At 40.2% G+C, this 72089-nt stretch overlaps 2 protein-coding genes across 3 annotated transcripts in view; one reads left to right on the top strand and one right to left on the bottom strand.

Moving 5' to 3' along the window:
- The window catches only part of col5a3a (collagen, type V, alpha 3a), a 92528-nt gene extending 81965 nt beyond the window's left edge, over nt 1-10563 (bottom strand). For both annotated transcript variants that reach the window (XM_053612395.1, XM_053612396.1), the window contains exon 1: nt 10193-10563. In XM_053612395.1, the coding sequence (XP_053468370.1) occupies nt 10193-10271 (79 nt within the window). In that variant the 5' untranslated portion in view covers nt 10272-10563. The remainder of the gene's footprint in view (nt 1-10192) is intronic.
- Nucleotides 10564-32036: 21473 nt separating this feature from the next.
- rdh8a (retinol dehydrogenase 8a) lies at nt 32037-43056 on the top strand. The gene is made up of 6 exons (XM_053613064.1): nt 32037-32227; nt 38065-38226; nt 38397-38576; nt 38997-39090; nt 39191-39374; nt 41394-43056. Exons 1-6 carry the CDS (start codon nt 32122-32124, stop codon nt 41619-41621), a joined length of 954 nt encoding a protein of 317 aa, XP_053469039.1. The 5' UTR covers nt 32037-32121; the 3' UTR covers nt 41622-43056.
- Nucleotides 43057-72089: the final 29033 nt, after the last annotated feature.

Below are 72089 nucleotides of genomic sequence, written 5' to 3'. Positions count from 1 at the left end.
AATGAAATTCATTCATTTGCATCATTATCCGTTTCATCTACATATTCTTTTTTTAATATGTAGTTGGACTATTTTACACATCACCTGCCTGCTGAAAAAAAACCAATAGAAACCTTCATAGAATTTATGGTTTTAATGGTGATAATGGGAATTGTATTGGTTTTAATGGAAACTGTAATGGGTCTCTATTGGTAATTTGTTGTCTTCTATTGGCGGCATGTTATGTCTAGTGGATACGATTAAGGACCAGTAATAGTAATGCGTTCAATGGTTAGCTGATGGTTTGTAATGGAATTTGTAGTGGAAACCACTAGAATTTATGTGTTGGTTCCTATTGTTTTTTTCAGTAGGGATGTCTAACAGGAAGTTGCATCATTCGAATTTCCTTAAAGGCTCATGGGGTTAAATATATGTAATGCATGCTATATGTTTTCTTTTATCCAGCCACACACACACACACACACACACATGCATGAACAGGACATGAACAGGACAGCTAGGAGGAGGTGTTTAGGAGGCAGAGCAGCCTTATAATCTTTAGCCTAATTATGGAATGTCTGCAAAGCCTAGTGTTCCAAACAGAGCACCTGACAGCGCTGCTGAAAACATTAAATAAGTCATTTCTTCCCCCAAAACAAACCAAGCTTGACGCCGCCTTGGCACCTCTTCAAAACACAATGATTTAATCATAAAAAAAATATTACATGACAAATAATTAGCCCTCAGCGCACACACACACACACGCACACACACACACACACACACTCAGTTTGGATGAAACTCGAAGCTCAGTGAGTGAATGTTACACACCACAGAGCTCCAGCAGACGCAGAATAACAAGGCACTGCCAAATATCTGACCTCTGACCTCGGCTAATTCGCACGACAATAAAACTGAAAAGCTGAAAAGGACTGGGAACGAGAAGGGAAATGCCTCCTCTGCATCTCCGACAGGTTTCCAGAGGAAAAGCCGTTTCATGTCTCAGTCAGCTGACCATCACCATAAATCTTACAGTTGACGTTCTTACAGCTGATGGATTTAATCCAAACCTCAATAACTCAAAAACTACAATCTTATACATAACTTCAATCTAATGTGTTCTGCTGGGGGAACATTCTGGAATAAAGAGTTATGTGGCAACAATAACACATGGACTGTTGGAAAATGTTAAATAAATATATCCTGAAGAGGTGTCTCAAATATAATTTACAGTTCAAGAGGTCACTGGCCGCAAAAAGTCAGAGAACCTGTGGTCTAAGACACTTCATGGTTCTAACTAGTTTAAAATTGCTCTTCCATATGATTGGGAGTTCATCCCAATGTTATCTTCACCACAGACCCAAGATGATGGAACAATGGACATCAAACAGTCTCTTCCACTTCCCATGTCTCGTTTTGCTTTAATGGGCATTTGCACAGGCTTTAGGAATACCCCTCCTCCTGCACTTTTATAAAGAAAACCCAGGGGCAGGTGGCGCGATGCCAGGCTCTGGATCAAACCTAATCCCAACATGCCGCTCGCTTTTTTTTTTTTTTGCCAACAAGTCGCACACCTGAGCTACGTCTGTTTCACACATCCAGCCAAAACGAAACAGCCTGAGGCAGCTCTAAGTGTGAGTTTCATTTCATTTCATTCATGCACAACAACTTCTGGCAACAAGCGCCACATGTGTTATGTTTCAAAATGAATCTTCCTTGCACCAGGCAGGTTCACAGCCTATAGAGAGATGAGATATGATGAGATATGATCTCCTTTTGTGACACTACACCTGCCTGGATGTGTCCGTCCCTGCGGGTCTCTGACTGCTTTTCGGTATCACCTCAGATAACCGATATCCCGGATCAAAGATTGTCGTGGCTTGATCTGAACATTCCAGTCCTCGACTTGTACAGATTTATTCCGAATGCATAAAACATGAATTCAGACTTGCAGTGAATACCAAATAAAGCTTTTCCTTCACCCCCATCCCCCTTAAAAAAAAAAAAACCCTTGGTAGATCATCACTCCATGGCTTCAGGGTTCCATGGTTTTGTCCGTGCGTCTTTCAATTCATTGTCTCAGACACAAAAAAAGTGCGTTTCCACCCCATAAACAGGGACAAGAGGGTAGAGAACAATACCTGCACTTACCAACACAAACACTCAGAGCTCTCTTTGCCTTCTGCTAAGTTACCTAAAACCGACACATTTTTTAAAAATGTTCCTGAACTTTCCTGAGTTGTGTTTTTCCTCCCAGAAACAGTAGTTCCCTCATAAATAAATAAATATTTATGAACAACTGCACAGGCACCCCAAAACAGGTGCAAATTCCTTTTTTGGCCTCTGGTAAAAAAGAGTTAGAGATAAAGTGCAAAACATTTAAATTTTCCATTTCAGCTTCTTAGAATCCAATCAATTTAGCCCACTATATATAAATTCTACAACCCCATGTTACAACATGCTACTGACCGGTTGCCAATTAACCTAATTAGCTGAAAAATGTTCCTCCAGCTGTTTCTTTTTAGTAACACTTACTTTTCCAGCCTTTTGTTGCCCCCCACCCCCAATCCCCCGTTCCAACTTTTTTGAGACGTGTTGCGGCCATCAAATTCAAACACAGACATGTTTTCTACGTTCTATTGACATTTTTTGACATACATCATTGACATAACCCTACTGACATTTATTTACATTTTACACAGCGTCCCAACTTCTTTGGAACTGGGGTTGTAGAAAAAAAAACTACCGTGACACCTGCGATGTTGAAAAGTGGGCATGATATCACTCAGCCCTGGTCTCAAGTTCCTGCTTCTTAAACCCACGACAGCATGTGTAAACTTCTCCCCTCATGCTCTTCATGCAGTTGACTGCATGCCTTCCTACAACAGAAAACCACCAGGAACAGGAACTCCCAGCTCATGGAGCTCTTTCCTCTACTCCACACCCTGATTTACACACAGCAGCACACTGTCTACACATGACCTGTTGTAAATTTAAACCACAACCTTACGAGCGTTACGAGGCCGTTTTCCAAGCAAGGCTACTCCTACTCAAAAGACGGGAAGTCGGCCAAACACTATGCCTAAAACTATGCCTAATCTGTACTGCTGCAGCTTTTCAGGATTATGTTTGTGAAGCAGCACCAGCTGGAGCATACCTTGGTCTTACAACACTAGCTTTAATGAAATTAGCCTGGCTATGACCTCTGACCTCTGGGGTCCTGGAAAGAGAAAGCTCTATGGAGAGAAACGAGGACTGTAGGTCAACGAGACCGCGTTCATACATCAGCACCCTGCAAACCAGCAGCAGAGCCCTCGTAGACGTTTCATAAAACCCTTGTGAACGTGCTGTTATAGGGAAAAACCATCAATGACCGCGTGGTAGTGGTGAAGTTACTGTTACCATGCAGGAGCTGAGTAGAGTAGAGTTTCCTTTAACAGCACATCCTAAAGTGTTTTACTCCTCTCATATAACAGCAATTTGTCAACGATGACATTTTTTTATTCTTTAAAAATGAGCAACACATCATACTTTTTATCCGTTTATAGTTACATTTAACGTTGTGGGACGTCGGCAAGACAAGTTAGTTCCTGTTATCAATCAAAAAACCCTGCAATGTCACGATACAGAGATATCAGAAAGTACAGAGTCCTCCGTGTCAGAAAACGTAGTCATCTATGGCATTTGGCAGACGCACTTATCCAGAGGGACTTACATTTATCTGAGTTATACAACTGAGCATGTGATGGTTAAGGGTCTTGCTCAAGGGCCCAGCAATGGCAGCTTAGAGACTGTTATAAAAGCGCGGACACTGGAGAATCTATCCATAAATCGTAAATAAATGGTCTCCCTATATAAAATTCCACCATATCAACAATATTTCTGTTGTTATTGTTGTTGTTTTCTTCCATTTTCTCCCTAATTTGGTCTTGGCCAACACCCACCCACTAGCCCACTACCAAAAGCTACCAATTAGGGAAGGTGAGGTGAGGGCTAACACATGCTTCCTCCAAGACACATGAAGCTAACCAACAGCATCTTCTCAAACTGCTGCTCATGCTGCATCATAGGGCAGCGTAACACACTCGGAGGAAAGTGCTATCCGGACTCTTTCGCGTACACAAGCTCACAGATGCCCTCAACTGGGTAGTTTCACTGTGATTGACAGGAGACAGGCATGCTTTCTGTTGTACCACTCGAGAGCCCAACAACATGTTTGTTTTTTTTTAAATCCTGTTATTATCCACCATTCAAGTCCCTGTGAATGAGTTGTTACTAAAGAAACGATAACATATTAGAATGAGTATATTAATATGACCCTTGCAGAACCTTCTAACCAATCAGATTCGAGAATTCAGCAACTGCTGTGTATGCTGGGTAAATGTTAGTAATTAACAATATTACAATGTAATTCAGTGTCTAAAGACACGAAATTTTAGGTCTTCTGTGTCTTATTTTGTTTACTTTTATTATTTTTTTTCTCCAAATGTTCCACTTTTAAACTTTTCCAGCTCTGCAATTGAGTGCATCAACGAAAATAAAATAAATAAATAAATGCTACTAAAGAAGCCATGTAGACAATTCGCCTTTTCATTCACTGACGTTTTTTTTTTTTTTTTTTAAATGAATAAATAAATAAATAAACAAATAAAAGTCAAATGTCCCCAGCTGACATTTCTGGTGTTTCAAACCAATCCAGCAGTTCCAGTTTCCACTGTGTGCCCAAAGTAAATACAAACATTCTGTTGTTTCAGAAGTATGTCATCATCAAGGCTGAATCTGCTTTAAGTTATCTCGGACTGTCAGTTACAATAAGAGGCATTCATGATCCTTAACTACATAAATGGGTCGTTCCTGAAATGTACCTCCTACTCAAGCACATTTCCATATGATTTAATCCTTAACACTAGATCAAGACGATCGTCAGCCCTGGAGCAACAAGAGATTGAAAAATAGACGAGATGGCGCAGTTATGGTGCCAGCAGGTGGTGCAGTGGAATGTGTAAGTGTGTGTGTGTGTGTGTGTGCAGGTGTGTGTATGGGAACCAGCCGGACATGGTTACATGTCCATTTTCTCTCTCTCTGCAGTTTGCTCGGTTGCTGTTTGCTCACTGCGAGAGGGCCAGACTGCTCCAAAGCTCCTGCATCCACAGAGGAAACACCTGCAGCCCTGAGCGCCAGATACTGTCCGCTCACACACTGTCGCTTTTATCATGCAAAGCAGCACAAACACAGATTTCACTCAGATTTCAGACTGGACAAACTCACAAAAAGAATGGTCGTGTTATTCACAGAATCATATAACACCAAGCCGAGTCGTCAGCCGTCGCACGCTATTGGAGGCACCCATGAGTCCCGCGTTGCCGGTCCGCTTCAGCAACCATTGTGCACCAAATTGGACTCTGGAATTCTGTCAGGTTCTGACAGGAGAAAGAGTTTTCTTCTCGGCCATTCAGCTGAGCAAATCACAAGAAAACAAGACTTTCATACACACTTCAACTTCCACTCGTTTTGTTTCTGGTTTCCTGAAGGAGTCTGTGTAGAACCCTACAACTCAGGGTCTTACTTTTAGAAAAGATTCCAGGTTGTTACTTCCTCAGATTGTGCCTTACTGTGTGAAGCCCAGAACCAGATTCAAACTGGTGACTGGCAGATCAGCAATCACCGTCTCACTAGAAGAATATGAAGGGGACAATGGTGGCATGTTTGTGCCCATTACGTCAGTTCCCAGTACATCGGCTTTGTGCTAGTTTTGTACTGTGGGGATCGGGGGTTTCCTCCGGGTACTCCGGGTATTTCCTCCCCCAGTCCCAAGTCATGCGCTGTAGGCTGATTCCAAATTGTCTGTAGTGTGTGAGTTTGTGTGTGATTGTGCCCTGTAACGGGGTGGCAGTCATCCAGGGTGTCCCCATCCTTGTGCCCCAAGTTCCCTGGGACAGGCTCCTCGTGACCCTGTGTAGGATAAGCAGTATGGAAAATAGATGGATGGATGGATGGATGGATGTTTCTGAGCTCTGTGCTATTCCTTTGAACTTTATATACTACAGATTTATCCTAGCTTTTGTCAATTTTCTGTTGTATGCCAACATTAGACTTTCACATACTGCTTTATGCTAAATTGTAAATTGATTATATGAGCTAACTGCTCACCTGTGCATGTATTTTTTTTGTTCGAAATAGAGAAGGTATCTTAAAAAGCCTGGTTAGTGATATTGTTTGGTTGATTATTTTGGTGTAACTCAAACAGCAAGCTTCTGTTTTTATATTATAGTTTTATAAAAATTTATATTATATTTATTTATATTATATATGATATTTTTCGCATCAAAACGACAACTCCGGTGTCTGGTTCTTTGATCCATGGATTTTTTCAGACCAAATAGACCATAGACCCACCCACAGATTTCTATTGGCTCACATAAACTAGGCAGGAACAAGCAAATGATTGTTTGTTACATCCAGTGTCCTTTCCCCTTCGGTGAACTGGCTTTTCTGCTGTAGCTTCTGCTGTGTCTCCTGTATCGTCATACCAACAGGTCGAAAATCATAAATGCTACAGCTGATGATTTACTGCTTTCATCAATGCATAAATGGTCCTGGGTCCAGTCATCATCAAGGACGTTGTGACAGATGGATCAGAAGAATCAAGACTGCATGACTTCAAACATCCTCAGCTGTTTCACTGCTGACTCGAGCGCATGTTCCATATGACTTCCTGCCTTTTATGAGCTTGCACAGGGTGCGTGGGTGTTTTGCCTTGAATTATAAAGATAACAGTGCTGCGTCTCCAATGTGCGGTTTAACCCCCCCCCCCCCCCCCCCCCCCAACACAGCGACTGCTCGAGCTGTCCAGTAGAAAGGACATGAACGTCACAGTAGGTCTACCTCTGCTGACTGATGCAGGAGTGTGAGTGGTTACACTTCGGGAACAATAATAAAAGCCTCCATTCCTTGCATGCGTGAGACACACGCAGGGGACGACCAAAGGCGCAGATTTTCCACAAACAATTCTGTCATTCATGTGCTGCACTGAGTTACAGATTGCTGCCAAAAAGGGAATCCCCATTGATATGTGCAACATCGTCCAAGGCAAGACGTTATCCATGTTTGCACAACCTGAGGATGCTGGCTATCTACAAGAAAGACTACAGCCTCCAAGAATACGGAGACTGTGTGTTTAGGAAGAGGTGATTTTTGTCTCTGTGGTCCAGATGTTTACACAACTGCTTGTAGATCGGAGAGAGTCGCCGTTTGAAGCTGGTGAATGTTATCTATGCATATTATATATGCTGGTAAGCTTCCAGCTCATTAAACAAAAGAAGACGATGCACTGAGTTCCAGCACAGCAGGGAGGTCTGGCTTGAAGATAGGAAATGCTTAGAGGTTCCATTAGAAAGCATCTCCCACAGCTCTAACCAGTAGCCTTTATCCTCCCATCGGTTTCTTCCCTGATTCATTTGCTTATATATCGAGGGATCAAAGAGAGAACATGTTCTCTGGTGCAGACCATGTGAAACGGCAGGATCGCACAAAGGGGAGGGTATACACGCCTGACCGCCTCTCTGTTTTTTGCCAAAGCGCGAGAGCGCATGCTGAATGTTGACATAAAAGAGCATGCGAAATGAAGAGGGGAAAAAATGGCATCCCAGCTCTCGTGTCAAAAAAGACGCAGGTTATAAAAATGTGGGCAGGAAGAGGAAAGTGAAACATCACGCGTCACATGTTTAACCATACGTGCGTTAATCATAAAGCTCTCATAGCATGCCAACAACCCATTTTCCCATTTTATTATCTGCTAATGGTTGAACTTCAGACTTTCATGTTGGCTCATAGAGCTAAATATGTCACACTGTGCCCATTTAAAACACAATGCAGATAATTGCAAAAGTTCTGGCATCCTGGTCAATGTTTTCCTACATTCATTCATCTTTAGTAAGGACTTTACCCTGATCGGTGTCGCAGTGGCGCTGGATCCTATCCCTGGATGCGATACAGGAAGGAACCCTGGATCGGATGCCAGGACACACCCATTCTCATCTAGGGGCAATTAGAGTTGCTAATCCACCTACAGGCATGTTTTTGGACAGTAGGGGAAAGCAGGGGATCTGGAGGAACCCAATGGAAACAGGAAGAACGTACAAAATGCTCTGATATTAGCTATTTACTAAGGTCATCAGACTGTAAATATAAATCAATAAAGCAGGAGAATGCAACAGGTTATTTTTATGCGTTTTTCTTTTTCTGAGACTGATTTGTTAAGCATTAAGGTGTAAGTTTGTCTCATGCAACGCACATTGTAATTCTGTCAGTGACTTTGAGCAGAGGTGCCAAAAGGTTTGCATACAAATTTATAATATATACAAGGAGATAAAGCTGATTATGGATGGGAGGCTTGATAATGGTATTGATAATGATACCTGGGGTAAGAGATATGGTTTGTCCAGAGTGAATAAAATGACAAATGACATGAATAGGAAAGATGTGATCATGTGGAGAGAAAAAAAAAAAGAATCCACTAGTTTCAAATGAAAATGCACTTTTGCAAAGCATGGGAATGTGTGCCAATAGAAGAGAAAGAGCAGTTTTGTCATAGAAGAACTGGTCATTATTAGGTAGCAACCTCGCTGTTCTCATAATGTCACTTGTCACATAGTTGCGAAAATACAAACTAATTAGCTAGCTAACATTAGCTGTTAACTGAACGACTACGTTCTCTCAAAACACACATCACAAAAGAACCTCTCAGAATCGCCTGGTTATAATTCTGCCCTGGTCAAGAAAGCACTGACACGATGATAGGTGACCGAGCGAGGTTGATATACAGATGTTCAATAGAGCTCAATTTGCTAATTTGATTCTTTCCAACAAACTCATTTGAGTGTCTTGATTCAATTGACTCACAATTTAGAATACCACTCAAAAACTGTGTAGGCTGCACTGTGCTAACCTTTACACGTCTGTCTGTATAATAACCTATATTTATACAAGGACTTCGATTTATAGATTTAGCAACGTTTAGACCTCCTAATATCAAGCAACTTAAATTCCTACTCATGCATACTGCTTGACTAGTACAAATAGGCATCATCATAAAATGCACACTTTAAAGAGAAAAAAAAAAAGTGCAATACAAAGGAGTCAACCTTTAAAGCGCTACCGATTCCTTATTAATACTTGAGAACCGACTCTTCGAACAAGAGTCGTTTAAAAGAGAACCGATTCGTTCGTTAATCGCGCATCACTAATCTACCAGGTTGCGTCCCAAACCGCATTTAGTACCGAGTACTAGGCATACATGTAAAACAGAACTTCACCACAACTTCCATCATACAATCAGAGTCGTAGTGCAGGTTTTTATTCGGATTTTTTTTTACGGCGAGTCTGCTTTAAATGTGACGTCACCGATCCATTCAGTCCTGCGTGAGTTAACGGATTCCGTCTAGCAGATTCAACCGATTCACACAGAACCGATTCATGTGTTGAATAAGTGATTCATTGCAACGGATATCTAAAAAAAAAAAAAAGATGTGAAAAGTGATAGATGTGGCTCTCAGAAACTTTTTAGAACAATTAAGCAAGACGTTATAGTTGGAAACCCAACAGAAATATGATTTAAAACATTATTTAAATCTTAAATAACTGCTTAACTCAAGCAACTCAATAAATAAACTACAAGTGTGTGTGTGTGTGTGTGTGTGTGTGTGTGTGTTTATACATGAGGATGGGTTTATACGATTATGTATAGTGTCAGAAGCAAAGGAGAGAAAAAAAAACCCCTAAGGTATTATTTACCCCTATAACACAGATTACACCTATTCTATTTACCCCAAAAATATTTACAAAGCACACACACACACACACACACACACACCTAAAGGTATCGTACCTTAGTCCCAGGATACCCCCTTGGAGCCCCATATCCCCTTAGACACTCAGCTCTTCTAAACATAATCCAACACTTTGTAACTACCCCAAAGCGCACTTTACCCATCTGGACATGTTACCCCATACTCTTTACAGCTACACACTTTCTCCAATTTAACATTCAACCCCAAAACTCTTTACCTTTGGTTACTTTCCACCCCAAGTTATTTTACCTCTTCAGCTACCTTTGCGCCCCCGCCCCAACCCCCGTCCACCCCACCCTTCCCCTCCCCTCCCTCCTACAGACACTTTACCAGTGTTCAGTTCTTTTACCCCTCTGATACTTTACCCGCATGCGTTGTGGTGGTGTGTAAAATAATGAGGAGAGCCAGGAACACTCTCTCCTCTTTCCCCGTCCCTCGGTTCATGTTAAACAGTGCAGAGTTCCAGGCAGAAGACGCGGTGATTACACTGAAGCCATGCAGCGGTGGAAAGAAGAAAAAAAGAGACAGGGCAAAGTTTCGGTAAAACCCGGTCCAGTGTAGAAGTGTCCTCGTTCCCGAAGTGTCCTAGCTGCACTGTGTCCCTCTGCATCCAGTTTCCTCTCTCTCTCTCTCTCTCCCTCTGATGCGCACTTGTGCGCTCCCTCCCCAAAACTTTCCCTCCTCTCTCATCTCCCCTCCCACGGAGACTTAGGATGAGAAGAGAGTCATATTGCCTCCTGACGCCCTAACAATGACTTAGTGCCTGTAAATCCATCCGCCATGATGTGTCTAGATGATGATGATGATGATGATGATGATCTTGATTGCCCTGGACCTTATGCAACTGAAGTATATTGCAATAAACTGCAGAATGTAATAGAACAGCCTACAACACAGAATACTATAGCTCTTTATTGGTAAATATTTTAATAAAGCTAATAACAGGCCTACATACCTTATGTACAAAGCATATATGTATATATATATGTATATATATATATATATATATATATATATATATATATGTGTGTGTGTGTGTGTGTGTATATATATATATATATATATATATATATATATATATATACTATGCAAAAGTAGTCACCCTATTTTAGTACAAACTTTGTTATATATATTTTTTTATGACTTATTTTATTCTTTTTTTTTCTTTTATGACATTATCAGTTCAGTACAACAAACATTTTAGATTCCCGAACATTAGTTTTCCAGCACAAAATGAAATGCTACAGAAAACGTTTGGATGTCATGAAAGAAAGCAGCATATTATGTAAGAGACACTTTTCAGACAAAAAAAAAAATATAACGAAGGCTGTTGGATTTTGCTGCAAAAAAAATAAGAAGCGAGTGCGACAGTCAAAGTCTCCAGAAGAACCGGGTCTGTTTCTGCACAATGCTCAATAACATTTACAGCTCATTTCTTTATAAAACTGCACTATTTGTATCAAAAACTGCACAAAAAAATAAATAAATAAATAAAAATGTGTCACACCAAATATTGACGTTGTTGCATTTACTACTGTTTACCGCTGTTCATGGTATTTTTTTTTTAATGTAGAAACATTTAATTTCATTATTTTGAAGGCATCTTTTCAGCATTTCTTTGCATATGCCTAAAACTTTTGCACAGTACTGTATTTAAGTATGTATATATGTCACATGGATAATCAATTTACCCGAGCCCAGAAAAGAGTACTAAACTGTCCTGTCCTTGTCGCTAGGGTGCTACCCTTATCTACCGTACCTTTAACATGTATCTTTCATTCAGATACAGTGTACCTTTAAAATGATTTAAGGTACATAATTAGACTATAAGTCCCTTTTAAATGTATACTCAATGCATCCTTTCTAACTAGAAGATACTGTATGTCCTTGACAGATACTGTATGTCCTCATCAGCTATATTAATTGCATATTAAGTAAAAAATAACATGGTTGCACCTTCTCACACGAGTATTATAGCATGAAAAGATGAGGAAGCCAAAAAAAAAAAAAGGTCTGGGACTTTGAAATGAAACATAAACAACACTAGCGTATCAACTGAAAGAGTGTCCAAACTTTTGCACATTCCTCATTTACTGTTTTAAAGATTTTGTTCTGATTTATTTAGCAAATTTACGATAATTGTCTGTAATATCATGTGTAATGTCTGTAATGACAAAACAATTTCCCTCAGGGATCAATAAAGTACTGTATCTATCTATCTATCTATCTATCTATCTATCTATCTATCTATCTATTTATCTGTGGGTTAATACTTGCAGAACTATGTAATGGAAGATGTTGAACCTGGATTCACGTTTATATTAAAAGTATTTCTTTATCACTTATTAAAGACTAACCTTGAAACAAATGAAATGAGATGATATAAGACCTCGACATGGCGTCCCTGCTCACTGAGCGTATTTGTTATAAAGGAGGCTGACCTTTAACCCCTCTGGTCATTCGGAGCAGGGAATCCTGGAATGGTGGAATGGTGAGAAGACAGCAAGAGAGCAGCAAGGTTATCTATCCCATCACTCCTTCTCTCTTACTCGCTGTGTCTCTGCACTTGCTGCAACAGGAGCATGACATTGTTATCACTAAAAGACATCTTTCATGATGGACAGCAGACCCGGTTAGTCACCCAGATAAATGAGGCCTTATCCACATGGAATGGCAGCATTGTGGATAGTAGGATTACACACACAACTCTTTTGGCTTCTGGTCATGGAAGGAGGTGTATATGCAGGGCAGTTTCGATCAGCACCAGGATATCAACCTACACAGAGAAGAGAGATGAGGCATTAACCATTAATACAGTTTTAAACTTACGGTTATACTAATAAACCGTATTAATGCAGTTGTTCTAGTATGTTATCGTTTCTATAGCATTTACAGGGACTTCTGTGGTGGACACTAAACATAATCTAAGAGTAATAATAATTAAAAAAATTAACGTGCTGTTATTTAACAACAAGAAAACCTATAATCATTGATATTTCGAAGGTTTCTGTTATGAGACACGTATTTAACATTTACGGAAGGAGTCTCCAGTGTCAGCACTTTCTAACAATCAGAGCTAAATAAAGCTGTGACATTACGTTTCGCACCACAGGAAGGTCTGCAGGACAGAGGAGTTTACACTTTGTGGTTTCATGACAACATGACAATCTGTGGTGGATCTTATCCCAGGTACGCCAGGCTCAAGATGAAAACACAGTCTGTATGGGATGCCATTCCATCACAGTGTGTCACACACATTCACACTCATTCATACCTAGAGGCAAATTAGGGTAGCATGTTTTCTGGCAGGAAACCGGAGAACCCAGACAAAGCCGACGCAGACAATAACCAGAGCTCAGGATTGAGTTAGGGATCCTGGAGTCGTGAGTCAGCAACGCTTACCCTGATATCCTGAGAGTTCATTTACCTGACTAGTGTTTATTTTGTCTTTAACCATATCCCATGGGATACAATGGGTGATTTAATTTCCTTTTCCAAAAGTCTAAGGTCCATGCATATGTGTTGGCAATTCACATGACATCACAATATGATTTTGTTTTTCAAGCAACATCAAGGAGACATCCTTCTGCCTCAGTGAGATCTCTGATGTCTTTAGGTTCTTCGAGTGAGAGAAATAAAGCTGGTTTCCCATGAAACTAGAAATAGTCCTGCTTCCTGATGCATTGCTCACACTGTTGTTTGGTGTGCAGATCCATTTTGATCCTCCATCTTTGCTGCTGGAATGCGGTGACTACAGAGAAATGGGAGGGAAAATAAAAAGTCTTTTGAAATAACACCCTTGTTATAAATCTTTTAGAAGTCAGAATCAGGACCCAGAGACCAGCCAAGAGCCAGGCTGTAGAAGTATATGAGATTCCATTAAGTGTGTACAAACATTGAAATATACTAGGAGACATATCACTTTCTGTTGTTTGTGTAGTATCTGGTCAGGCTTGGTCTAACGTGTCGTTAAAAAGACACAACTTAAATACAAATATCTATCGGATACAAACCCACGTTATCACCCGCTTGTGTGAGGGAAAACCCTTTCCTAAACATAGGAAGAGAGCTTGAAGGACAAGGTAAGATAAGATAGACCAAACTAAATAGGAGAATGCCTTCTTAGCACTTCTTCACACAACAAGTTATTCTCAGAATAACATGTTTACGTGTCACGGAGTTACAAAGTGTCATCATGATCATATTGACTTGGGTAAAACTAAAATGAACATAATAAAATAAACAAGAAGACTTAATGCTTCTGCCAGGTAGGGTACATTTATTACATGTACTGCGAAGGAGTTAACAGCTATCGGTGGTTTTGAATCTTCAAGTGGAAAAATAAAACCTTTAACGACATTAGCATCATCGAGTAGTTGTGCAAATGCTTCTGCTACATTGATTTCTGAAGTTTTGGTCCTTCATACTGCAATGCTGAAGATCCAAAATGGAGGAAGTGCTACTATTAGCAGTGTCTTAGAATGAGATTTTATATATTTGAACATTAAATAACATTCAAATCACCGACAAGTGAAATAACATTAATTATCTCATAACAGTGGCACCTGTCAGTGGGTGGGATTTATTAGGCAGCAAGTGAACAGTCAGTTCTCAAACGTGATGTGTTGGAAGTCAGAAAAATGGGCAAGTGTAAGGATCTGAACGACTTTGACGACAGCCAAATTGTGACGGTTAGACGACTGGGTCAGAGAATCTCCAAAACTGCAGATCTTATGGGGTGTTCCCGGTATGCAGGGGATAGTACCTACCAAAACTGGTCTTCTTCAATGAAAGAAGGTGGCCTGGTCTGATGTTTTCTTTTACATCATGTGGACGGCCGGGTGCGTCTGTGTGTGTGCGTCGCTTCCCATGGGAAGAGATGGCGCCAGGATGCACTATGGGAAGAAGGCAAGCCGGTGGAGGAAGTGTGATGCTCTGGGTAATGTTCTGCTGGGAAAGTTGAGTCCTGGCATTCATCTGGTTGTTACTTTGACACGTACCACCTACCTAAACATTTTTACAGACCAAATACACCCCTTCATGGCAACAGTACTACCTAATGGCAGTGGTCTCTTTCAGCAGGATAATGCACCCTGACACACTGCAAAATTGTACGATTCAGGAACGATTTGAGGAACATGCCAAAGAGTTCAAGGTGTTGACTCGGCCTCCAAATTCCCCACATCTCAATCCGATCGAGCGTCTGTGGGATGTTCTGGACAAACAAGTCCGATCCATGGAGGCCCCACCTCACTATTTATAGGACTTAAAGGACCTGCTGCTAATGTCTTGGTTCCAGATACCACAGCACACCTTCAGAGGTCTAGCTGAGTCCATGCCTCGACAGGTCAGAGCTCTTTAGGCGGCACAAGGGGGAGTAGATGGTATGACTATATTGTAATTTTGTGGGTTTTATTTTTGAAGTTTACTGTAAGCTTCCTTGCTAACTTACACAGTGTCTTCATGTCAGATTCATTGTAGTTGTATTTTTAGAACCCTATTTTAATTTTTTTTTAAAAAAAGTACATTTGCATTTACAAAGTTGGCAAAAAACATAATCAACTCTCAAACTTCAAGTTAATGTAGTCCAAAAAAGAGGACTATTGTGCTGCTAAGTTTTTAAATTCAGTCCCAAATGCAAATTTCTAGTGTGTCTGTGGTTTGAATATAGAAAGAGTCTGGGTTTTTCTCCCCCCCTATAGAATGTACAACCTTTCAAAACCCTGCAGTTTCGGTTTAAACATTTGAGCCAACAAGATACTTTCAAGATACTTCTCTAATTGAGAACATTCTGATTGAGAGATAACATCACTGTAACCCAGGCTAGAAAGTACTCTTAAGATGGGTCAAGAGGCCATTAAGAATGAATCTGGATCTCTCTGGGGAAGGGGGAGGGGGAGGCTGTGACAAGGCTATGGGAAAGCTATGGAAACCATTATAGAAGATGGGACATGAGACCCGTCCAATCCCACAATCCCTCCTTTTATTCCCTCATTTTGCAGCCCACACGCACCCGCATTCGCCCCTCTGCAGGGAGGGATCAACTGTGAAAGCATTCAAAATGCAACTCTTTACAGGAAATGGCTGCTAGTCAAGATACACAGGCTACAAGGCAAAGGGTCAATGACAAATTATGTTGCGTAGGCGTAATTAAAAGCTAATGTGTACACTGGTGTGGGTTCTTGCGAAATGATTTTTTTTGGGGGGGGGGTGGTGGATGTGTTTCAAAGGTAATTACATCTGCACAGGATATTAAAGATGATTGTGGAAAACCTCACACAGCAATTTCAATTTAATATGAACTAAAAAGAAGGTTTCTTTTTGTTAAATCAGGACTTTGAAAGAAGACTTGAGCTATGTTACTGCTCTGTTAATCTTACTAGAAAGGTTCTATACATGTTTGACTGGTTCCAAGAAGTCTGTAGTTCCAGAAATAACGTTTCTATAATGTTCAAAACCAGACAAAACGGACAAGATTGAAGACTGTAAAGCCTCTTGAAACTAAATACGCTATAACATTCAGAAACTTTGCAGCAAGGTTGTAGGAATGTTTAGAGACGTGTGTGTAAAAATGTTCTCAGAACACCCAAGACAATATTACATTTTCTTGAACGTTCCTAGAAGCATGATGTTCATCTCTTAACTGTAAAAATCCAGAAATGATGTCTCTTAATTGTTCTCAAAACATCAACTGTAATGATGTTTACTTCACGATATTAGTAGAATGTTGCTCACACTTCCAAAACGTATATTAAGGAACCTGTTAAAAATAAGTAATTGCAGTAATATTTAATAATTGTAGAGATTCCAATGGTTTCAGAACACTTGACAAGATTGAATATTCTCGAAACCAAATGTTCCTATAAGTCATAATGTTGAGGAAACGTTCTGCTGAACTGTAACATTCCAGAAATGACATTTATGCAATTTAAAAAAAATGAATCAGCTGTATTAATGTTTTGTCACACAATGTTATGAGAACATTCCCAGTTAAACAACTACAACAATAAAATATTGCAGCAACGTTGTAGGAGCATTTATATAAGTTATGTACACCTAGGAAACTTGACAAGACTTGACGATAATGATCTTGAACCAAAAGTCCAATGTTATTAGAATGTTTCTCACGCAACATTCCCAGTTAAACAAAAAGCAACAGATCCTACAGCAAAATCTACAGCAACCTTGTATGTATAAGTTGTGTAAAAATGGTCTCACAACACCCAGGAAACTTGATATGATGAAATGTTCTTGAAACCAAAAGTTCATAGAAATGTAATGTTCAGAAAACATTCTATTCGTCTGTAACACTCCATAAATTTTCTTCATTTTTCTAAAAAAAAAAAAATAAATTTCAGGCACAATAATGGTTTATTTAAGAATCATGTTGTTCGCAAAAAATTTTCCCAGTTAGACAAAAAGCAACATTATGAAAACATTAATGTTCATGTTCCTACAACCAAACAACATTGCAGCAACATTGTAGGAATGGTTATAAATGTCATGTAGAAATGTTTCCAGGCAAGATTATATGTCCGTGAAAAGGTTTTTAGAATCGTAATGTTCAGAAAATGTCTTATTAAACTGTAACCGTCCAGAAATAATGTTCCTGCAGTGTTCTAAAAGACCCGTTGTAATTACGGTTCTCTTCATAGTGTTATAGTGTTATACAGTTGGATCTCCCACAGAAAACGTTCTGATCAACTTTAACATTAAGAAACAACATTCCTGCAATGTTCTAAAAACATCAGTAGTAATGCTAGAATATTGACAACACAATGTTACCCATTAGGCAAAAAAACAACATTAAGAAAATGGAAACGTTCTTACAAATAACGTGTGTCTAAACTTTATGTTAAAATGTTCTCAGGACGCACAGAGTACTTGACCATGACGTTCAGAAAATGTTATGTTAAACTGTGACACTTAAGATTAACGTTCCTAGGACTAAAAATATTTCAACATTGCAGGAATGTTCATAAACGTTATACAGATATGTTCTCAGAACACCCAGAACCTCCCCTGCCCCCCCCCCAAAAAAAAAGTCTTAGAACCCGTAACGTTCAGAAAACATTCTGGTAACCTAAAGTTGCTAGTTGGGAATCCGTTGCGTAAAATATGATGACAGGGAAGTTAAGGAGGGCGTTCGAATGTGAAGTGAGTAAAATTTTGAGCCACCACGATGTACAGATATTCCACACGGGTATAAAAGTGATCCATCGAGGGAACAGTAAAACCCTCCCACACCGTCCTAAGTTTGAGCCCACATTCCTGACAGATTTTAGCAGATAGTTACTAAGAGTGTACTCAGCAGTCTGAGAAATTCTCACAGGCGGTTTGAACTGCTCCGTCATTCTGCCCTCATGTCAGGGCAGAAATCCATTACGTCCACAGTCAGATCCAAAATTAGCCGGTGTTCAGGGTGGAGATAGGGGTTGGGGGCGGGGCGGAGGGCTTAGCAGCAGCGGCGGCTCCACTCAGACAGCGTGTCCTCATTTCATCTTTGTCCCAACATGTCCTGTTTGTTTTGTCTGAATAACGTGACCAGCACAAAAGAAGCGAGTCGAGTCCGTACGTTCCGGGTTGAGTCCGTACGTCTGTTCAAACCGTTAATATAATAATCATTTGCTCTTAATAAAAGTTTTTAGTTTTTGTTGGGTTTTTTTTTTTCTTTCCTCGAGGCAATGTGCATGACCTGATGTGTGTGATGAATCATTTAGATTTGTTTTGGCTTCTGACAATTTGCTCACCTTGGTGATGGAGAAATACAGTGCTAGATTACTTCTAAAAAAAAAACTTAAGAGATCATTAAAACCTGCCTCACCCATGGCGAAGTATAAAGTAGGATATAACTCTTGGATCTGGCAATATGCAGACAGTTCTGGCTTCTGTCTGTTTTTATCACATCAGCATCGATTCAGTCATTTGAGAGCACAGTAATTCAAATAATCCTGGTTTTCAAACAGGTCTAGATTCTTTAAAAATTATTATTATTTTATTGGTAATATAAAGAATCGTCTTAATAATCTGAGGTAGGTAGAGTTACCAAAAACAAGAAGAAAATAGTGTCCATGCATTTCAGAAGAAGCTGTGATGATGTGGTGATGATGAGGTCAAAACCACTTGAAATAAATGAAGTTAAAGTTATTTCCACGCCCGTATTACCATACGAGTTGCATCATAAATAATGCTCACCTCTCACCTGTCACCTAGCATTAGCATTACTTACAATGCTTTCTGCTTGCTACTAAGTAAAGTGCCTTTGTAAAGTTGGATAAAGAAAGTTTAAAAAAAAAAAAAAAGTGTCATTCATTCATGTTGATTAGCGTCAGAAATATTAGCAATGCCGCTACTTTGGATTTGGTTTGTTTTTATTGAATTCTTTTTATACGGAAAGGCCAAGTTCTTGAAAGAGTTGGCTAATGTCAGGGTTTAGTGTTATCACAGACACAAATACATAACCTCATTGTAAGTAAATACTCTAAAATTGGAACATCTATCCAGGAAATTGGTTTAAGTGAATTTGGTCAGAAGTTAGTTGATATTACTAATAATTAATCAGTCTAATGATGCACTTTAGGGACAAGAAATATTTAGGATTCACAGTTAATACTTTTATCTATAGGCTTAACACGTTTACCCTCTCAGCGAACCTGCTTTTGTGCTGTAAAAAATACAATCTGATTACAACAGCACATCTTCTTTCACTCAGCTTTTTACTGATACATTTTCTAGTGACTAAATGTTACAACAATCTGCGTTGTTGTGTTGACTAATAATGTAAAATTGGCCCAACTTATAATATGTTCAGCCAACACTACCTCAGAACTGTCTCACTGGCATAGATACTAAATATACATTGAAAAGATGCCGCTAAAATCGAGTCAACTTTAAACTCTCCTTCGTTAGTTGATGAATATAATTCTATTCCTATACTGCAATCAGATACATGAGAAATGTTTAACGCTTAGGGCAAAATTTTGAACATGCTTTTCGTAGAAATGCGCTTTTATTTATTTACTTGGTAAATAACAATTTCTTTACCCAACAGTAGTTATATGACAATTTTTAGAATGTTGTTTATGTAAACAAGACCAGAGTGCAACTTAATCATTTGTTAAAAAGATAATAACAAAGATTTTTTTTTTTAATGTTAAAGTTCAAAGAAATAAGAACAGGTAAACAACATGTTGTAATAAAAACCCAAAACACAATTACATTGCATTAATTAAAAAAAAAAAAAAGGCATTAATATGTAATACAATTGACTCAGTGGTGAAATATTTTGAATAGGTACTTCTAGTAAAAAAATAATAATAAATAATAATAATAATAATAATAAAAATAATAATAATAATAAAAAATTCTAATTTTATATTAAAAATTGAGTATTGTGTATTGTAATAACACATTTTTAGATTTTACAAACTATTGCATAGTTGTATTATTTATTTATTTATTTTACTATGTAGCTTTACTACAATATTTCCTTAATATATATGTATATTTATTTATTTATTTATTTCATTTTGTTTGGTCTGTGGAAATAATAGATTAAACCTGGAATAAAACACAAGACACTCCACAGGTATTCTCTATATACACATACATAAGTACAAAATGTTTATATTAATGTACAATTCATTATAACAATAAGTCTAATAATAAGCAGATTATGACCAAATGTGTTGTTATTTAACAACGAAAAACATCTAATCATTACTACAGAGATGTATCTTTAACATTTTTGGAAGGAGTCTCCAGTGCACAATTCTGAGGTAAAGCTGTACATTGAATTTTTATGACACAGGAAAGTCTTTGCATTTTTGTAGTTTCTTGGTAACATGACAAGCTGCATTTTCCACCAGTATTTCCCCACATTAAATGTAACACTAAATGGATAATAGGGCTAATTTCACGGCTAATTATGCTAATTGCTGTGGTATAAGAGAAATAAAACTCTTGGACATGCTGGTACAGTTTATTTTTATCAGACGAGGTAGTGAGCCGCTAAGTTTGATTTCAATGAGGGGAAACTCTGATACAGAAGCGAGTAATATGACACTCACTGCCACCTAGCCCTGCCTGCATGCATACAATTAGGCCTATCTTTAGCCATCTGAAGCAGACGATTTTAACAAGTACCAGTCTTTTGTGCGTATCATTTGGTATCCTCTTCTCTCTCCTTTCAGAGGAATTGCTTTTGTTCATAATTGAGGCTGAGGAGGAACATGTGAGAATGAACAAGATTCAACAATCCCAGTGGAAGAGGATTAGTCTAACTCTCTGATCCTGGACCAGAGGTGGAACATGCCAGGACAGGACAGGAGGATCTTTAGAAAAGTGAAATATGCATGTGAAGTTTGATAGCCATAAGCCAACTCTCTCTCTCATCCTGCCAAAATTCAAATCTGCAGTGAATCCAAAATATTCTTGACAGTAAATCAACTCTGAATGATGAATTATTTTTCCATCATTCTTCTGCTGACTGTTGTGTTACAGGAGGTGCGATACGTTCCTCAGAACAACACTTGCCAATTGCAAACATCTGGTAGATTATGTATTCAGAATAAAGCAGTTTTAATACCGCACACTCGTCCATGCATGACGCGGTATGAGTCCAAAATGTTTTTCAAAAAATAATTTTTTAAAAAAAGAGGTAGTGGCTTCAATTATCTTGGAAAAAGCACAGGTTAGCCTGTTTGTGGACAATGAATCTCACAACTTTAATAACTGACCTTTATATCCATCTACATCCAATTTGTGTCCGTAGAGGAGAACTAGCTAACTAGCTATTGGTGGGCGAAAGAATTTCAGACACTATATTAAATATATGAAGGTAACATAAAAACAAATCAAGTTTTAGATATACAAATGCTATACAAAAATATGTTCTTGGTTGATGGTGAAAGTGAAGCCGCTTCCTAAAGTTCTCAACAACATTATTACACAACACTCCAATGAAAAAACACTACAGAACCATAGTAAAGACCTTAAACAGCCCTGTCAGTACAACTGGTTTAATAATATGTGGGAAGTGAGTTCATGGAAGCACAACTAATCATCCCTGGACAGGTATAGTATGCAAGATCTCACAACATGCTCTCAGACTAATAATAAGAAAGGTAAGAGAGAAGCCAGCAGTCACGCGAATAGAGTTGCAGGACGACCTGAAAGCGGCAGGAACAACAGTTACAAGGGAATAACAAGCAATTATCTCTGTTACAAAACTTTTCTGCTGAAAATGAAGCCGAGAGATGTGCATCTAAAAGCATTTAGACAAATCAGAACTCTTTCGGAAAAATATACTCTGGTTAGATGAAACAAAAATAGAGCTCTTTGGCAATAATTCAGCTCGTCGTGTTTGGAGAAAGAAGTGTCCCAAGAACGGCATACCCACAGCGAAGCACGGTGGTGGGAGCGTCACGGTATGGGGCTGTTTCTCTGCAGACAGTACTGGGGTGTTACACGTCATCGAAGGAAACATGAATGGAGGGAAACTGTACATACTGTATCATTCACAGCCCTGAATACGCGGATAAAGGTGGCGCAGTTGTTGGAGAAAAGATCTTTACATCAAGGAAGCAGAAACACAACTTTCAGATAAAGGGTTTGCTCTCTAACTATTATTGATGTCATTTCAGTAGGACATCTCCGTCCTTTTGCATGTAACCTAATTGTGGCTATTCTTCATGGTATCTGTATCTACTACACAAAATATACAAGGTAACGATCCTGGATGTCCACTGTACTGTATCTGCTCATTTGTTTGTCCTACAGAAGACATATCAGCTTCTGGATGATATTTTTCAAGCAATTGTTCAGGTCTTATCTACATTTTCTACAAAACCTTGTATCAAAGAGCATGACACTATTGGGCACCATATGACCAGGAACATTAAAAAGTTCCTTTTCATTTTTAATCTGTTAGTCCAAAAAGGTCTTAATAAACCGAAACCAAAACCCAGTAAGTGCAACAATCCTTTAGCATGTTATAAACATCTTCACTTGTGGCTGAATTGGCTTTCGGCATTCTGTCCAGAAAGAAAATGATTCAAATAAAAATGGGTTGTGGGTTCGAATCCTTCCTCCACGCTGTGTTTCCTCCCCCAGGCTGAAGACATGCGTTGTAGGCATTTCCAAATTGTCTCTAGTGTGTGTGTGTGTGATTGTGCCCTGTTTGGGCTGGCCCCCCCATCCAGGGTGTCCCCCGCCTCATGCCCCAAGTTCCTGGGATAGGCCCCAGGCTCCCCCCGTGACCACGTGTTGGATAAGCGGTATGGAAAATGGATGGATGGATGGATGGATATCCACGAGAACCCAAAACACAAACTTGGTTGTTTTTATGTGATTAACACTGAAGAATTGGGCACCGTATTACACACACCATGGTAAAGAAGGTTCTTTTTAAATGCTACATTTTCACTAAACTAACAATATTTATTCCATAAGTTAAGATTAACAAGTCATAAACTTCAACATCAATAAACCAGAAGTACTTTTAATAATGTTTGTTTAAGGGTGAGCTAATATCAGGCATTTATATTTAATACGTAATATGTATTCAATCCATGGAGGTCTCCAGATGTAAATATTAGAACTTGCTTCAGGCTCGGTTTCGAATTTTGCTTCATCTCAGTCTCTGCAAGCATAATTTTACCCACGGTCTGAACATTCATTTATGCATCTGTTGATTATTACTTGTGTTTTATAGTGTTTTTGTTGATTTTCCTGATGGTGTATTATTGCTGAAGTTAAATAATACATTAATAATCTTTAATAAGTATTGTTTATATTTAATACATATGTCAGGTCAGCGCCTGAGAGGCATCAAACCACAGTACCCATCAGTCAGTGCACGTCACACGACCACGCCACATGTCCCATTGTTTAATACCACTATTTAAGTTCTAGTTTTTCTGTGTCTGTGTGTATTGCTTTGCATACCATGGGTTAAACCCTGGGAGTCTGTATCGTTTGTTGTTTAGTGTTTACTCACCGTGTTAGCCGTTTAGTTTGCACTATTTTAAATAAATGTCTGCACTTGCATCCGCCTTCGTCTCAGTCACGTGACATTTACATTTACATTTATTCATTTAGCAGAGGCTTTTATCCAAAGCGACTTACACGTGAGGAAATACAAGCGAAGAGATATATCAAGCGGAGAACAATACAAGTAGTGATAACATACAGTATCTAAATATGTTTGTTCAATTCTTTTTTTTATCTTTAAGACCAAGTGTATATTTTACTTTAGGTCTGTTCTAATTTTTAATTTATTTACATATTGAGATATATTTATTGCTAGTTGCTTCAGCAAGACCTTTAACCCTCTCGGCTCCGCAGGTGCTGTGTCGTTCATGGCTGACCACGTGCTCTGACAAGCTAGGCTATCACTGGACTTTACTGAACGAGTAGATCTATCAAAGTTCAGACATGATATCTGTTTTTTTTGGGATGTCATCCTTTACAGGACATCAATCTCTCCCGAACGAGCAGACTCTGACAGCAGAGGGAAGACAATGAAACATGATGAGACATGACACACCCCAAATTTGCTCCATATGTCATGATTTACCTGTGATTGATGCTCTCTCAGCACCTGCTGCTGTAAATCCTCACACATTTTCCAGATCTCTCTCCCGAACTGTGTGGTAGAGACGGCGGGTCTGTCTCTCTCTGTCTCTCACGCCGTCTCAGCCTCCCTACGCCGATAAACTGTCCGTTTTTGTCTTTTTATAGGTCACTCAGTGGATTCATTTCTCTCAAGCCATCAATTCTGTTCCAAATCGTCCCTCACTTTTCCACATTCCCACAGTTTCCCTTGTTTATTTTAGTTTCACCGGATGAAAAAAGGAATAAAAAAGAAAGAAAGGAAGAAAAAAGTGCAGAGAGAGAAACACTGTAAAAGAACTGTATGAGAATCATATGAGTGTTCTGAAAGGTATAATAATAATAATAATAATAATAATAACAATAACTTGATTGAAATAGCTCAGTGTCAAGATTTAAATGCAGCTCTATTAGAGTATTTAAACATTTTACAAACTTACACACTTAAGATCCTTAAGAAAAGTGGCAATTAATCCATCCATCCATCTTCTATACCGCTTATCCTTTTCAGGGTCACAGGGAACCTGGAGCCTATCCCAGGAAGCATTGGGCACAAGGCGGGGTACACGCTGGACAGGGTGTGGCAATTAATTTCACATTAAATTTATAAATAAATTTTAAAAAAAAACATTGAAATGCAATTCACAAGAAAACAAACAAAAACAAAGCGTGACTCTTTTTTTTTTTTTGGTATTTTATTTATTTATATATTTCCCCCCACTTTCTCCCCAGTTTGGTCATTTGGTTAAGTCCCACCCACCAGTCAGCTCTTAAAGCATGTACTAATCATGAACTAATGAAGCGCTAACCTTAACTACGCCGTGAGTCTGATGAATTCGTGTGAATGACAATCTTTAAGTCCAAGTTAGTACATGTTTTGTTAGTTAATGTATTAATTAACATGTAGGGGTAAGCGAAATCAAACACGCTCTATAAGAAAGAATATGAATTAGACGTACGTCATTTCAAACTATTTATACGCATCTGCGTAAACAAACATCACTGGATGGCGCTGGATTACTTTCATCGTTTACGTTGATCCTCCTTATCGAACGTAGAAAGACGCACTGATAATAAGGAGGATCAATGACAGCCGAATCACAGCCATGCCAATGTTCAGTATAACTGCAGTCTTGCTTGTGCGATATTGCTTCATTAAAGTGCACCTATTATAGTTTTTCAAATATTCCCTTTCATGTAGTGTGTTATAGAGCAGTTTGTGAATGTAAAAAGTCTGCAAAGTTTCCAAAATCAAAGCGCACGACAAACGGAGTTATTGACTCCTAAAAGAAGGAATCGATTCTGAACAGCTGAAACGATTCGTTAGTGATTCCAGACTTTACTTCCTGTACTAACCTACGTAGGTTTATAACAAAAAAAACTGGTCTTCATCGGCTGCTCGCTGACAGACGGAGCTGAAACTCGTTACGGTAGTGGCAGTAGACCAACCACAACAGACTGGGATGTCTGACCAATCAGAGCAGAAGAGCAGAGTATTCTCTCTGAAAGGAGGAGTTTAGAACGAATCCTTTAGAACGGATCATTTAACGAGTCGTTTGTGACACTGGTGGGGAGAAAGTAATGATGCAGCTTAAATTATGAGCACGTTAAAGTGTTTTTTGACCTCGGATGCAGGTGAATCTATTGTATGAGAACTTTAAAACAAAATTAGGCACGTTTCAAATCCATAATAGGTGCGCTTTATAATACACAAGGAGGGCATCTTGCATTTTTGTGCCTGGGGCCCCACAATCCCTCTGGTCAATCCTTTAAACAGTAGGTATAGTTCATGTTTTTTGCTTTTTTCATATTTTTGTCTTTGTTTTATGGGCGCACAAACATTTGAACTCAACCATAACTAACGCGTTTCATTCGTTTTGATTTAAACGTGCATTTTAAGACCATCTAAAAGCTGTATGACATTCAGAGCTTAATGTCAGTGGCGTATTTTTTCCTATACAGTATGTGTGTTTGACTGTAGACTATTGTATAAATAAGTGGGGAAAAAAAACCTCCATTAGTCACAGAAAACTCTGGCCATAATCGCTTTTACCTCATAAAACAAAGCTGGTGTACGATTAAAACATTTTTAAAAAAGCATGCAGACACACGAGCTGGGCAGATTGTGTAAATAATTCCAGCACTTTTGTTTTGTTTGTTTTAACGTGAACATCCTGGAGGCCGTGTTGCACTCCTGCTCGAGGCACTGAGCTGCCAGATCCACAGCAGGACTTCTCAGTGTGGTGTTAATTAAAATAATGACTGACGCAAAGGTGCGTCACTTAATGCACACGCTGGGCTGAGAGTCTTTTACGGTCTGGAACCGGATAGAAACTCCTGCCATGCTTCTTATTCTTCTTCCATCATTTCATCTCCTTTGTCTGTCTGCCTTCTCTTCCCTTTCTCCTGCTCGCTATTCTCTCTCCCTGAGTTCTCTTATTTAAAAAAAAAAAAAAAAAAAGGGAGGGGGCACTTTCTTTTTTCGTCCCAGCTGCCTTCTTTTTCTCTTCTTCTCTCCGCTCTTGGGAAGTTTACATTCCTCACCTCCTCAGCAGACGGCACACAATAGAGGAGAAAGAGTCACTCCTGACCTGCAGCAAACATTCCACTGCAGCCGGACTCTCGCTGTCTTTGTGCGTGTGTGTGTGTGTGTGTGTGTGTGTGTGTGTGTGTGTGTCCTTCCAGTGGCCCTGCAGAGAATGAGGATAGTGTCCAGTCTGCTTTTGTGAGGCAGAAGTGAACAGCCTCACGCCCTGCTAAGAGAGAAGGACACTTCACTTAAGTATGGAAATGTTTTTTTTTAAAAAAACAGGTGGAAATAAAAGCTGAATAAACCATAACGTAATGTTTATTGGTTTATTGATTTATTCAACCAAGACAATGCAGGTAAACACTGTTACGTCTAGCAATGCAACAGATATAATGCTGCTTTCGAATGAGCTCTGAAGTCAGAACTGGGAATTACATCGTTTTTGACCTTTGTGCATTAAAGTTACAAAGTGAGGAAAAAAAAAAAAAAAACATGGACGCGTGAGAGTTCGTCCCACGACTTTTTCGAGCTGAGAGGCTTCAGAAAATATGATGTCATTTCCAGTAAGTGAACTGGTTTTTGCATTCCATTGTGGGATTTTTTTAGCGTACTGGAAGGATTGTGCGATTGAGACAGCCCTTAAAATGGCCGACTCCCTGATCAGTGGCCTGACTACTGAACTAGAGAGCTGATTGAGACGCACCCAGGGTTGACGAGGCCGTTCCGAGTTCAAGGGGCATTTTCAAGTTCTATTGGATTTTCCTATTTCTAGTTACAACCTTGCAGCAGAATGTACGCAGCAAGCCTTCTAGCTTGAGCTAATGCTGCATTCAGTAAAAGCTTGTAACTCTGAATTTCAAACCTCCAGCTAGAAAAAATCTTAGAAAACGTAAGTGATCTCTCCGCGTCTCAGGCATCACCGGAGCGGAAGTCGCAGGTCACTTCTGAAAGGTCAGAGGTCATATTTAGACAACCCAAAAGCAAAACCCTATGTGCAAAGTTTCTCATTTCTCATTCTTTCTTACACACACACACACACACAACATTAGGCAAGTGAGTCACTTAAGGAAGATGTTTATATGGTCTCCATGACGATCAGATCTGATGTGTAACAAATACAAGAGTGATGTTTATGTCAGGGGGGAGACGCCACCCACATTCTTCATGACTAATCGTCATTATCATCATCATCATCATCTTATTATTATTATTATTATTATTATTATTATTATCACAACCCCAATTCCAAAAAAGTTGGGACGCTGTGTAAAATGTAAACAAAAACAGAATGCATTGATTTGCAAATCTCCTAAACCCGTATGTTATTCACAACAGAACATAGAAAACATATCAAATGTTTAAACTGAGGAAATGTACCGTTTTAAGGAAATAAAATAAAGTCATGTTGAATTTGATGGCCGCAACACATCTCAAAAAAGTTGGGATGGGGGGCGACAAAAGTAAGCGTTACTAAAAAGAAACAGCTGGAGGAATATTCTGCAACTAATTAGGTTAATTGGCAACAGGTCAGTAACATGATTGGGTATAAAAAGAGTATCTTAGAGAGGCGGAGTCTCTCAGAAGTAAAGATGGGATGGGATCTGGACGGAAGCGCGTGTTGCTCTAAAATCTGTATATACCTTTCAGCATTGATGGTGCCTTTCCAGATGTGCAAGCTGCCCGTTCCATAGGCACTAATGCACCCCATACCATCAGAGACGCAGGCTTTTAAACTGAGCGCTGATTAAAAGCCGGATGGTCCATCTCCTCTTAATTTAGAGGATGAGGCGTCTGTGGTTTCCCAAAACAATTTCAAATTTCGATTCGTCTGACCACAGAACAGTTTTCCACTTTCCATTTTAAATGAGCTTTGGTCCAGAGAAGACGGCGGCGTTCGATATGTCCACCATACAGATCCCTTAGGACTCCATGAAGACTCTCTTGTCACTCCACTGACATGCTGCACACTGCACTCTGTATTGTTACTACAGGTAACATACTGCATATTTATTTGTACATCCATTGTTCCCTATACCCTTCTATTAGACTTATATGCAGTTCTATTATATTCTATTCTGTTTTATTCTATTTCATCCAACTGATGTATTATATTCCTTTCTATTATATTCTGTTGCATTCTATTCGAAACCTTTCATTTGGAATTTCTTTCTATGCTATTCTGGTAGATCTATTATATTCATTTCTCTTGTACTGTATTCTATTACAAGTCTATTACATTCTATTCTATTTGTTTTATTCTATTCTAGTCTAGTCTAGTCTAATCTGTGCCATTCTATCTTGTTCTAGTCAATTAGACTCAGTGTCTATTCTATTTTAAGTCAAAGTTTCACCTAAATGTTACTTTAAGCTCTTCATTTATTTGTTTGTTTGTTTTTTCCCTCTTGGTGTGATTGTAGAAATATACAAATACATTTTCACATGAGCACAGGAGCCTTTCTTAGGAATTTTATTTCATCCCTGCTCCAGAGAGAGATGTCCTAAGTCCTTCCTAATGTTGTTGTTTTTTAACAGCGACCCCGGGGCCGGACGGAATCCTCTGTACATGTACACAGGGCAGGGAAATGAGGGGTGAAGTGACTGCCATTGTGCATGCATGAATGTGTTTGACTGTGTTCCCTTTTTTCCTGCTTCTTATATTACAACTCAGTTTTATTGCTCTGCACACACACACACACACACACACACACACACACACACACACACACACACACACACACACAGAGTGACAAGTCCTGGTGTGAGTGTGTGACCTCTTAGGACTCGGTGACTCCATCACATGCACCTGAACATATTGTGCTCCTTTCAATCCTGGGGGAAAAAAATCCTACTACACATTTTATCAGCCTCCATGCCGAGTCCATTTCACGTGTGTTTGTTAGTCAAATTTGCTCTTTATTTATTATATCCACTATTTTACATTCTTTCTTCTTTACAGTCTATTTAGCTTTAATCCATTTTTTTTTCTTTCAGTATGGGACTTGTTATTGAACTAAATAAAATCAAATCATGCATGATCCTGCAGTGTTGTGGCAGCAGGGGGCGCTGCAGGCTCTCATTAGCTCTCCGCTCTGCCTGGCTCGGGGTGGGTGTGTGACTTGACAGTGGCCTTCTGTGTTGCGAATGAAAGAGAAGAATGTTGAAAAGTTTCGGGGCGTAAATGAGCTGCTTCAGGAGGACAATAGCTTCTGTCAGTCTGTGCTCGGACTCAAGTCTACTTAATTAATCTCAATTTCACACAGGATTGCACGTGACTGTGCGTTTTCACCTCTCTATCTCTCTCTTTCTTTAACCCTCACGGATCAATTCACCTTGTGTGCCCGTTTAAGGGCTTTTATTCTACACCATCACTGATTTTTTAACGATTCTATGCATTCCAGAGCTTATCTGAGAACATCTGGATTAGTGATAAATTACCTCTTGAATCTGGTCAGAAGATGTTGATATAACAGGTGCTCCGTATACAGTTGTGCCCAAAAGTTTTCATACCCCTTGTAGAATCTGCAAAATCTTAATACTTTTAACAAAATAAGAGGGATCATAAAAATCCCATGTTGTTGTTTATTTAGTACTGTACTGAATAAGCTATTTCACATAACAGATGTTTACGTACAGTCCACAAGACAAGATAATAGCTGAATTGATCAAAATTATCCTGTTCAAAAGTTTACACACCCTTGATTCTTAATACCGTGTATCGTTACCTGGATGATCAACGACATGATGTGTTTATGTTCTGTGAGAGTTCTTCATGAGTCCCGTGTTTATCCTGAGCAGTTAAACTGCCCACTGTTCTTCAGAAAAATCCTCCATGTCCTGCACATACTTTACTTTTCTAGCATCTTCTGCATATTTGACCCCTTTCCAACAGACTATGTGATGTTGAGATCCGTCTTTTCACACTGAGGACAACTGAGGGACTCGTACATGACTAGCTCTTACAAAAGGTGCAAACATTCACTGATGCTCAAGAAGCCAACACGAAACCTTAAGAGCCAGGGGGAGGGGGTGTAAACTTTTGAACAGGATGATCGGTGTGAATTGTTATTAACTTGTCTTCTGGGAAACATGTAATTATCTTATTTAGCTTCTGAAGGGCGGTACTAAATGGGGAAAAAAAGATCTTTAAACAAAATAATAACCATTTACACTGCTCATCCTGTTCAAAAGTTTACACCCCCCTGGCTCATTATGTATCGTGTGTGAGCAGATGAGGGTTAAGGATCATGCTCAAGGGCATGCTCAAGGGTTAAGGATCATGCTCAGAGATCCAGCTGTGACCAACCAAGACTTAACCACCGAGCCACCACCTCCCCTTCAGTAACGCTTCAGTGTTACAGTGGTTTAAATGACTTTTTTGTTTTTATTTATTTATTTATTTATTTATTTGCAAAATTCGAACCAACTAACTATAGTGAGCAGGTACAAACAAAAATAATAACTTTGTGAGCGGGTGGGACTGGACAAACTGTTTGTGGAGGCAGGCTTGAGTAGGAATAAATGAACAGTCTCGTGCATGCCTCTGTTTCAGAGTCAGAAACCCACAAGGGTTCATGGAGGAGAACATGGAAGAAACTCAACACTGACAGCAGCTCGAGCTCACTGTCGAACCAGTCAGATAGTGAAACTGATGAAGGGTTAGCAGTGGACAAGTTACACACACACACACACACACACACAGACAGAGAGAGAGAGAGAGAGAGAGAGAGAGAGAGAGCAAATAAAAAAAAGTTGCAATTAGAATTTAATTGCAATAAGTGTAACATTGCTGCACTTCATACACTCATACCAGCACAACACACACTTCCATGTCAGTGTCACTGATGTGCTGAGAATGCATTACACAGTCAGTAATTGTACACATACAACGTGACCTTGGTGTACTTGTCAGTGTGCGCATTAATCATAGGTCGCGCATTTTCTCGGCCATGTGACTGTGTCGCGCGCTCCCGCGGGCCCCTCGGGTTGTGATCAGCTTTAGTTTCTGAGCTCACGCGGTGACTAAGCTCGGTGTGGGTGTGTGTGTGTGGGTGTGTGTGAGTAAGTGAGAGACAGAGAGAGACAGAGAGAGAGAGAGAGAGAGAGAGAGAGAGACCGGAGCGGAGCGGAGAGTCGGCAGCGCGCGAGGTGGTCATGGCCAGCGCGAGCCAGAGAGTGGTCCTCATTACCGGCTGTTCTTCCGGGATTGGGCTGCGGATCGCCGTCCTATTGGCCAAAGACGAGCAGAAGCGCTACTATGGTAAACTCACTCTCTTAAGTAGCAGAACGCGACTGTTTAACCCCCCGTATCAACTTTATTATATTATATTTTATTATTTGATTTTTTAAATTATTTTATTTATTTGATTTTTTTATTTAAAAAAAAGGAAAGAAAGAAATCTCCTTCATCTATTTTTGTAACTAAATGGTAACAACTTTAGGATTTACACGCAAGTTCAACTTGTGCACGCGCTGGACTCTGGTGTTTATAGGTTTAGTTGCACGCCAAAGGTCGACATCATGGCATATCCTCGCGCAGATTCCCTTGCTCTCGCGCGCGATCTTTGCACCGGGTGAATTCGCGGATCCCGGTTTGCGGTGATTTGCATGTGAAAGGTCGGTTTCCAGGGGACGGCGATGCGGCGGAGTTCATAAAGACACTGCCAGTTCTTTAACAAGCCACTTCTCCAGCACAAAGCACCCTTTATAGCCGCCAGTGGTGGACTTTAGTGGCGTGTCTAATGCGCCCGAGTGTGTGCTGGAGAAAAGGACAAAGTTGGAGACCTGGACAAGAGAGAGAGAGAGAGAGAGAGAGAGAGAGAGCGAGAGAGAGAACTCTGGAACGTTACCACATACAGTCTACTCCTCAGAGTTTAATCAATACTTGTAGGGTTAAAAAAACAGCACATATACGTGGTTAAATGAACACCTGCCATGTCTAATGAACTCTTATAGTATGGAATAAACATGTGCAAGTTCTAATTAACTCCTAAGAGGTTGAATTCAGATTTTCAGTGTCGATTTAACATCTACAGGCTTGAACGAACTCTTAAAGCGTTAAATCAACACTTACATGGTCCATTTTAACACCTACATAGTTAGATGAACTCCTACAGGGTTGAATAAACTACAAGAGGGTTCATTTTAACACCTACATAGTTCATTTTAGCACTTACATAGTTTGATTAAAACCTACAGGGTTGAATGAACTCTTAAAGCATTGCGTTTACACCTACACGGTTCATTTTAGCACGTACATCCTTAAATTAACACCTACAGGTTTACTTAACTCTTAAAGTGTTACATTAACACCTACACAGTTAAATTTGCATCTGCACATCCATCTGGGTTGAATGAACTCTTCAAGAGTTAAAGTAACACCTACATAGTTCTTTTTAACGTGTGCATAGTTAAATTAACACCTACAGGTCTGAATTAACTCTTAAAGGGTTAAATAAACACATGCATAGTTAAATTAATACCTGAGGGGGAAAAAAATCACTTTTAGAGCATTCATTTAACATACTTAATCCACACCTATATGGTTGAATTCAAGGGTAATGTACTATTTAATGTACATTAACAGTAACATAGTTAAATGAACACCTAAGGAGTTTACTTAACTCTTAAAACGCTACATTAAAATACATAGTTCATTTGAACACATATCTTGCTTAATTAACACCCGCAATGTTGAATGAACTCTTAAAGTGTTACATTGACACATGCAGGGTTGAATGAACTGTTTCAGATATTAAAGTAGCACCTACATTGTTAATTTTAACACCTATGTAGTTAAATTAACACCAACAGGGTGAGATTAACTTAACATATACAGGGTTAATTTAACACCTACATAGTTGATTGTAACATGTACATAGATAAATTGACATCTACAGGTATAGATTAACCCAGGCAGTGGTGAATTAACACGTATAGTATATATATATATATATATATATATATATATATATATATATATATATATATATATATGTATATATATATATACTACAGGTCAAAAGTTTTAAATGTTTCTCATGATCTTAAAACCATTTTGATCTGAAGGTGTATGATTAAATGTGTGGTCGGTGTCGTAGACAAAAATATAATCGTGCCGACGTATTCATCTCTTTCATTAGAAAACTAACATTTTATTTACAAAAAAATATTTTTTAAACGGGCGACTCGGAGCGAGATATTCCGAAAAGCAGCCGATAAGAGTCCGGCGTCGGTGAGAACTCCTTTAATACTATTTAAAAAGCATCTCAGGGAAATTCCTCAAGAAATCGGGCGAGAAAACACCAAGAACACATTTCTGGAAATTCTAGGTGAAAAGTGCGTCTACTCTGAAGATGATGAAATATTAAATTATTTTGATTTTTTAAATTTTTTATCACAACATAATTCCCATAGTTCCACTTGTGTTACTCCAGAGTTTTGATGATTTTATTATTATTCTAAAATGTGGAAAAAGTATTAGAATATAAATAACATATAATATAAAATATAAAACATTTGGCCAATTGCTGTGGAATAAGGGGAATAAAACACTAAGGGACTTTCTGTTATTGGGGGTGGGGGGAAGGGAAGGGATATTCATTGGGCCGAACCTCAAAGAGTTAATTCTTACAATTTTGAATAATCCTTTCCCAGTCTAAATGAATTCTTACGAGGTTAAAGTACAAGCTATGGTGTTCATTTCTTTCCATTTGTACCCAAACAAACCCTGGAAAAAGTTCCTTCAGCCAAGCAGATGTTAATTAAATAGGGTGAGTACAGCTTAACCAACCACGCACTGTAATTGTAGCCTTGAATGTAGACAAAATAACTCTTAAACGCACTTCCACCCATTTCACAGCAAAACGCCCGAGACGATCTGTGCAAGCCGAAGGGAATTAAACAGAACACAACTATAAATAAATAAATAAATAAATAAATAAATCCCGGCGAGACCCCATTCAGCAACATTTAATCCGTCTTAAGTCTTATTTCACAATAACAGCTCGGGTAATGGCGTGGTTGTTCACTGCAGCGTGTTAAAGCTTTGCCTTGTTTGTTCACTCCAGCTTTAATGCACTCTCACGTCTGTTCAGATGCTCTCATGATGAACGTGATACTGATTGATTTGCGCTCACAGTCGTTCGGATGAAGAGAGTACGATGGGACTCGCACTGGCCCGCACTACGTTCACAGTGTTTAGTTTTATGTCTTGAAAGATTTAGATAAGATGCTTGCAGTGATGCATAGGAAGTAAACTAGAATGGATACAGCACTTTGAAGAAGAAGAAGAAGAAGAAGAAGAAGAAGAAGAAAGCTGCTTAACTGCTTAATCCCACCTGCAGTAAACAAGGCAGAGGTAGCTGGCACACAAGGTTCTGCACTAATGACCCAAAGGCTGTGAGCTCAAATCCCAGGACTACCTGAGCAATGTTGTTATTGTTCTGTCAGTGACTGTTGGTTACAGTGTGGCTGGGATTGTTGGAAATTATTACCACACAAAGCACTGCAAAAAAAAAAAAAATTCATCTTAGCACGTGAAGACATCTCGAACATAGTTAGATTTGTCTAGTATTTCCTGTTATTATGTTATTAAGAGTACAGTAAACCAAATCTACAATTATCAAACCTATTCCTAGTTTTGAAAAAGTCTTGTTTTACTGGCAGAGGTTTTTTTTTTTTTATCTAATTTGCTAATTTTAAGCAAGAATTATCTGCCAATAGAATCCATTCATCCGTCCATCCATTTTCCATACCGTTTATCCTGCACAGGGTCGCGGGGGAGCCTGGAGCCTATCCCAGGGAACTCGGGGCACAAGGCGAGGGACACCGTGGACACACAACCCTGCACACACATTCACACACTACAGACTACATATTTGGAAATGTCAATCAGCCTACAGTGCAGGTCTTTGGCCTGAGGGAGGAAACCGGAGTTCCCAGAGGAATCCCCCGAAGCACAGGTAGAACACGCAAACTCCGCACACAAAGGGCGGAGCCGGGGGGTCAGTAGAATAAGAAAGGTTCAAGCTTAGTAATATTATATATGTTATCTATTATTATATTTGATTTATAGTAATTAAAGATGGCACAATACCACTTTTTATATTCCGATAACAATACCGATAATGAAGCGTTGAGTGTCGGCGGATATCGATAGGCAGCCGATGTTTTTTCTTTAAAAACTACTAAGCTTTAATTTGATTTGTTTTTTTTTTATTGAAACACTATACTTACATACTTTTTTTAAAATTCAGATAAACCCTTTCACACAAAATGAACTTAAGTAGGTGCTCTGAGTAGATGCTCTTAAGTAGATGCTCTGAGTAGATGCTCTGAGTTCTTTGTGTTCCAGTCGTTACCAAGCTATTGTATATTGCTACGTTGTCTTTTTTTTCTACGTTGGTTTTGATCCCTGTTCTTGTTTTCTGGTTTTGCCCATAGTCTCGCCTAGTTCACGTTGTGTGTTCATCGCCTGACCTTAACTGCACTCCAGTCTCTCAAGTCTTAGTCTATGAACAGTTGATAACTTCAGTTTGATGCGACAGACTTAAAGTTAAAACTCTAATGATGCTCATACTCAAGTTCCATTTAACACACATAGCACTGCTTGACTCTATAGTATACAGTTATAGAAGAGAAATGATTTATAATCTCACCATCCGGTCATCCATATCCCAGATGAGGATGGTTCCCCTTTGAGTCAGGTTCCTGTCAAGGTTCCTTTCGTTTCAGGGAGATTTTCCTTTTCACCATCGACTCATTCATGGTCTCATTTAGTGTGCAGACAGCCTCTGCACTGACTATAGTTAAAGGCGCTGTATAAATATAATTGAATTGAATTGAATCAATCCACCTACAGGCATGTTTTTGGACAGCCGGCGGAAACCAGGAGAACCCTGAGGGAACCCATAGGGACATGGAAAGAACATGCACAGCAACTACACCCAAACACATCCAAGTGAAATAATGCAAAGCTGTTTATCGTCAATCACATGACCCATCACGTAATATTTCAGCTAATCATAGACTAACCTGTTTTGATTTCAGATAAAGAGCCGAGGCAGCGTGATTTAGGTTAATGTTTAAAGGTTCAAAGTGCAGAAGGGGGTCAGCTCAGGTCTTATCCACTCGGCTCAACTGTTTATCTTCCAGCCCTAATGTAATTAGCACTGGTGTGCACTAAACAAAGTGTGCTTGTTTGTGTGTGGGAGAGGGAGAGAGAGAGGGAGAGAAATAAACAGATACAAAGGGCCTACTGAGAACAGTTTGCTGCATAAACACAATGTTTTGTGTAACGTCTAATGTGCGTATTCAGATTTGAGTTACGTGCGCGCAGCGATCTTAATCAGAGACACTGTTTATGACGAGGACCGAATTATTTATAGGACACTATTATGGATCAAATTATGAAGTGAGCTGTAGGGGTAGCAGATAAGTCAGCTTTTCCTTCAAACCACAAGCGTCTCAAAATAGTAATTAAAAGCATTTGAGTATCTTGTGGATTTGTAAAATCGTACACAAAATTAACTGTCGGTGTCCAGTATATAATTAAAAAAAAAAAAAGCAAAATAATAAGATATGCTGGATCAAGTGCTATTTTATATACGCTGCTGAATAATGACTATTCGTGCAGCAATTTATTAGCAATATTTATTAAGACTCCTTTTAGATGTTTATTTTATTGCTTAGTCAGAGTCTTTTTTGCATTTATGTATTTTTTTTCCACATTATTTAAAATTAAAAAAAAATACTATTCCCGTCTTCAGTCTGCATTTTCTATCCCTGATTTTTTTTTTTCTAGCTTAAAGGCAAATGCTTGTGTTTAAAGTTGGTGGTCTAGATGCCTTTGAGTAGATGGCCTGGCTTTCCTACTCAAGAGAAATGTGGCATGCATGCGCGTAACCTGAGTATGAATACAATGAACTTTCCCCCATGAAAATATTGACATAACTTTTGGACTTAAGTCGCTGTACTCTGAATGTCACTACATAGTGTATGTCCATGCCAAAATATCATTTGGTCATCTGCTCCTGTCCATCTCTCTCTCTCTCTCTCTCTCTCTCTCTCTCTCTCTCTCTCTCTGGCTTCTTTAAGTGATTGCCACCATGCGGGACCTGAAGAAGAAGGACAAGCTGGTGCAGGCAGCAGGAGATGCTTTCGGAAACACTCTGACGCTGCAAGCTCTGGATGTGTGCAGCGATGACTCAGTTAGGCAGTGCATCAGTAGGGTTAAAGACCGACACATCGACATCCTCAGTAAGTCTCCCCTGTAATAACTGACGTCAGCTATTGACTACAGAGACTATAATGGAAGCCTGTGTCTCCTTTACACATGAACTCTAGCGCACAGGCATGCAGACACTGACCTTGACCCAATATTCTTAATCAGTCACAGTGCCCTCTATCCTCTCCACCTCTCCCTGCAGTAAACAACGCAGGCGTGGGCTTGCTCGGCCCCGTGGAGAGCATCAGCCTGGACCAGATGAAGACGGTGTTCGAGACCAATTTTTTTGGCACCGTGCGCATGATTAAAGAGGTCATGCCTGATATGAAGAGACGCAGAATGGGGCACATCATCGTCATGAGCAGCGTCATGGGCATGCAGGGTAATGTGGGTGATAGTTCAAAACTACAGGTCGTCTCAATTAGAGAAGGCATAGTATCACCTTTTCTTTTTGGATGCTGATACTGAAATCTTGAATATCGTACATGAAAAAATAGAAAAATGCATAGCTAAACACACAACTTATACAAAATGGCAGCTTTTTTGGCAAAATTAATAAATATATTAAATATATAAAAGCATATTAGTATGATTAGTATATATATATATATATATATATATATATATATATATATATATATATATATATATATCCATCATTTTTTGCTGTTATCAGTCCGATAACAGATCCTAGGCATTGGATCGGTGCCATCTCTAGTCTCAAAGCATCTTTACAGACTTCCTATGATGGAGCCTTGAACTTCTAATATCTTAGAGCATATGTTTGTGTCCGTCTGCACAGGCGTAGTGTTTAATGACGTCTACACGGCCTCCAAGTTTGCCATCGAGGGTTTCTGTGAAAGCTTGGCAGTCCAGCTGCTCAAGTTTAATGTCAAGTCTGTATACTGGCTCCTCACACTGCTACATAAGATCTAAATACATTAGATAAAGTGATAAAGTGAGAACACTACTCTTCTCTGTCCTCTCTAACCACAGGTTGTCTCTGATCGAACCTGGGCCCGTGCACACTGAGTTTGAGGCGAAGATGATGGAAGAAGTGGCCAAGATGGAGTTTCCGGGAGCAGATGCAGACACAGTGAGATACTTTAAGGACGTATACATGCCGTCCTCCATCGATATCTTCGAGGCAATGGGACAGACGCCAGACGACATTGCGAAAGTAAGCTGAGATCCCTGGTGTGCTCTGGAGTGTTTGTTATTCAGGGCCAAAACATAAACCACTAATTAACCACCATAAAAGAAACAAGTTTAAACACTTGTTGGAGAAGAATCTCTAGTTACCTTCTGATTAGATTTGATCTCTATCTTGATGCGTATCAATTTTAAATTTTTAAAGCCTACTTTCTTTTTCTAGTTTCTGCTTATGAAATATGTTTTATGTTATATTAATATATTATATTATTTATAAATTCAATTATTCAATATTGCTAAATATTTCACAGAGGGGTTAGGCATGTATTTCCAGTGTTCATTTGTATGTTTATTAGTGTTGACATTGTTTAATATAAGAAAAATCAAATTTAAGTACAACAACATTCATCTTAGTTTTCTACAAGAATACCAACATACCCTTGGAGCAAAGTAAGTTTTAGGTACACTTTATTTTTTACTAATTTACACTTTGTACAGTAACAGTTTATTTTTGAAATACTAGCATTCAGCACTGGTGGACTCAGGGTCCTCTAGGGTAACGCTACAGTAGATCAAAGCCATGATTAATTCCCTTTGGGTACTCTTACTATGGAGAAAATGTGATTAAATGGCCTACAGGTTTCCCCTATGTCTGAGAAACCATGATGAAGTGCCCCGAATGGTGCCCCTACGTTCAAGAAACCATGATGAAGTGCCCTCTAGGGTGCCCTATGTCTGAGAAACTATGATGAAATGCCCTCTAGGGTGCCCAGTGTTTGAGAAACCATGATGAAGTGCCCTCTAGGGTGCCCTATGTCTGAGAAACCATGATGATATGCCCTCTAGGGTGCCCAGCATTTGAGAAACCATGATGAAGTGCCCTCTAGGGGGCCCTATGTCTGAGAAACCATGATGAAATGCCCTCTAGGGTGCCCAGTGTTTGAAAAACCATGATGAAGTGCCCTCTAGGGGGCCCCAAATCTGGGAAACCATGATAAAGTGCCCAGAAGGGTGCCCCTACATTCGGGAACCAATGATGAAGTGCCCTCTATGGTGCCCCATCTCTGAGAAACAATCATGAAGTGCCCTCTAGAGTGCCTCATGTCTGAGAACACATTGTGCAGTGCCATCTAGGGTGCCCTGTGTCTGAGAAAACATGCTGAAGTTTTCTCTAAGGTGTCCCATGTCTGAGAAACCATGTTAAAATGCCCTCTAGTGTGCCCTATGCCTGGGAAACCATGATGAAGTGCCCTATAGGGTGCCCCATGTCCAAGAAACCTTGAAAAAGTGCCCTCTAGTGTGCTCCAGGTCTGAGAAGCCATGATCAAGTGCCCTCTAGTGTGCCCTATGTCTGAGAAGCCATGATCAAGTGCCCTCTAGGATGCCCTATATCTGACAAGCCATGATAAACGGGCCTCTAGTGTGCCACTTGTCTGAGAAAATATGATGAAGTGTCCTCTAGAGTGCCCTTCCAGTGAAGAATACGCGACGCGGTGCCCTGTAGGGTTCCCCTTTGTTTGAGTAAACATGATGACATGCCCTAATGGCTGTCCTTCCAGTGGAGAAAACAAGACGCCATGCCCTATAGGCATCCCTAAGTGCAAGAACATGAGATGAAGTGCCCTCTAGGTGCTCCTCCAGGTGAAAACTTTTTGTTTGTTTGTTTGTTTGTTTGTTTATTAGATCAGAGAGCCAATGAAATGCTGTTAGCGTCTAAACAGAAGTTAACAGCATCCAGACCACCACCTTTAAACACAAGCGCTTGCCTTTAAGCCAGAAATCCTAACCCTATTCAATTTAACCCTAACCCTAACCCTAGAAAAAAGCCGACTGAAGAAGGAAACACAGTTTTTTTTCCCTCGTTGTCAAATATAATCCGCCGTAACATAACAGCAAGGAAAAAAAAGACTGTTGCGGTGTTAAACGAATGAGAAAATGGAAAGCATTGAAATAAACGTCTTAATAGGAGTTGCAGTTGTAATTATCAAGAACATAATTAAACCGACATGCGTCCCGTTTTCTTTTTTGTTTTTGTTTTTTTCTGTAGTGCACTAAGAAGGTGATCGAGTCGAGCAACCCTCGCTTCAGGAACCTCACTAACAGCCTTTACACCCCCATCGTAGCCATGAAGTACGCAGACGAGACGGGCGGCCTGTCAGTGCACACCTTCTACAACCTGCTGTTTAACTTCGGCTCCCTAATGCACATCACCATGAGCATCCTGAAATGCCTGACCTGCAGCTGCCTGCGCAGACGCACCGTATCACCTGACTGAACACACACACACACACACACAATGAACAGACTGATGTGAACACATTTGGATGCATTTGTGGATTTCAGTGTATGTGACTCGATTTCCTGTTCCTGTTACCTCTCTTCTGAAACTTGAGATTCAATTTACCAACTAACTTAAACGTTTCTGTTTTCCTAAATAGTACTAGCGGAAGATGTTAAAGATGCTAAAGTAAATTATCATGCTATTTATGAGGATTGGGAAATCGAGAATGAGAGCGTTTTTCAAATCAGATAGCGGATTCTAATCAAGAAAAGTCTAAAACAATCACCTTGTAAAAGTAAGCCTTCGTAAGACTTGTAAGTCTTAATCTTAGTGCTCGTCATTAGCTGCTTTTACGCACTAATGATTTCACTGAAGTCTGTTGTGAAAGTCTGTTTAAAGCTCTTCGTTGTCTTGTATTTGATATTGTCTCGTGTTTACGTCGGTATCTCCACCCTGAATTGGAAATGATCTATTTTTTATATCGAATCTGAATATTTAGAATCTATTGTAGACTAAATGTGGTTTGATTTTAGAATAAAACCAGGCTGTGATCTAATCGTACACTGTAGGTTGTGTCTTTGCCAATACGAATACAAACAGGGAGAAAGATTCTAGAGAGTGAATGATAGTGAGTAGGAAGATCACAAGAGTAATGAGTCTGGTATGAATGAATTATTGATGTGTTGTTCATGTACTGTGTGTGAGTGTTCATACAAACTACTGCATACTATGCATGTGCATGTGTGTAGTACTGTATGTTGAACAGCAGAGGGCAGCAGAGCATTTTCTGGCATGGAACACACTCACACATTTTGATATTTGCTCTGTGAAGGAATTTGAACTTCCCACATAAGAAACATTTCTTTGTCCAAAGTGCTCCAAGAACACACTGGATGCATTATCACTGAACTGCACATTAATGGCAAAAAGCTCTGGCGATGTGAACCCGACTCTGAAGGACAAGAGTTGACTCGTCGGAGCAGGTCCCAGAGCGGGGTGTTCTGGTGTGTGTCGTGTTTTGGAGCATCCGAAGGCCATCATAAATTTCCCTCTGTTGTGGTCTTGAAGGGAGAAAGCGCTGTGCCTCTGAAAATGTGCACACGACCATGAAGAAAGAACATGAGATCTGGTCATTTCTGTTCCTGTTGAGCTAAATATAGAGAGTTCATGAGAATCAGATTTCCTTCAGTACCTTCTGAAGTCTTGTATAGTAACTCCAAAACTGAGTGTATTATTATTATTATTATTATTATTATTATTATTATTATTATTATTATTATTATTATCACACTATGTCAACTTTCTTTATAAAACTTACTACTCACTAGAGTGAAACAAATAAATCCACATTGTGTTTTAAACAGTTTTTCACCAAATTTTATTTTATTTTTTTCTAGATTCAGAACCGAAAATAAAATTCTTTAGAGTACTGGAATTTTACACGTTTATTCCTATCCATGGGCTCGAGGTTTTCTGCGAACCAGTAAGGATAAGTGGTACAGAAAATGGATGGATGTATGGATGGATTCCTATCCCTAACCAAAATGATATTACAGAGGAATTTACCAGCAAAAAATTTATTATAATAGTTAGATTTATGTTCAATTTTACACTGAAAAATGGCATAAAACATAGATATATTTCAAATAAGTTTGCAAATGTACGCATATATAATTAGACAATGCCTCATTTGCCGCATGTGCAATGCCGCATATGTAATTTCTTGCAAAAATAAATAAATTAATAAACAACAATACCACTAATGATAATAATATTATTAATACTATCAATAATAATAATAATAATAATAGCAATAATAATAATAATAATAAACTTAAACATCAGATTTAAAAAATATGCATAAGAATATTAGCAATCAACTGGCCAAGATTAATTGTGATATCTACTGTTTAAAAAAATACAACCAACTAAACAACTAATTCTCAAACATTTTGTGCTAAAAAGTACCAATAACAATAGTAATAGTACTCCGTAACTCTAAGTTATTAACCCAGGACTAAATGCGTTTTAAATTCAGAAAAGTGTTACACGCTAGCTCAGTTAGTGTTGCCCCTAAACAAGCTTTCAACATGAACGTGGACGACACGCTTGAAGGAAACGTTTAGCTGCTGAACGTGTCTGTTAAATAAATCTCAGCGTGTTTGATGATGCGAGCAAATCACAGATGTTCCGGTGTTAGCATGTAAAACCAGGTTATTATAGCGCATTGTTGGCTGCTGTTAAATAAATCACTAAGAATAGAACAAAAGAAATCAAAACATATCTAATAAAGCTTCTAGTTTATTCGCGGTTAACGAGCTCAGTGGCTATTTCGGAGCGCAGAAGGACATGTTTGTTTGTTTGTTTTGATTATGCATAATCATGCATATTCATAGACTGGCATTTTTTGTAATAAGATTAAAAGTGTATAGTTGTTCCTAGGGTCTTTTTCATAGTTTATTACGTGTTATATACATGTTAAACAATGCAATATTCAGCTTAGATAATTCTTTAATGATGTAAAATGCCATGTTTATGCATTCTTTAATGACAGAGCCTTTGAGAGCGACAGATAGTAACTGAAGAAGCGAGAGAGAATGAATTGTTAGTGTAAGTGCATGAATTGGGACAGCGCGTACCCGGCCAATGATATGTTGATGGATATAAAGAGGTCACGGCCTAGTCCCCGACCAGGCCCTTTGCCCAGCCCCCTCTCGTCCCTCTCTCACCTCTGTCTTTGTGCCGAGTAAGAGAATGTGACCTGGTTCTCATCCCTGCGTTAATGACAAGGTCCACAGACAAACTCAGAGCACCAGCTGCCTCATCCTCAGTCCTCGGCCATCGTGGACAGACACGGAGACGAAGCAAAAAGACACGGCGAGTACACACCAGAAATCTCTCTGGCCTTGGACGTACTTTTAGTACACGGTATATGAAGAAAGAAAAATGACCCGTGCAGAGTAAAGGAATCTGCGGCGCAACAAGTGGATCTGCAGCCTGTCCATGCGTCTTCATCAGAGGCGACAGCTTCGTACAATGGGACAAAGGGTCCGTCAATCATAATCAAAAGGAAGAAGGACGGCAGTGTGGAAGGGGTTTTTGGAGAGAGGAGGGAGGACTGGGAGGGGAGAGAGGAGAGAACTGTGTATGTCCTGCATCCATCGTCCTGATTTGGAACGACAGGGAGTGTGACTGCTTTGGGAAAAAGGACCCCTTTTGCTAATTGAGCAAAGACAGGAGTTACAAATCTCATTAAACAAGACCATTATGTCTGTAGCAGCATTGTCCAATCACAAAAACAGCAGAGAATTGATGACTTCAAGTCCCGGTGAAATCCAAATTGGTGTTTTGGAGTCTCTTGGCGCTGTACTCACAAATAAGTCAGTATATATATATATATATATATATATATATATATATATATATATATATATAAAGTGCATTTTCTAGCTATTTTGATATTATTTATTTAATGATACACTTTATAATTTTTTGAGAGAAACCGTGAACAATTTTTCAATGACTCCTCCAAGTGGCGTCCAATCAAATGCTCTCTAGAGTGTATATGTCTAACCCTCGTTAACCAAAACATGCTGGGTTTCAGGAGCAGCAGGTTGCCATTAAACATGGAGTTATACTGTAGTTGCGGTTGTTCAGCTTCCTGCCTGTTTTTCTCCTTCGAAACAACCACAAAACCAAAATCTTGATCTCAGCTCAAACATGTATGACCTCTGTGATGGTCTGTGTGCTGCAATATGTGAAGGTGGACATTCACGGTAAGCGCACGAGCAATTGGACATATCAAGCATGTTATTAGTATTTGTATTTCAATGCCTCGTGTTAACTGGCTGTCTTTTCTCTTTCTCCCATGCTGTTCTAACTACAGCGAGAAAGACCCCCGTACCGATCCGATGAGCGGTGTCTCAAAGTTTATACTCTAGGACACCGAGCACGGCGGTGGTCGTATTGGCAGTGAGAAATCCCACGCAGTTCGATTCGGCGGGAGAGGAAAAAAAGGAATAATAATTACAGGCAGACTCAGAGCATGAAGTATTTTCTTACAAGGTCTTACAGGGAAAAGAAAGCTTGTGGAAAGAGAGAGAGCGAGAGAGTGCAGGCCTGAGGCGTTATCTTTGGCATGCTGCTTCTCGGACACATTCCTGGAGCGTCTGGTCAGCTTTGGTTCAGCCCCTCTGCAGTCTGCATTACACACACACACACACACACACAGAAAGAGAGAGAAAGGGACAAAGAATGAAACAGAGCCAGGAAGTAAGAGAAAGGGCCTAGGGAGACAAACAGAAAGAGAGACACGGCAAAAGACAAGAAGAGAACGGGACGCGAATAGAAGAAAGCAGCGAATGATGCAGCGACAATGGAAACGTGAAGGAAACGTAAAGACACGGAGGATCAGACACTGTCTGGACACAGGCACGTCACTGTTCTAGAAAAGCTCCACCCTGATACATGTTCAATATGTTTAGAATGAAATATATGTGATGTGTTTAGGGATTCTGTTGCGAGTTTGATACGTGGTGCTGTATTTTCATTATTCCTGTGAGAAGTTGTGCATTACACTGATGTCACAGACACTGAAGGAAGTTTAAACCAAAAAAACAGGCAACTCAGAACTGTGCATCGTTAAAGATCACATATTGATTATAAATACTGATATGCAAGGTGTGATCTCTGAGCAAGAGAGATGTGATGATCTGCACATGTTTTTCTATTGACAGCGGATGGTTCTTGATGGACATAAGCAGCCCAGCAAATCTCCGCCTCCTTTTAGACAATGCTAACTGCTAACTCAGATGTATTATTCGATTAATTCAGATATTGTATGAGCAGGTGTGACAGTAAGCTAAAACTAATGCAGTAGCTACAAATATGAGAAAATCTAAAGAATTTATTTTTTTATTATTATTATTATTGTTATTATTATTATTATTATTATTATTAAAAAGGGGGCACATTGGCTTAGTGGTTAGCACGTTTGCCTAGTATCTCTGAGGTTGGGGGTTTGAATCTCGCCTCCGCCCTGTGCATGGAGCTTGCAGGTTCTCCCCATGCTTTGGGGTTTCCTCTGGATACCCTGGTTTCCTCCCTCAGTCCAAAGACATGAGGCTGATTGGCATTTCCAACATGTCCATAGCATGTGATTGTGCCCTGCGATGCGTTGGCGCTCCGTCCAGGGTGTCCCCCACATTGTGCCCTGAGCTCTCTGGGATAGGCTCCAGGCTCCCCTGCCACCCTGTGTAGGATAAGCAGAATGGAAAATGGATGGATGGATGGATTTTAAAGGAGCAATATGCATTTTAGCACCCTCTGTTGATTGTGTAATGAATTACATTTGCAAAAAAAAAAACAAAACAAAACAAAACAAAACAAAAACACTGACAAGCCTTCATACTACCATCATATGGAACCCATTCTGTTATAATTTCATGAGACTTGGGGAAAGGGGTGTGGCTAATTTCTGGGCCTGAAAATGTAAACAGAAAAAATCTAGCACAAGCCTTTGCATAGCAATATTACATCTGGCCATTTTTCTGTATCTTTGGAACGATATTATTCTTACTACAGATCAAAGGACAAATTTGTTAAAAACACTAAATATAGATTTCTTTTTCGGATTTCTATATAATAAATACAGATCTAGAGAATTTCTTCACGCATTCGTATAAAACGTGTTCGAGGAGCGTTATATTAACGTTTTAGAACTACTGGGAAATATTTTATACACAGGTCACTGCGTAAACACGCACATTCACACACACACACACACTCATTCACATACAGGGCATATTTACAGCAGCCAAGCCACCTGCATGTTTTTGGGAGGTAGGAGAAAACTAGAGAACCCGTAGAAAACCCCCCAAAATCTATCATTCACTACCTCAAACACATGCAGGTTGAAGACCTAAAAGCTAGGAGAAGCTTTCTTCAGGAACTCACGGGATCATCAAGACACCTCCTGAGTTTTCTAAAAGTATCTCAGCACAAATATCGTCTTTTAACGAGCATCACGTTGAGCACTCTCACTATCCATCAAAATAATATTACATCCAAGATGTTTTTAGGAAATAGAGCTGTGATCGTTTGGATGTTTGTGGTCCACGGAGATCAGATACGGTATTGAAGCTGGAAAATATTCCCCAAATATTACAAAATATTTTTTTTAAAAGGTAAGCAAATGACTAAAATAGGCCAACCAATTGAGAGCTATGACGTGTCTGTTAAACCGACAAAACCCGCAGATGTGCGTAAGGGGTTTTTTTTGTTTTGTTTTGTTTTGTTTTTTTTTAATTCCTGCTGGAATTGTTTCCACAGCAAGACACAAATCGCATAGAGAGAAAAAAGAGAACTAGATCCCTGTCTTGTCCTCCACCTGTTCCATTGACTGTTAAACTGATTAAAAGATTCAATCTTATATCCTGCAATTAACCTACTCAGAGTTCAGACCGGCTGCTGATTGTGTGTGAGGAACCTGAGAGGCTTTTCTCGCCTGGCTGGACAGAAACGTGATCCGTTTCTACTAAAGCCAGGGAACGGGGCGAGGCCTGGAGCTCCCGCGCGTCAGAGGAGCTGTTCTGCTCAATCATGCCATGAAAACACAAGGGAGGAGAGAAGATTAAGGTGTCGGAAAACCGAAACTGCCATAATGTCCCGGGCTTAGGGTGTGTGTATGGATAATAGAGCGGAGTAAAGGGTGAAAGAGCTTCTGCTGTATTATGTCTCTGCCTGTCTGTGTTTCATTTCTCTCTTTTTCTCACTCCACTTAAAAAGCTTTATTGTCAGAACTGTTTACGTGCGATATTGCTTTGTCATACTAGTCCGAATAATGTTCTTCTCCCAGGTCTTGTTCTCCTAAATACCTGCTCAGGGATCAGGACTTAACCCTGTTTTTAAACCTCAACTTTTATTTGTTCTTCTTCCCCGCTACACACACGTCTTCTCTTCCTCCTCATGATGCCATAAATGGACATGAGTATCTACAAACGTGTTTACATGCACAGCAATAATCTGATCCGGATCTGATTTCAGCAGCGATCTGGTTATTTAAGTGTTCATGTTAGATGCATGTATGTAGGGGAGTCATGTAAGGACGCTATCTCGGTCTCTATCTCTATATCTGTATCTATTTAGCGCTCCGAATATCCGTATCAGTATCTGTGTTCGGATCTGAAGCAGAAGTGGGCGTGGTCTAGTCCGGAAGGCGTAGGAAGTCGGAACACTGGAAAACACACACACGCAAAACCCAAACCAAATGGATATAATAACAAATGGCAATTTTCAGATCATACGCTCTATGGCCAAAAGTATGTGGACACCTGACCTTCACGCCCATATGTGGAGGTCTTTGTATGCTGTAGCATTACTATCTGTTCCAGCACGACAGTGCCCCCGTGCACAAAGTGAACTCCATGAAGACATGGTGTTTTGAAGTTGGAGTAGAAGAACTCGAGTGTCCTGCTACATCATTCGAGTTCATAATTGGTTTTAACCCGATGACCCGTGGAACTTTCTGGAAAGCTTTCTATTTATCGTGACTGAGCTTGAAAGCTTGCAAGGAACTGTTGTTCATCTATGACAATATCCGACATCCATCCATCCATCCATCCATCCATCCATTTTCTGTACCGCTTATCCTTCAGGGACGCGGGGAACCTGCAGCCTATCCCAGGGAGCATGGGATGCAAGGCGGGGTACACCCTGGACAGCACGCCAATCCATTGCGGTGCACAATCACACACCCATTCATACATTACGGACATTTTAGACACGCCAATCAGACTACCGTGCATGTCTTTGGACTGGGGGAGGAAACCGGAGTACCCGGAGGCACGGGGAGAACATGCAAACTCCACACACAGGGCTGTGGCGGGAATCGAACCCCCGACCCTGGAGGTGTGAGGCGAACGTGCGTCCCTAATAGCCAACATTGTCAACTAAAATAATTATAGTTAAAGATAAATAAAGATAAATAAAGATTTTTGGGATTGTTACATTCCAGAAAGTTCTCTGGACACACACCTCCAGTGCTGCTGCGAGTCAAAACGCAGTCCTTTAAGCAGCATTTTATTATAATGGAGAGATTTTCTTTTAATAATGATGAAATTTTTCATTTTAAAAAATGTGTAATGAATTTACAAGTTCTTCATTTTTTTTCCTTTATGTTTTCGGAGACCCCGGCAGAGACATGCTACCCTGTTCACAGCGCGCGGTCTGCTTGGGCTATATGGAGCCATGTTTCTTTTGTGAATTTTAGACCTGTATGTATAGAATATTTTGAAGCTCAGTAAAATTCCTGATGATAGACCAGAAAGAAAAAAAAAATGAGTGGCCTTCTATTCACGTCTGTTTTTGCAACCGTGTAGAACTCAGTTCTACCTTTCTGCTTGTTGATTGATCGAGTTTTCATGACTCATCTTTATGTGAGCCTCCTTACTTTCTTGTCTGAGTGGCTACAGTCACGTTTATGAGTGTGTAGGCTCCTAGGCTGCTCTGCGAAAGCTCATGGCTCTGTTTATATAACTTAGAGCTCATTCAGAAGTCCTGTGACATCTCCAGAGTCCTGGGCGACAGTCCAACTCTTTTTCGAAAGCATGAGCGAGCCAGGATTCTTGTTCTCTCTGTCTCTGTCTCTCGCTCTCCGTCTATTTCTCTCTCTTTACCAGGCTGTTTCAGAGGTCGTGACCTCTCCTCGCTGTGCCAGCAGACTGCTCCAAGGCCATGCCGCTCACATCATTGTTTATTCAGCTTGAGAGCATTGCTTCTTGGCAATGGGGATGAATAAGTTGCTTGAATTTTGCACAAACACAGATATGATCCACATCAGCACATGGAAACCTATCCAAATTGGGATATTTCGGTTGTATATTATTCCTCACATCGTGAGCGTTCTAGCATTGTCGGTCGCATCCAAATAAAAGCCGCCTCCTCTTGGCCTTTCGCAATCAGAACACAAACACGCCGACGCACACAGCACCTAATCTCGTCATCAAATCTCCTCAATACTCGACTGTTTTTCACCTCCTATTCCCCTTCTTATTTTTGCTCCTTGTCCTCTTGAGCAAACACATACACACCCAAACCCACACACATTTCACCACGTTTCCTTTTTCACTCCATTCACTACCTTTTTTTTTTTTTGACGTTTTTCTTCCTTGAGCTTCCTTGAGCACACAAACACACGTTCAAACATCACACTCGCATCTCTCATCACAGCGTTTCCTCTCCTCCCGTAACACCACCCGACCTCACAAGGCTGCTCCTGCGACTCATTCTCTCTCTCTCTCTCTCTCGCTTTCACTCTCTCTCTCTCTCTTTTTCACTCTCTCTCTCTCTCTCTCACTCTCTCTCTCTCGCTTTCACTCTCTCTCTCACTCTCTCTTTCTCACTCTCTCACTCTCTCTCTCGCTTTCACTCTCACTCTCTCTCACTCACTCTCTCACTCTCACTCTCTCGCTTTCACTCTCTCTCACACTCTCTCTCTAACTCTCTCTCTCTCACTCTCTCTCTTTCTCACTCTCTCACTCTCTCTCTCTCACTCTCTCTCTCAATTTCACTCTCTCTCTCGCGGTTTCACTCTCACTCTCTCTCACTCACTCTCTCACTCTCACTCTCTCGCTTTCACTCTCTCTCTCACACTCTCTCTCTAACTCTCTCTCTTTCGCACTCTCTCACTCTCTCTCTCGATTTCACTCTCTCTCTTTCACTCTCACTCTCTCTCTCTCTCACTTTCACTCTCTCTTTCACACTCTCTCTCTCTCTTTCTCACTCTCTCACTCTCTCTCTCACTTTCACTCTCACTCTCTCCATCACTCTCTCTCACTCACTCTCTCTCTAACTCTCTCTCTCTCACACTCTCTCTCTTTCGCACTCTCTCACTCTCTCTCTCACTCTCTCTCTCGATTTCACTCTCTCTCTTTCACTCTCTCTCTCTCACTCTCTCACTTTCACTCTCTCTTTCACACTCTCTCTCTCTCTTTCTCACTCTCTCACTCTCTCTTTCACTCTCTCACTCTCTCTCTCTCTCACTCTCTCGCTTTCACTCTCTCTCACTCTCTCTCTAACTCTCTCTTTCTCACTCTCTCTCTTTCACGCTCTCTCTCGCTTTCACTCTCACTTTCTCTCTCACTCTCTGCGCATGCGCGGTGGAGGAGTGAGCATGGTGTGTAGAGCACGTGAGAGTGGTTTGGCGTCTTGCCAAAGTTTTTCGCGAGTTTGTCTAGTTATTGAGATAGCGGTGGTTGGTGAAAGTTGAGAGTGGGAGAGAGTGAGCGGGTCGCCATGGCCTCCGAGGCCGGAGAGGAGACGCTGTCTCTCCGCCATGGCGTCAGGTGTGTACCGGTGAATGGAGAACAGGTGGAGGAGGTTCTGCTGGCGGTGGGAGAGCAGGTCGGGTGTGAGAACATCTACTCCGCCTCCCGAATGAACAAAGCTGTGCTGATTTTCCTGAAAAAAGAAATATTCGCCAACACGCTGTCTGAAAGTGGAATATGGCTAAAAGGTGTCATGCTACACGTCACCCCTCTTTCTGCCCCTGCGACACGGGTCGTTGTTTCTAACGTCCCGTCCCCCCCCCCCCCCCCCCCCCTTCATTAAAGACGAGCTGATAATGAAGGAGCTGGCCCGCTTTGGAAAGTTCGCCGGCCCCATGACGGACATCCCGCTCGGCTGTAAGAACTCCGCGGTGAAACACGTCCTGTCTTTCCGGAGACAGGTTTATATGTTTATTAACAACCGTGACAAACACTGGATATCAACTTCACGTGTAAACACGGGGACAGCAGCTACACCGTCTTCGCCACCACCGAACGCCTGAGGTGTTTTGGGTGTGAGGAGATCGGACATAAACGGCTGAGCTGCCCACAGAGAGCGGTGCAACCGGGGAGCTCCGGGGGAGACACGGCCGGGGTACAGCAGCAGCGCGGAGACAGCCAGCGGGGGGACACCGGAGAACAGGAGCCTGGGGCAGATGGGGTAACGACACACAGAGGTCACACAGGATGAGGTCAGTGACGAACACACCACCACTGAAATGATCACAGCACCCCGTGATAGCACTGACACCCGCGTCCATGATAGCAATGAAACCAACACTGCAGACAGCGTCCGTAACAAACCCTACACCGCTATCACTGTCGGAGACAGTGACTCTAGATCAAGAGTCAAGAACATTGAGAACAATAAGGGGGAACTGGAAACAACAAGGGGGGTCGAACAGCCAGAACAATTTTACACAACAGAACAGCTAAACTGGTTCTCGGAGCAGACTTTAGGACAGAGTGGGGTCGTACTAAAAAACCACTTCCCGGACAGAGAAAAACTCATAAAATCGGTTAAGCAAACAACAACCGGTGAGAATCTGAACGTGCTGTCACCAAACAGACGTTTCAGACTGAGGATGTGGGCAGCAGACGCAAGGAGAGAGGAGGAGAGTGAAGCAGGATCGGGTAACGCGCCGACTTCCACTCTCTCAGAGCAACCTGAAGAGCCGTACACCACAGAGCAGCTCAACCGGGTTCTTCAATTAACAAAAAGAAAACGTGACGTCTTGCTGACAAATTATTTGTGGACAGAAAAAAATTCATTAAATCGGCACAACGAGCAATAAAACGTGAAAACCTGGGCATGCTGTCACCACGGAGACGGGCCAGACTGAGGAAATGGACATTAGTCGCACAAAGTGCCTTAACATAAAGACTTCTTGCACACTATATGACCACGATGGACTTATAGTGAATTTGAAAAGTTTTGGGGTTTTTGAGTTGAGGGTGTGGGTGGGGGGGCTGAGGGGGTTCTTTCCTTCTTCTTTCTTCTTCTTTTTTTCTTCTTAAATGGAAATAATATTTTAAAAATGTAAATATGAAATATTTTAAAAATTGGATACAATAAAGGTGTCTTAAAAGTCAAAGTCTCTTTCTCACTCTCTCTCTCTCTCGATTTCACTCTCTCACACTCGCTCTCTCACACTCGCTCTCTCACTCTCACTCTCTCACACTCGCTCTCTCACACTCGCTCTCTCACTCTCACTCTCTCTCTCTCACTCTCTCACTCTCTCTCTCACTCTCTCACTCTCTCTCTCGATTTCACTCTCTCACACTCGCTCTCTCACTCTCTCTCTCGATTTCACTCTCTCACACTCGCTCTCTCACTCTCTCACACTCGCTCTCTCACACTCGCTCTCTCACTCTCACTCTCTCACACTCGCTCTCTCACACTCGCTCTCTCACTCCCTCACTCTCTCGCTCTCACTCTCTCACTCTCTCTCTCTCTCTATTTCACTCTCTCTCACTCACTCTCTCACACTCTCTCTCACTCTCTCTCTCGATTTCACTCTCTCACTCTCTCTCTCACTCTCACTCTCTCTCTCGATTTCACTCTCTCACACTCGCTCTCTCACTCTCACTCTCTCTCTCACTCTCTCTCACTCTCCTCTAAGAACACACACACACACTCAGATTCATTGCCACACTTCCTCCATTTCTATTTTTTCTTTTTGACTTTTTTAATCTATTATCCTCCTTATATCCCTCATATGTCCTTCTGTGTCCTCTCTTTATGTCGTATTATAGTACTGGGTCAAAATAACCGGACTTGTTGTATTGTAGGAGTTGTTTTACGAAAACTGAACGTTATTCTTTACTGAACCTTAATATAACTTCCTTAAAAGGATAGTTTGACCAAAAAATAGAATTGAAACCATTTTACTGAAAGTCCAAAAAACAGTCCAGACATGGTCGGTGTCAAGGTTTAGCTTTTTTTTATTATTATTATTTTTTTTTAAGTTTAGCATTTAAGCGAGGAGGCCAAAAATAATCTATGACCCCATCCACACATAAACAGATATTGTTTGAGAAAGAGTTATTACACTTCTATTTCTATTTTTTTATTTTTTTTTTTAAATCCTGTCCACATGAACAGAATGTGCAAAAATATCTCCATCCAGGAGAAAAAGCAAAAACATACCAGCCCAACGATAGTATCTTCTAAACCATTCTGTCAAATGATGAAAGAAAAACATCAAAAGAACGCATACTGAGCAGGAGAAAAGGCTAAATTTGGAAGAAGAAAAAAAACTTCAACATCGCCAAAATTTCTAAAGCGAAAGGATTAAGAGGTCTGGAACTGGCGATAAGGTGGAACTACTGCTTAAGATTAGACTAGAATTACACAAAGTGTTCACTCCGGTCTTATCCAAAATTCCAAAATCGTACATTTTTCCCACTCGAGCGAACACTGTGAACATAGCTGTGACCCAAAATGCCATTTTCATGTGGAGGAAAGGCTAAAACATCCATCCATACCTTACATACATACATTTTCCATACCACTTATCCTACACAGAGTCACAGGGGAGCCTGGAGCCTATCCCAGGGAGCTCGGGGGCCAATGGGGGACACCCTGGACAGGGTGCAAACCCATCACAGGGCACACATTCACACATTCAATTCACACACTACAGGCAATCAGTCTACAACGCATGTCTTTGGACTGGGGGAGGAAACCAGAGTACTCGGAGGAAACCCCCGAAGCATGGGGAGTGCACAGGGTAGAGGCTGGATTCAAACCCCCAAATCTGAAGGTGCGAGGCAAACATGCTATGATCGAATGAACTCAGAATTGGGAAGTCAGAGTTACATCATTTTCGACTGGGAAAATAAACATGGACATCTTTATCTTTTGTTAGCAGCTAACTGTGCTGAGTGATGTATATTTATCTCGTCAGAACGGTGACCTGTAAAGCGTTGAACTCTAAGGCGTGGCAGATTTAGCAACAGAACATGCCTGTATGTTGAGAGATCTAAAGCAAATCCTTGTATGTACAGTATAACTCATGCAAAAGTGAAGAAGTGCTACTGAAGAAGGGCCTTTGTTTTTTCCACGTCAGACGTAAAAAATGGTAAATGGTCTGCACTTATATAGCGCTTTTATCCAAAGCGCTTTACACTGGTTCTCATTCACACACACACCAATGGTGGCAGAGCTGCCATGCAAGACGCTAACTTGCTATCTGGAGCAACTTGGGGTTCAGGGTCTTGCCCAAGGACACTTCAGCATGTGGAGTCACGTGGGCCGGGAATCGAACCGCCAACCCTATGATTAGTAGACGACCCGCTCTACCACCTGATCCACAACCGCCCCAGAAAAGTTCATCGTTCCTTGTATGGCTACTTATTTATTTCAAATTGTCTTTCATGAGCCATGCGTTAATGTATACAGTACACTCACAAAAACCATTCCTTGGGCAAGCATATTTAGGATGTTCATTCTAATGAATAAAACATCATGAAATTTAAAATGAGTAATGAATGACCTAGTGTTGCTGCTTCACAACTCCAGGGTCTCCGGTCCGATCCTCTGTGAGAACTTCGTGTGGGTTTCCACCGAGTTCTCTGTTTTCCTCCCACTGTCCGAAACATGCTGTTACTCTTAATTGATCCAGAGTTCATTGTCTCCAAATCCATCAGGATAAAGTGATTACGGAAAACAAATGAAAGCATGAATAATAATGACAGATATGAGAATCTGAAAAAAGTCTGGATTTTGGATAACCTTCATTAAGATGTTTTCCTTCTCCATGTCTCTTATGCAACAGTGCTTGTTAGAGATGAGTAGTGTGGGGGTGTTACTCTGCGCCTCAGGCTGAGTTTAAACCTTCCTGGAGAGCACTGAGTACACAGGAGGCGGGTTTCCCTTTAGGGAACAGGACCGTGCTGTCCCAAGAGGTCACTTCCTGCTCTCGTTAAAGCGCAACGAGAAACCTCAGCCATCAGGAAAATAAAACCTAACCAACAAAGGAGTGGAAAATCTGCATCACATGTACTGACACACAAGCACATCTGTGCGTATTACTGAGCCGATGACTGTGTGACAGTGTGTGTGTGTTTCTGAATCCGAACGTGGACTCGTCATTGTTTGACAGGAGCCAGAGTTTTTCCCTGGTGGTAGGCTGTACCCTCGGCCCAGGAGGGTCACCGTCGCCTCGGGCAGCGTGCGCGACCCCTCTCATGTGAACACCCACTTTTCTGGACCCTAGCCAGGAAAGAATAGAGCCGTGTGTTTGGGATTCGGTGGGAAAAGTGTCTCACGGAATGTGACTTTGCGAAAGGCGTGGGGAGGGGAGTCCTGGCATGACTGTTCTTGTCTCTGTCTCAGCAGAAACATTTAGCTCCTGAGGCTACAGGACAAGAACAGTGGGATCGTGGGGTCAAGACTCTCCATGATGTCCACGCTCTCCAGTTCACAAAATTAAATCGCTAATATGACGGACAGTGTATGCGAACACCTTCATTTCCCAGATACACAACCTTCTCTCTGTACCACCACACTAACATTTCAACAACGGTGGCTTTCTGCCTCGCTGCCCCAGTGCTGGGAAACTGACCCTTCACCGTGTTTATGAGATGACTCCTTATGCACGGCCCACTCTTGTGGTCCACAAAATTTTCTTGTTTGAGTCGTGATCGGCACCCATGGGAGCTACATATTATGCTTAGCATGATCGCGATTATCCTGACTACTTGCTTAGCAATTTGCCAACACATCTTAGGGAAATATTGATATCTCTAACTATGTATCCCCTTACCAGTATCAGTCTGTGAATAGACAGTGTGCCATAGCATTGTTTGTATAAAAGACATCCTAGCTAGCTTTTCGCCATTCCTTATTTCCCAACTGTTTAGTGAGAGATCTCTCCTGGCTTGAACCACCTGAAATATATATATATATATATATATATATATATATATATATATATATATATATATATATATATATATATATATATATATGTATGTTTATCATCTATTCATCGATAAGTTTCCTTTGAAGTAAAGAACCAATAAGGAAGGAATAAAACACAACAGGGCATGATGTCACAGGAAAATAATCAACAATTATTGTAGGTGGTGTTATCGTTATTTTCCAACGACAGCCGTTTTATTCCTCTGATACTTCAGCGATTCACAATTATATATATTTTTTTATTTGTTAATGAGCATCACGTTAGCCAAGTTTTTAGCCATTAATGGTTGCATTTCATTTTGTGGAACATCCACAAGACAGGTTGGTTCCTGTGACTCTATTTTTTTCTCTCTTGAAGTTAGTAAGACTTCAGCTCGTTATGTCACGTAGAACCCAGAACACATCAAGTCCTCTTGAAGTCTTGAAGACTTCCCGTGGCAGAAAACTTACTGAATGTTATAAAGTACTGCCAGTGGAGACTTGAATCGCTTTATTATTCATCTTAGATTATGTGAAACGTCTGCCTGTGAAAGAGTTGTTGCTATAGAAACGATAACGTAGAAGAACAAGCCTTTTATCGTCTGTTAATGACCAATCAGATCGGCGAATTCAACAGGGCTGTGGTATAATGTGAATTTCCACAGTTATAGAATGCGTTTCTTTGTTATTACAACTGTTACATAACGTAACAAAAGAAACACAAACTGCACACTGGATAAAACGTTTCAGAGCGTGGCAACATCGTAGCTGAGCTGTCTCGTTCTTCACTGGTTTTATTTTGCTTCCTGATGTTATGTATGATGTTAACACTAATGTAGATTACAACTCAGCTCTCTACGTACACGAGGCTTTTCCGACCCTCGACTTATTTAAAGCGCACCTATTATGGTTTTGAAACGTGCCTAATTTTGTTTTAAAGTTCTCATACAATAGATTTACATGCATCCGAGGTCAAAAAACAATTTAACGTGCTCATAATTTAAACTGCAGCATTACCTTTTTTCCCCAGTGTCATAAACGACTCGTGAAATGATCCGTTCTAAAGGATTCATTCTAAACTCCTCCTTTCAGAGAGCATACTCTGCTCTGATTGGTCAGATGTCCATCTGTTGTGATTGGTCTACCGCAGCCGATGAAGACCAGAGACGGGGTTTTTTGTTACAAACTTATGTAGTTTAGTACAGGAAGTAAAGTCTGGAATCACTAATGAGTCGTTTCAGCTGTTCAGAATCGGTTCCTTCTTTTGGGAGTCGATAACTCCGTTTGTCGTGCGCTTTGATTTTCGAAACTTTGCAGATGTTTTTACATTCACAAACAGCTCTATAACACACTCCATGAAAGGGAATATTTGAAAAACCATAATAGGTGCACTTTAAAGGATAAAAAGCTTCACAGGAACTTTCGGCTTTTCCAGCAGTGCTACTTTTCCTCAGAAATAAAACCGGCTTCAGTAATCGAATACCAGTATTACTCACAGCGGTCATCTGTCACTCTCAATTAGGAAAAGCATTATATTTTAGTTTTTCATTTCAGAAGCAGCACTCTCTCAGAAGTGCCATAGCTGCAGGATATAAATAAATAAATAAACAAACCTATAAAAAAATAAAACAAAAACAAGAAAACCTCGCCCAGGGACGCAAGGACACATTATTATATGTCAGGAATCAGATACTAATTTACATCACATCCTGGGTGTGTTGTCGTTGCCGCTCTGTCTTGTCGCCCTCATTTTTGGCAGGGGTTGAGGAGGATTAGTCATCGGGTGATGGGTGAGGTTTCAGCCACTTTTCCACCATAGGAATGTCTTAGGAGCCAAACAACTTATTGAACTTTAAGAATTTAGTCAGTTGAGGTATTTTTCCACTGGAGGAACCAGGTCTGAACTATAATTCCAGAAATATCAGCGTTTTAAAAAATCACCTCTTGGTAACCAAAGAGGAGTTTTTAAAAAGATGGTAAAGCTTGAGTCTGACCAATCAGCAACATTCAATATCGTAAATACTCTGCCCAAATAGATTCTGGCCCACACAAAAATAACCCTGGACGAGGACCTAAGAAGGTACTCGGAACTCAACGTTATCTTGGTTCCACACCTAAAAAAGTTCATGAGTTCCTGAAAAACATACCTTCTGATAAAACAACTGACTTTTAATATGGCGGTTAGAGATACTCTGAAAGAGTTTTTGTTTTTGAGCAATCAATCAACACCAATCAGTACTGCAAGCTCTACTGCAATACTTCCTGGTCCGCTCGAAAGATCTCCTGACTCAGAAACTAGAATTAAACTAAAAATGGTTCTTTTGGTGCAAACGCATTTACATTTCTTGCGGTTCTGAAAAGATTTCTGTGCTGAAAATGAACCTATTGGGAAATGACTGATGAGTAAGTGATATCACCTGATTAGTAATCCTCCCTAATTCCTGAAAAGTGACAGATAAAACAAAGCGACAGTGACAACACACCCAGGATGTGATGTAAAGTAGTCTCTGATTCCTGCCGTATAATAACGTATCATGTATCAAGCTGTTCCTCGAAATGCAGCACTCTTCTCTAAGAGAGCGCCGCTTCTCCAAAATATGATGTTTTGCCTAAAGGACAGTGACAGGTGACCATTGTGAGGAATATTAGTATTGGATTTCCTCTCTGGGCCACAGGAACGCACTCACGCGCACTCTTCGCCTGGAATAACACTGACAGGGCGTGTAACATGTGCCAGCTCCTGCGTTTTTAGTATGAAACCGAAAAATATGGCTTTGTTCAGAGAAACACATGGTTTCTGGGGGTTTTTTTTCTCAGGACCATTGTTTGGAAATGTTTGGGATTGTATCTTGAATTCTCTTTCCATTCTGTCTTGCTCTTTTTTTTAAAAAAAAAAGTTGCAAGTCCTCACAGGAAAATTATAAACAGATGAGTTGGATGGGAACAGATCCTGTGCGTCAGCGATGTAGCAGAGACACCATCGCTGATTCCCAGGCTTTCTGAAGGCAAGCCGATGCTTGATGGCACAGAGAACCAGAAAAACTGGTCAGGGCTTTACCGTTAGCTGTCACTCTCACATAAACACACATACACCATACGCCACAGGCAGGCACATGACACATACAAGTCCCTGCAGACTCTTCAGCGCCTGGCACAATCATCACTCATCAGCCTTGACGGGTTCTGAGTTTTAAAAAAAAAAAAAAAAAGCCCTGAAACATGGGAGTCTGGATGTTCACACACATAATACTTCGAATGCGAGCTGTGGTTGTGAAACACTGCGGTCCTGTTGCACAAAGCTACTTGTGGATGGCGCTCTGGTCCACGGGATATCACTCTTGCTGTGTTGCTTTGACATTCTCTGGTACTGTTGAGTAATTTTTATATATACGGTCGCTCTCGCTAAGCCAAGAAGGACTGCAAGAGAGCTCAAGAGATCCATTCAGATCAGATCAGACGCATATATCTCAGAAAAAAATACTGTATGAAAAAAAAACTGGCGTTAATTCGGCATCTCTACTTTTCTAAAGGTAAACCAGGACAGATTTGGTAGCAGAGACCTTAGACTTTTATGTATTTGTATGTATATTTTATGTATTTATGTATTTATTCTCTCCACGTCAAATTCAAAGCGGTCGTCCAATCAGAGTCCGTATAGCAACAACATGAAGCGTCACTCTGAAGCAAAACATAGCCACTTTATTCTTATTATTCTGCACTTATATAGGGCTTCTTCTTTTTTTTAACCTTAGCGGATCTACAAAGCGCTTTACACTGTGTCTCACTCACCCATTCATACACACTCTCACACCAATGGTGGCAGAGCTGCCATGCGAGGCGCTAACTTGCTATCTGGAGCAACTTGGGGTTCAGTGTCTCGCCCAAGGACACTTCGGTATGTGGAGTCACGTGGGCCGGGAATCGAACCGAGAACCCTACGATTAGTGGACAACCCGCTCTACCACCTGATCCACAGCCGTCCCACTTCAAATTGTCTTATTTATAGCTAATGGATTAGCTAGAATATTATTAAATAGCATAGGAATGGAATAGCATGTAAAAAATGTACATGTTGCTGCCATTCAGTCATGGTAGTTGCTTTGTAAGCAAGGAATTTATGTAACTGGACCTTCACGAATTGTACTTGAATCCCCCTGATCTATCCGATTGCTCTGTTTTTCACCCTCAGGCACAAGCACGTCAAGTCCGAAGCTACACAAAGAGTGACCTGACACACTCATACAAAAGCCTGTACCAACTCTCGAGTCCGGCCTGGTCCTCTCTCACGAATTAAACCCAGATCTCCTATAGTTCAACAGACTGACAGCTCTTTCTGTGTGCCAGCACCCCTTTTCCTCCAAAGGTCCCTCAGGCCAGGAACATAGGATTAGTTAAACTGGCGAGTAAGCTCAACAGTCAAACAAGTTCCTCACTTGGCACTCTTCTGCAGCCTTTTAGACACCACAAGGCTCTGACTTGGCAGCAGCGAGCGAACGCAGCAATTAAGTCGACTCTCTAACGGTTGCCGGCGTCCATGACGCAAGGCCTGAATGAATCACGGGGAATGATTCAGAGATCTCACACTGAGGCAGAAAACGAGCCAACAGAGGAACAGAGAACACACTTTACTCATGAGTGCTGATGTATGTCTTGTGGTTTTCATTCAGCTAAGGACTAAGGCACTTTATTTGAAAAACTTGGGTCTGCGTTAAAAAAAAAAGACTAATAAGTATAATTTTTCTATAAAGCAATGCAGGAGGATTTATCTAATGCTTATTTGGGAAATTGTGAGTATGCAACTGGCTTTAAATGAAGGAAGAACTATTATCAGAGACCCTTCTTTAAAGGGTACCTCCATTTTTTTTTATTACGTTTTCACCTTCATAAACACCGTATAAATCATGTTGCAAGCAATATAGAGGATTTCTGTAAGGCTTACGTTAAAACATGTGAGGTGATCAAGGTTATACAGTCATGTGAAAAAATAAGTACACCCCATGGAAATTTTTTTTTTTTACATATTTGGACAAGCAAACATTTGATCCTCTTTGAAACAGTAGCTATTAATAAAGGTGATACACTCTATCGATTTAAAAGGTGTTTCGGATTGGTTAGAACCTGCTTAGGGAGTGCAGGTGGAACCTGTCTTATTCATAATCCCTTTGCTATTGAGGTGTGTGGTGTCATCATGCCAAGATTTAAAGAGTTCTGTAAGGCCTTCAGAAAAAAAAAAAGGTTGTGGATGCGTATGAATCTGGCAAGGGATTTAAAAAGATCTCCAAATTATTTGAAATACGTCATACAATAATCTACAAGTGGCACGGATTTCAAATGACTGCCAATTTGTCCAGGACTGGCCGTCCCAGCAAATTCAACCCCAGAGCAGACCATCTGATGCAAAAAGAAGTCTGCAAGATCCCCAAAATTTCATCACAGGATCTGCTAGTCAGTCTTGCAACTGTTGGTGTCAAAGTGCATGCTTCTACAATCAGAAAGAGATTGCACAAATTTAACCTGCATGGGAGGTGTGCCAGGAAAAAGCCTTTGTAAGACTACAGTATAGGCAAATATAGGCAAAGACCAGCCCTTTTGGAATAATGTGCTCTGGACAGATGAATCAATGATAGAGCCACAGTAACATAGGATATGTCTGGTGCAGACCAAAAACAGCTTTTCAAAAGAAGCATCTCTTACCATGCTGGTGGTGGAAATGTTATGGTTTGGGGTTGCTTCGCTGCCTCAGGGACCGGACAGCTTGCATTCATTGATTCAACTATGAGTTCTGCATCACATCAAAGAGTGCTTGAAGATAATGTGAGGCCATCTGTCTGAAAGTTGGAGTTGAACCGAAAGTTGACCTTTCAACAGGATAATGATCCTAAGCTCACTAGCAAATCCACCAAGGAACGGCTCAAAAAGAAGAAATGGAGGGTTATGGAATGGCCTAGTCAAAGCCCGGATTTGAATCCTATTGAAATGTTGTGGGGGGGATTTCAAACGGGGAGTATAAGCACGAAAATGCTGAAACATCTTGCAACTGAAAGAACATTGCATGGAAGAGTGGTAAACAATTCCAGCAAGCCTGGTGGACAATTATGCAAAACACCTACAAGAAGTTATTTCTGCTAGAGGGGGCAATACTAGCGTCTGAGGCCAAGGGTATACTTACGTTTTCCACAGAAGAATATCACATCTATTGATATTTCTGTTGAATAAATGATGGAAAAAGCTCATTTTCCTTGTGGTTTTGTTCAAGTATATCAACTTTATTAATAGGCACCGCTTCAAAGATGATTCTCCATTCTGATTAGCCAGAAGGTAATTGATTTATTTACCGTCTCTAATTCAAATCAAAGCTCGGTATTAATGCATTCGTTCAGATGCATCATCGTTTCTATGGAAACGACGTACACACGGTGGACGCTCGACACAAATAAATTATAAAAAAAACATGTAATTATTCATATGCTAACGTTTTCTATAAGGAGACATTTATTAAACATTTTTGGAAGGAGTCTCCAGTGTAAGCGCTTTGTAACAGTCAGAGATAAAGCTGTAACTTTAAGGTTTCCAACACGGGGACAGTCTTCAGGACAGAGAAATTTGCACTTAGAGGTTTCTCTGTAGCATGGCAAGCTGTACAGTTTCACTGTAACATGATGAGAGAGATAGAGAGAGAGAGAGAGAGAGAGAGAGAGAGAAATAGAGGCTGGTGAAGGAACCCATAAACCTTGTTTAATTACAACAACAACAAAAACTTGGATGAGTACTTCATAAAAGATGAATGACTTGATTGTTGATTTCTGTCATTTTCAATCCTAATCCTTATCTTGGAAACTTGAAAATAGTTTGTCTTTAATTCAATAGTATCTTTAGTATAGTATTGACCTGTCATTATCCCTTTTAGGAAGTGTATTTCTTTTTTTTTTCTCCTTCTTCTTTTGTTTAAACTCATACCTTAAAAGTAAATTAACTGAAATTTGGCGTATTAAAGTACCCCATATACAGTATCATCTGAACGAGTCCTCAAATTAACACACGGATCGCTTTTGAATATTTATAAAACAATGTTATAAAGCATTAATGTACAGCTACAAGTTCACTTAAGAAGCCCGTATACTACTGTGCAAATTTTTTTTTTTTTTTGTCTTTTGTCTTAGAAACGATTGTGAGAAAGTCTCCAGAAGAACTGCGGAAGGTTCTCCAAAACGTTTAGAAAAACCCACCAGCCAATTTTCTCCTGGAAGTGAACCGATGCATTTTTAAAAAGCAAAGGGTTTCCCATGACAAAATATCGACTTTGTTTAGTTTATTGCAGTTTACTGCTTACTATAGTAGGGTGTTTTTTTTATGTTTAATTCCATTGCTTTGCTTAACAACATTTCTTTACACGTACCTCAGACTTTTCACAGTACTATACAGTATGTCAGCTGAATAAATCAGAATGGAATGGACACTTCACAAAAACATGTCTCAAAGGAGCAATCATACTGAAACAATTCCCATATAAACAGTCTAAAATCCGATAATGAGATTACTTGTGCTGGTTCTAGATGCTTCTGTAAGTCGGGCGTCTTATATAACTGAGCGCTATCTTACCAAATTCAAGATCTCAGTGACGGAAAGTCAAAATAAATATGACTATAAGGACGTAGTTGTTCGCAATACTGCAGATAGAAACAGATGAAGTTGAGCAAGAATGACAAAAAATACGCCAGTGTAACGTTTTTGGTGCTTCTTCTGCGGAAAACTACTCGATTTGGACGAAATTGTTTTGCACGTTGTCTTTCACAGCGAAGTTTGTCGGTAAAGGAGACCTTTTAGCTGTACTCACGTTCGACGCATGTAAATCGAAGACTGTGATGATGTCACACGATGTGTCTTGGCCCGAATCTGCGGAAGATCGGCGGTAAATTTGCGAGCTCCTCCGAATATTGCAGACTTCGCTTGATTTTGCGATCGTAAAATCGTGAAATTCTGGAGGGTCTGGGGTACGGGCATTGATTTGTCACTTCACTTGTGCAGTAACAATGAATGAAACCTACACAAAGATAACACATTAATGTATCTGTAATCAATGCTTCCGTAATAACAAAGAACAGTGTAGGACTGATACATGTAGATAACATAGCGGTTCAAAATTGGATAACATGTCATTATGATTTTTATCAGTTTAAAATGAATTAATCTAATATTTAGACTAATCTAAATCATTAGACTTTAGTCATTATAGTAGTTTGTGTATAATAATTAGCCATTACTGAAGAACAACTCTGGTCACTTGATTAGTTACTGGTGAGTTATTAAGTACTTAAGCATTAATTAAGATACCATATAAGATCAAATTAAAATTTACAAAGGATCAAACTGGCTATTTAAATTCACAACCTTGAAGAACACGTACTACAAAATCTTGCAGTAATTTGGCACTATATATCTTTATATAATCTTATAAACTTTATAAATGGTTTACGCACTTCTTATAAAGTTCATACGAAGACCCGGTGTTTAGATAAAGCTGCCAAGCAGGATAATCAAACATTTTGCAACACAGCATTAAAGCGCCATGAGGATTTGTTTACTTTATAGGTACACACTGGAGTGATGGAGGGTGTGATTAGGTCAGGTATAAAAAGCTGAAGGTAGCTGGATCAGGTTTGGTGAGTTTCCTAAGATGTTTGATGAAGATAAATATACAGGTCAAGCTCTATTACAAAAGTAAACAGCTCAAACAGGTTTGAAATCACACCGATTTATGATCTGCAGGTCCGGACCTGTTGGAGGAAATTTTACACTGTGATCGTTATTCGTGATAATGATAAACTTAAAAAAAAAAAAAAAAAAAAAAAAAAAAAAACTATTTTCCAGTAAAAATGATTGCGTAATGCTTTCAGTTCAAAACGGTGCTCCTGTCACTCACTATGCGTTACTAAACTTCAGTACATTACACTTTACAATCTAAACTTCACTGCTGATAAAATTAAGAAATCATATCTAACGATAACAAAGTGACAAAATTTGCCGTTTCATTATTTTTCTTGCACACTTTGGTCATTTCTTTGTGTTTGTAACTTGTCGAATTTCTGAATAGCGGTTTTTATCGTGGATTGCACTCTGATATCTTTTAAGCTCTGTAAAAGGTCAATATTCTCTGGTTTATGTCTCTTATTAGCTGGTGTCCTGATTCTCATGCTAGGACTTACTGTACAATGTGTTTTATGTTTTATGATAAAACTCCACAGGTAGAAACTTTGGCCACATTGATTAACTTTTGGATAAATTATATCTGTAACATGCCTTCTAAACTGTAGAAATAAAAGGACCAAAATCTAACAGACGTGTTTATTTCAGTCTTTCTGCTCACTTACGAATACCGCATTATCTGAAAGGCTTTAAGCTCCGCCCACTTGGCATATCATCTCGTATATCGCTCGGAAAAGCATGTTTCATGATATATACAGTACATATATACAGTAAATTCATGTGTCATTATTATATACACGTTGATTTCTTTTATAAACTTTACAAGTCATGTTTACTAGACTGGGAACACTTTAAAGCACATAAAGCACATTAAAAGGATATTACAGAGGAATTTCCCAAAATGTTGATTATGCATGATAATGTATGATATTTTCTTGATTAAACAATAAAGAAATGGTTTTCCCAACATACTTTCTTGTAAAAAACGTCTTTCTCTGGAGAGATTCCTCCCAGTGAAATAAATACTTTAATTCTAACATCATCATAAGTCTAGATTTGTTTATTTATTTATTTTTTGCTTTTGTTAAATATGAAATGCATATTTAATTAGATATGGATAATTCGGAATTTGTACATATATACGCAAAATGTATTGGGCGATCTATTTAAGGAAAAAAACGGCTGTAATCATTAGACTCCTCCGTCCTTAAATACTCGTTTACTGTAGTAATGAGTAAGCTAGCTATTTGTTCTTGAATTTCCCAGAAACCACGGGGGACGAAAACTTTTGCAAGCAGCTCTAGATGCCTATATGTAGTGTTGGGCATTCTTGGTGCAAGCTCTTGATTTTGTGCAGGGTGTGGTGTGGGCGGGGGCGGGGGTTGATGGAGGGGAGGGGTCACGTTGTCGCGCCTTGTATGGTGAAATAACGCAGATCTACCCCCAAGCCCAAGATTCTCAAGCTTTCACCAAAAGTTATTCTAGGAGCGCTGAACTCTCCCACGCACGGACTAACAATTTTCGAGGTTAGTTCATTTGTTTATCCACAGCGTTTTTTTCCGTCTAATGAAACCCCTGAGAGAGACGCGTGGAGTTGTTCTTGGCCAGACAGCCGAAGGAGAAGACGTGACTGTGGCGAGGGAAATCACGACATCCATCACATGGAAAACAGAGCGAGATAATGACAAGGAGATTGAGATAAAAACCCTTACACCCATACGCATGCTGTCTAAGGTGTTCTAAGATCGGCTCGCCATGCCCTCGACAGGAATGGCATGTCCCTGCTCGCTGGCCTGTCGAACAATTTATGGCTGTAGTCGAGTAAAAAGAGGAAAGGAGGCTGGAGAGAGGGGTTAGGTTATGAAAAAAGACCATAAGGAATGTGTGTGTGTGTGTGTGTGTGTGAGTGACAGAGCGAGAGAGATGATTTTGACATTTTGTAATAAGGCCTGAGGACAATTACGTCCAAACAGACTATCCCCACAAAATCGACGTCCACACTCTAGCGATTTTGTGATCGATGAGTCATTTTCAGATGAATGTACGTTAGAAAAGGAAACCGCCGAACAGGTTCTAAGAGCCACCAGTCCACACTTATGAGAGGAAACATCTCAGACAGCAGGTTTCCAAGGACTGTTATCTTTTTCCTGATAAACATCATATCAATGAAAAACGTATCTTCCAGTTAACCAGCATGGCGTGTTTGATTTCTTATATTATCAGGTAAAAAAAATTACTCAACTCAGACGCAGCAACAGGAGAGAAAGCAGGAAGAGCGATACAGAGCTGAGCTCCAGTACCGTAATCAGTGGAAACGTACGCTCTCGAGCGACTTTATTTGGAACAACTACGATACTTCTGTTCATTCGTGCAACTATTCAGTCAGCCAATCATGTGGCAGCAGGATGCGTGAAATCATGTGCATTTCAGTTAACGTTCACGGTAAACATTAGAATATTACGGAACTGTGATCTCAGTGACATTGACCATGGCATGGATGTTGGTGCCAGATGGGCAGATCTCCTGCTGATCTCCTGGGATTTTCACACACAACAGTCTCTAGAGTTTCCACAGAATGCTAGCATCCAGTGAGTGGCAGTTCTACAGGAGGAAACGCCTTGTTGATGAGAGAGGCCAGAGAAGAATTGCCAGACTGATTTGAGCTGACAGGATGGTTACCGTTACTCAAATAAGCACTCTTTACAACCGTTACGAGCAGAAAAGCATCTCGAAACACACAACACATCAAACCTTAACGTGGATGGGCTACAACAGCAGAAGACCACGTCGGGTTCCGTGCCTGTCAGCAAAGAACAGGAATCTAAGGCTACTGTTGGCACAGAGTCACCGAAACAGGACAGTTGAAGATTGGAAGAAAATCCCAGGCGATGTTTTCAGAATATTTATCGCTCCTTCCAAAACCATGGCACCAATGCTAGCACACGAGAGAGCTTTCTGAATTAGCAGACAATGTAATCATTAATGAAATAGCCATAGCTTCTTGTTGGAAGCTTGTTGTGTTGGATGTTGGTGGTCACATCATGAGGCATGAGCCTCTCTTCTGAGAAGAGATTTTATTGTTTGGAGATCTTATATTGGGGCAGTGGTGGCTTAGCGGTTAAGGCTCTGGGTTACTGATCGGAAGGTCGGTGGGTTCAAGCCCCAGTACCGCCAAGATGCCACTGTTGGGCCCTTGAGCAAGGCCCTTAACCCTCTCTGCTCCAGGAGCACAGTATCATGGCCGACCCTGTGCTCTGACCCCAGCTTCCTGACAGGCTGGGGTATGCAAAGAAAACAATTTCACTGTGCTCTACTGTATATGTGACCAATAAAGACTCATTATATTACAAAAAAATTTTTTTTTTTAAACTTTAATTTTTAAAAAACCCACTAACTGGACCTTTAATTGCAGGTAGCAAAACCAAAGGTCATGTGCATGGTGTACAGGTTCTACAACAGTCAGTGTACAATATTATTAGAAAATATTACGACATTTTTTTTGTTATATCTGGTGAAGAAATACATATGCTCGCCGTCCACTTTAATAGGAACACCTGTACACCTGCTCATTTCTGCAGTTATCCAATCATGTGGCAGCAGCACTGCTGTGAACGTTGTGAATCAGCATTTTCAAGAAATAATCAAACCACTTTCACACTTTTTCCCCCATTCTGGTGTTTGGTGTGAAAATGAACTGAAGCGTCTGACCGGTATCTGCATGATTTTATGCATTGCACTGCTGCCACATGATTGAAATGGCTGGATGACTGCAAAAAATGAGCAGGTGTACAGGTGTTCATATTAAAGTGGACAGGATAGTGGGTGTATATATTTCACCTATATTTCATATATTTTGCATTCTGTCCATGCACCGTTTCTTGCCTTGCTCCCGGGTAAATTAAGACAAAAAGTGCATTCGCAAGTAATTAACAACTAAGTTTAGTCTGAAGCTACAGTCAGTAGTTCTAGAATGATTGGCACTCTTACTGTGCCGTTAAAGTAAGAACATTTTTATCATATTTATCAAACGATACGATTCATTTCCCATACCTTCCAAGTCTGAAGTTAATTTTTCTGTACTTTATAAGAAAACAAAAATATCCAAGATGACCCTTGCTTGTGTTTTGAAGTTTAAAGCACACCATGCTGTAGATTTATCTCCCCGATGATCAGTTTGGAGGACATTTCCCGTCTGCTGGATGTCAAGCGTTTGGTGCTGTGGCCGACGTCATGCCACATTTCAAATATGAAAAACAATCTTCTCTTCATCTCAGGCCAAAATGGCGACACGGACAGACGGCGTCCCGAACCCGAACAGACACATTAAGAAGTAAAAAGAAACACTGCTTATGCTCCGCCACTTTTAATGCTGCAATAAATAAAAGACATATTTTTAGTTCTACATCAAAGCACTCTCGATCACGATCCACAGGGCTAATATTCCACATCCCATCTTGTTTAGTTTATATTAAAACACGGCTGGATTTGCCAGTGGAGCCATATATCAGCATGATGTAGCGCGTGTTGTTGCAATGAATGTGCTACTCTGGCTGAATAAAATGAATAGATCACCAAGGGTACAAAACAATAATAATGTTATTGTTTCTGGATTTCTCATCCAAGTTTGAATGACATGAGTAATAGTGATCCTCTTTTTTTGTTTGGTTTTGGCTATTTGGAATTCCTCTCCTTGTTGATTACCATCCGACAAATCTGCAGGTCTTTGGCCTTGGATGAACAACAATAACACACCACTCTAAAAAAAAAATCAAAATTGTCCAAAATGAGCCGCCTGCATCCCGGCATGCACTCTGATGTGGGTACTGTAGCATAGATATCGAAGAGATTGTTACTCCAGTCTCTCCCCTATTTCCTTTAAGAGCCTCTATGGAGAAAAATAGCAGATGGTGGGTGACTGCACTTTCCCCTGGGCTGGAGGGATTCGAGGGTGAGGGACAGGCCGCTCCGAGTGTCTCACAGAGCTCAGGTTCCACAGAGAGAGGAGACATTGCATGTGAAGGAGACATTAAAAAAAAAAAAAAAAAAAAACACCAGGCATGCTGGGACATTCTGTCTGTGATTTGTTAACTTTCAGATCATAACATGACTCGTGTTGGTGCATGACGGCGTTCAGTGATCACGCGTCAGTCAGTCTCACTCGACTGATACTTTATACACACCCAAGGAAGAACGTGTGAACGACCATGCTTTTATTCTCTTCTGAATCACATCAGTATGGAGTCTATAACAGTGACATCCGTTGTGACCGGAAGAAAAACATAATAGGGCGTGCTGTTCGAGGAAGACAAGCAACGACTAAGTGATGTGACGCGGACATACGCGACGTTACGGTTACCACCACAGCAATTTCTTTAAGAACAGCATGTAGTACTTTTAATACTTTCGTAGTAGCATTTAATGCTGTGGAATGTCCATGAAACAAGTCAGTTTCTGGTATCATTCCAGTAATAGCAGCTATAAACACCAATTCCCAGCAGTTCCAGGCCTCTCTTTTTGTTCTCTGTCTCTTAAGTTAATCAAATTTTTTAATTTATTTTTTAATCAATTGTCATGAAACCGGAACGACATTCCCATGGTGGAAAACCTACTGACCCAGCAGTGGTGGCTCAGTGGTTCAAGGCTCGGGGTTAATGATCAAGCCCCAGCTCTGCCAAGCTACCACTGTTGGGCCCTTGAGCAAGGCCCTTAACACCTCAACTGCTCAGTTGTATAAATGAGATAAATGTAAGTCGCTCTGGATAAAGGAATCTGCCAAATGCCGTAAATGTAAATGTAAATATTGACCGTTACTATGGAAACGATAATGTTTTAGAACAAACGTATTTATATACTGTAAAGCTGTGATTTCTCAGAGCTGCTGTGCTGAGAATTAATCAACACTTTCTGACCAATCAGAATGAAGAATTCAACAGCGTTCTGGTATATATATATATATATATATATATATATATATATATATATGGATTAAATCAAAGCGTGGTCAAACTAATGTCCTGTTTCACTCAG

This window comes from Ictalurus furcatus, chromosome 24 (assembly GCF_023375685.1).
Source record: "Ictalurus furcatus strain D&B chromosome 24, Billie_1.0, whole genome shotgun sequence".
In the NCBI taxonomy this organism is placed as follows: Eukaryota; Metazoa; Chordata; class Actinopteri; order Siluriformes; family Ictaluridae; genus Ictalurus; species Ictalurus furcatus.
The sequence above is the reverse complement of the archived record's forward strand: the minus strand, read 5'-3'. Positions and strand labels throughout refer to the sequence as shown.

Coding starts and splice junctions, on each gene's coding strand:
- rdh8a (XM_053613064.1), top strand. CDS start 32,122: ATGGCCAGCGCGAGCCAGAGAGTGGTCCTCATTACCGGCTGTTCTTCC. Junction 32,228..38,064: donor CGAGCAGAAGCGCTACTATG/GTAAACTCACTC, acceptor GGCTTCTTTAAG/TGATTGCCACCATGCGGGAC. Junction 39,091..39,190: donor CTGCTCAAGTTTAATGTCAA/GTCTGTATACTG, acceptor CTCTAACCACAG/GTTGTCTCTGATCGAACCTG.